Below are 72,089 nucleotides of genomic sequence, written 5' to 3'. Positions count from 1 at the left end.
GGGAGATCTAAAGGAGTGCAGGGTGGGGGGTGGGAAGATAGAAGAAGAGGGGTATGTATACACTGTGTAAATAGGGAGTACCATGGCAAACTGGAGAGTCTGTGCCCCCACGCAAAAACACATCATTCTATAGCATGATGGTGGAGATCACAGACCCTGGAGCAGGCTCCACCACTTACTAGTTATGTGACAAGGTTAGGCAAGTTACCTAAACTTTCTGTGCTTCAGTTTCCTCATCTATAAAATCTGGATGATAGTAGAACCTACCTCACAGAGTTGTTATGAGGATTAGATAAGTTAATATATGTAAATCATTTAGAAGAAAAGGTGATAAGTACTATATTATAATAACAGCAAATGCTTATATAATACTATTTACCTGGCACTAATTGAAGCACAGTATACCTATTAATTTATTTAATCTTTACAACAACCTATGAGATAAGCACAATTATTAGCCTCATGTTACCAAGAGGTAAACTGAGGCACAAAGAGGTTAAGAAACGGGCCCAAGTTCACATAGCTAGTAAGTGGCGGCGTTGGACTGCAGACTTAAGCAGGCTGGCTCCAGAGTCCCGCTCTCACCACCACACACTATAGCACAAAGCACCACTTTTGCTCTGTCAAGGAGCAGCAGCCACTGAACTCTGGCCAATTGGTGCCATGTAGAATATGAGTGCAGTCTTACTTTCTCAAGTTTTTTTTTTTCTTTTAAGAGAAACTAGAAATCTAAATTTTTTTGTGTGTTGTTTTTGCATGCTCAATTTTTTAAACTCATTGGCTGGGTCAAAGAGAACACATCTCTGGGCCACTTTTGGGCTGCAGGCCACTCACTTACAAGCTCTGCATCACCTGGAGGTGAGGAGAGGGTCATGTGGTGGCCAGTTATCCCTCTGGACGTGGGGCAGAATCAGCTCTTCCACATGCTGGGTATTGTGCCTGACTCATGGCAGGGCAGTTATTTCCTGACACTTTCTAACACACTTCTCCTTCAGCAGCCTCCTCTTTGTGCTAGTAGCCTCCCAGCTCTTCTCTTTCTTTTCTCTCATGTTTTCTCAGACCAAGACCATAGAAATGCCTCACTTGCCTATGTTACAGAGTGCTTCTCTACTGAAACACTGATGCCACCCTCCTTAGGATGGAGATTATTTCTAAAATCACAAGAGACCAATGTCTGCAGATACCACTACCATTAAACCCATCTTTGTCACATCTTAAAAATTCCTTTGATTCTGATCTCTTTTTATGTAAAATAAGCAGCCTCGCTAAATTTCCAGTACTTGCAATTTGAAGTTCTTGATAATATGGTTACTTAATGTAAGGCACACCTGAAGAGTAAGACCACGAAACCGGATAAATCCATCTCAGAAGAGCTGTGGCTATGGCTTGAATTATAGCTCATACATCCGGCCTGTCCAATCGGAAACGCAAAAGTTAGATATGTGTCACGGTGACATAACATTATTTCCCCAAAATAAACAGAGGCTCTTTGTTCCAGCTGGGTCTTATTAGTGGTATTTCTCTTTTGCTCTTGGTCAGCCCCCAGGCCAGCCTCCCAGGCTGAGCTTCTTATAAGGTGAAGAAAGGCTTTCCCAAGCACCGACCCTGCTGGAACAATTGATCGTGACCGTAGAGCACCAGTCAGCCATGTGGTGGAGGGTGAAGAGGTCCTCTCACAGAAGACGTGTGAACAAGCAGTCCTGACCTGGGGTCAGATCTTGAAGCAAAGTTCTCAGCGTATGCTGAATGCTGAATTAAACTCTTTTTTTTTTTAAGTTTCTATGGCTAGAAATGTGCAGTTTTTTTTTAATTGGTGTTTTAATAGTTTATAACATTGTGAAATTTTGGGTTGTACATTTTTGTTTGTCCATCACCATATATATGACTCCCTTCACCCCTTGTGCGCACCCCCTACCCCCATTGCCCCTGGTAACCACAATACAGTTTTCTCTGTCCATGTGTTGGTTTATATTCCACATATGAGTGAGATCATACAGTGTTTGTCTTTCTCTTTGTGGCTTACTTCGCTTAACATAATACCCTCCAGGACCATCCATGTAGTTGAAAATGGGATGATTTTGTCTTTTTTTATGGCTGAGTAGTATTCCATTGTATATATACACCACATTTTCTTGATCCAATCGTCAGTTGAGGGACACTTAGGTTAGTTTCACTTCTTGACTATAGTGAATAATGCTTCAATGAACAGAGGGGTGCATAAGCCTCTTTGGATTGTTGATTTCAGGTTCGTTGGATAGATTCCCAGTAGTGGGATAGCTGGAATATAGGGTATTTCTATTTTTAATTCTTTGAGGAATCTCCATACCATTTTCCACAGAGGCTGCACCAGTTTGCATTGCCACCAGCTGTGTATGAGGGTTCCTGTTTGTCCACATCCTCTCCAACACTTGTTGTTTTTTGTCTTGGTGATTATAGCCATTCTAACGGGTGTGAGGTGATATCTTAGTGTTGTTTTGATTTGCATTTCCCTGATGATTAGTGATGTTGAACATCTTTTCATGTGCCTCTTGGCCATCTGTATTTCTTCTTTGGAGAAGTGTCTGTTCATTTCCTCTGCCCATTTTTTGATTGGGTTGTTTGTTTTTTTGTAGTTCAGTTGTGTGAGTTCTTTATGTATTATGGAGATTAACCCCTTGTCAGATATATGTTTTGTAAATATTTTATCCCAGCTGGTGGGTTGTCTGTTCATCTTGATTCAGGTTTCGTTTGTCTTGTAGAAGCTCTTTAATCTGATAAAGTCCCACTTGCTTACTTTGTCTTTAGTTTCCCTAGTCTGGGTAGGCATGTCATCCCAAAAGATTCCTTTATGATCAATGTCAAATAGTGTGTTGCCTATATTTTGTTCTATGAGTTTTATAGTTTCAGATCTCACCTTCAGGTCTTTAATCCATTTTGAGTCAATTTTTTGAATGGTGATAGCAGATGGTCCACTTTCATTCTTTTGCATGTGGCTGTCCAGTTTTCCCAACACCATTTATTGAAGAGACTTTCCTTTCTCCATTGTATGTTCTTAGCTCCTTTGTAGAAAATTAGCTGTCCATATATGTGTGGTTTTATTTCTGGGCTTTCAATTCTGTTCCATTGATCTGTGTGTCTGTTTTTGTACCAGTACCATGCTGTTTTGATTACTGTTGCTTTGTAGTATATTTTGAAGTCAGGGATTGTGATGCCTCCAGCTTTGTTCTTTTTTTCTTAGGATTGCTTTAACTATTCAGGGTCTTTTGTTGCCCCATATGAATTTTAGTATTCTTTTTTTAATTAGAAATGTGCAGTTTTGTTTATAAATTTCAGCCTTACTCCTATATGCAGAATTATTGCCACATGTAGCAGTTGCATTTTGGTCTATGAAATATTTGCATTGCTTTTCTGAGTGTTTAAGGACACCAGCTAACGTCCTCCCTGTGGAAGAACACTTCCACATATTCATGACAGGAAATTTATGACTTTCACTTATTTTAACTCCTCAGAGCCAAATCTAATCATTGTGTTGAAGAGTTTAAAGGCATTTAATGTTGTGGAAGTGTTCACCGTAGCTGAGAGAGGAAGACTGAAAAGGAAGCAAGAAGACTAGGAAAAAGAAAGAGTGGCTGCTTTTGTGGTCTTAGAAAGGTCTAGAAATATAGAAGTACTGGTTTTGAAAATTCCAGCTGCTGCTGGCTTTTCATTTGTATGTAATTACTTGGTTCTAGGTACCTTAACATAGAAAATATAATTATGAGTTATTAATTTTCACAATTTACTGTAATGTAGTGAAATTTAACACAAAGGCACAGGCACAAATACATCAATTCTTTAATTCTCTCCTGGACTAGGGTATACATAGGTGTTCATGTTAGAGTGAAGACCCAAAGTATATTTGAGGCAACGTGCCATGTCTTGCTGTTGTAATCATGATCCAGGTCTGTTCCTCAGCTTTGCAAGGTCCAAAACTCAAACTTTTTGTTCATAGTGTGAAAATTAATAAAGGAAATCCAAGTAAAATTGGAACCAGGAAGGCCTGTAGAGGGAGCTCTTGTGCACTACCACTCATCCTCCATTACCCCAAAACAGGAAGATGTTAATTTCAGACCCCAACAGGAAGAGATGTACCTTGCACTCCCAAACAGGAAGTGTAACAACTTTACTACTCCAGCAGGAGAAAGGAAGTTTTCTTCTTGCCCAGCAATAAGTCCAGCCAATGGAAATGCCACAGCTTAGCCAATCAGAAGCTGTCTTCTCCTGAACTCTTCCTTTCCTCGAATGAACTTTCATTTTTCTCTTGCTGATGACTTCTTTGTCCCACTCTCCTTTCCATAAAAGCTTTCCATCTTGTATAACTCCTTGGAGTATTTCGCTGCTTGCCAAATGAGATGCTGCCCAATTCATGAATCATTTAATAAAGCCAATTAGATCTTCAAATTGACTAAGCTGGATTTTGTTTTTTAACAGATTGGTGGCGGCTAAGAGATACAAAGCGAACTTCCTATGACATTTGGCAACAAAGAGAAATGCAGGTGTGGCGCCCATGAACTCTTTGAGTTTACTGTGTTTCTCATCATTTCCAAAAGCCATTGGTGAGTACCTTTTGGTTTGAGCTCTGCTCTCTTTTTGCATTCAAGCTCTTGATCTAATTGGCTTTCCCTTACAGGGCAGGTCAGCTTGAGCTGATAGAGGTTTCTACCTGGAGCCCAACTGATCTGACAGACGATTCTGCATAGAGCCAACTGAGCTGGAAGACGGTTCTGCCCAGTGCCAAGCCACTAGCCTTTCAGACTGTAATTCTCCAGGTGGAAAACCTCAGCCCTTAGCTCTGTACCTGGATTCCACGTTGGGAATTGGCAGTGATTTAGCTACAGTTCCCCATTTGTTTGGAATTCTTCCCCTGATTCCACTTTGGGAACTGTTGGTGGCAGCTGCAGTTCTCCATTTGTTTGGAATCAGTCTGCAGTCCCCATTCTTTGAGGGCTGCTAGTCCAACCTTTCCTTCAGTCCAAAGTTACACAGGAATTGTTGGTAGTTACCGACTGGAGTTGGACTGGGTCCAATTTAAGAACCAGACTGGGTCCAGGATCAGACTGGGTCTTATTTAGGCTGGACTGGGTCCAGTGGGAGGCCTCAGGTGAATATCAAATGGGATCCTTTATATCCAGAGAGTTGAGTGTACCACTTTCCAGCACATCTGCTATTTTAACAGCTATAGTCCTGGAAGTTGCAGCTATCTAGCAAGATGGCAAGATTTTACTAAAAACAGCCTAGAATTAGATGGTCACTGTGGGGAATGTTCCAATTAGACAAGACTGTTCATTTAAGAAATACACTAGAGAGCAAAGGAGCCCAAATTGAACAGGCAGAATGGGATGCCTACTTTAATTGGTATGCAGAAGCTTGCAAAAGGCTTCAAGATTCCAAAATAGCTTTGTTAAAAGGCTCATCAGGGGCCAGCCTGGTGGCGTAGTGGTTAAGTGCATGCGCTCCACTGCTGGCGGCCTAGGTTCAGGTCCCCGGCATGCACCGATGCACCACTTGTCAGGCCATGCTGTGGCGGTGTCCCATATAAAGTGGAGGAAGATGGGCACGGATGTTAGCCCAGGGCCAGTCTTCCTCAGCAAAAAGAGGAGGATTGGCATGGATGTTAGCTCAGGGCTGATCTTCCTCACCAAAAAAAAAAAAAAAAAAGACATCACAAAAGGCTAATGAAAAGTTAAAGAGATGAAAGGTACCTAAAACAGAAGATGATAGGACGGATGGGACTACAGATGTGACTCCTACTGCCCTGCCTTGTCCTTTTTCACTTGAGTACTCATGTTTTACTAATTCTCTGTCTAAGCTACCTTTCTTCTCCAAAGAAACTATTAAACAATTACCATTTAAAATAAAACTACCCGAGGTTGCAGACAAGTCCCTTCAGATGTCTTTTACCCCTTGGTTAAAGACTAAACTAAGAGTTATAGTTAAAGAATTTTTCCTAACCTAGGGAGGAACCCTAAAAGTTTTTTGAAGAATTTAGAGTCATCATTGGGGCCTATGACCCCAGGCTGCCACATCTTTATCAGCTTGTGCCCATGTTGGTAGAACCCAAGGAAGCCCAAAAATGGATGCAGGAAGCAAAATGGCAAAGCCCTGAGGATGATGAGATCCTCAACCTGAAAAGGCTCACAAAATGGCAACTAACCTCTTACAAGCCATTCCTAAAGACTTCCCTGCTTGCACTGATTGGTCTGTTATTTGATCATGCAAACAAAAGAAAGATGAATCTGTGGCAGACTTTAAAGCACATTTGGAAGCTCTCTTTTTACAGCATTTGGGATTTTATACAATAAATACGGCCACCCAACCTGCTTTAGCTGCCCTTTCTTGTAAATGAACTATCTCCTAAGATTAGTGGATTGATAAAAAGGCAGAAAATAGAATGAGAGGCCACAGGCCTGACTGAACTCATGACTATAGCTGAGCATGTTGAAAGGACCATAGAGCAAGATCTCAAACAAAAATCCACCAAGCTCATAGCGTTACAGCCACAACAGTTGTAAGGCCAGAGAACCAAAATAACACCTAGGCCTCCCACATTGCACGCTCTCCAGGGGTCCATCTTCAAGAAAATGCTGGTCCAGAGATAAATGTTTCAATTGTAATCAACTGGGACACTGGAAAAGAGATTGTCCTCAAAAGGCCTATGCAAATTCTTCAACTTAACTTAAATGTTCCCATATGTGCCCCTTAAATATTCCCATATGTGCCCCTCCCAGAACTGAAAAAACTCTGATGCATGTTTTGGTAAACTGCTACATTATTCCCTTAAATAGCCAAGGGGAAACTAAAATTAAAACTAATGAAGTTATTTGATCTGCCAGAAATATTTACTGTTTGTCCCAGCTGAAACCTGTCAAGATATTTAGAAGGATTTAATGACTTTATGATCAGAAATTTGGCCAAATTGGAAACTGATATTCAGAGCCTAATAGAATTTTTTAGGCCTCCCCCCTAAGTTAAAATAAAACTATCTACCCAGAAAGAAAGAAACATTCCAACAATAAGTGGATAGGTGTCAATAGTTTTTGCCAATCTCCAAACCTCCCCTACTATATTGTAAAAGATCAAGACATTAGATATAGAATTGTCCTGCACTAAGAAAAAAGAAGGAAAATTTATCTCTATTTTATCTGTCTATATGTTTTGTGTGTGTCTATATATGTATGTTGTAGATGTGTGATATTTTTCTACTTCAGATAGTATTGCCAAAGTTAACTTGTCAAAGAGCTCTACTTAGTTGGTTCGAAGGTCAAGTGCTTGTAAGAATTGGGTATTTTAAAGGTCTCAGAGAATATAACAGAAACTAACCCGAATGCTTTTCAAGTTCACGTGATCTGGGATAATCTTTGGTAAATAAAAGCTAGTTTAAGTTTGTTGGTTTAATTAATACAGACATGTTTTTAGAGTTATCAGCATTAAATATAATATTTTTATTCTACCTAGGCTTACAAATTTGTTAGCAAGAAAAGTAACACAGTATGATGAAATTTTCACAAGTAATCTAAACATAATTGTTAAGAGCAAGTTAGTTAAATAAATGTAAGTAGAATAAACTTTTTTTTTAAGTGAACTTTTCAAATAAGTTTCCCAAATCATTTTGGCAACCTGAAACTTTAGAGTTTTGTCAAGTTTAATTAAATGATAGAAGCTTATTGAATATCTATATCATTCCCTAATAAGATAAAATATTGAATATTAATTACTGAACATAAGTTTATCTACTTTTGGTTTCTTACTGCAGAAAAACTAAAGATAAAATTGAGTCTATTAGTAAACATGTCTTGTGTCATGCTGAGAAATTTTCTATGAAAATGCACCTCTTTCTAGAAATTATAAAAAATATTTTTAAGTCTGCCAATCCACAGAATGCTAATGTCAAAGACAGTTCACAATTGCTTACTTCTTGGTTTTCACTGGAAATTAAAGGTTTCTAAGGGTTAAAAATTCTAACATACATAATTTAAGCTACTGGAAACCATAAGTGAAAGGAATTTTATATGTGGTCAGGACTGGTTAAGATTGGAATAAAATTAATTAAGTAAATGTGTTTTAATTCGAAAAGTAAGCTAGTACAAAATTATAATTTGTTTTTCTCGCTGTTAAAAGGTCAAAGTTTTCTTGGACTATTGTTCTGCTCCTGATAAGATATTATGCTGTGTTTTATTGGGTCTTTGATTACTTAAGTAAACCTGGTCTTCTCAATATTAAAAGAGCTAAGTTTTTCCCATGACTGCTATTTGCCTTTGAAATCTTTTATTGTCACTATGGTTAAATAGATAATTAAGAATTGTTCCATATTGATTTGTGGTCCTATTTATTTATGTGTGCAAACCTTTTGATATCTTTGACAAACTTCCCAAAATCAAATTCTTTTGACCACAAACTAACTTTTAGATTTTCCAGAGGGCCCCTGGAACATTTCAAAGAATGTGTTCTCTCTCCTTATAAAAAGGAGATATTAAACTAATTAGGCTTACTCGATATGTTAAATTACATGGAAAGCATTGTCAAATAAAATTAATACTAAGCCTTCTTTATGCTGCATCTGTATAGGTATAAAAGTGTTCTAGAAATTGTATAAACTTCCTAAAATTCTGATATATCCTGGTATAATGTTATCAGTAATAATTCTAGTTATTATCTTAAAATGTTGTATGTCACAGAAATAACCAAATTTCTTTGTCAGTTGCATTATAATGAACCTTTTTTTAAATGGTTTCTCATTTATAGCTACTGTGATGCTTTGCAAAGATGCTTCATCTTCAAGAAGATTCATAGAGAGGAAATTGATAAAACTGAACTAGGTCACTGTCATCATAATTGAGGCTCACGCTAAATGGACTGAATCTGAGTATCAAATAAATGCCCTAGCTGACTCTCTTGCAAAGATTGTAACAACAGAACCTATAAAGATTCTGGCACATGTGGATAAAGTCCGTTCTTCTTTTGCAAAAAATGACCCCTCATTGCCAGACTTGTCATCTTGATGTCCTTGTAACATGGCATCAATCTGCTCTTAAATTAGAAAAATTAAGATAGATAAATAATGATGGTAAATTAAATGAGCAATTAAGGCTGTGGGAAACCCAAGACAGCCATTTGGTTCTTTCCAGATCCTTGGCAAACTCCACTTTTTGATTTTTGCATTTCTTCACCCAGAATGGCGCATTTAAGGTGACTCAAATTATGAATCAACATTGGTGGGAAGACTTCTACAAAACTGAAAAACAATCTGCCATCAGATTTCCATAAACCTGGAAAAACAATTTTTGTCTTCAGAGGCCTCAGACTTTCTCCCTCTGAACCCTTTGAACCCCTGCAGCTGGGCTTCCTTCAACTGCCACTTAGCATGGGTTAGCAATATGTTCTTGTTATTGTATGTATGTCTTTCAGATAGGTTGAAGCCTTCCCCTGTTGCAAGGCTGATGTCCTCACAGTGGCAAAGAAACTGTTAGAGAATGTGTTTCCCACTTGGGTTATACCTTCCACAATCTCCAACAATTGAGACACCTACTTCCCTGGACAAATTATATGAGCTGTAACAAAAGCCTTGCAAACTTCTCGAAATCATTACTGTCCCTACCAGGACTGTTGATTAACCCTTGTGTTGCCAAACTCTGATAGTAGACTCTTGGATTTACATGTTGCACCTAAAGAAGGCACCAAACCCCGCTGGACCTGTACACCATTTGGTGATGTGAAATTGAAGATTTCCAGGAATTGAAGCAGATGGCATCTGAAAGAGACAGCTTTCCCAAGGTGACTGGACCACGCCTGTATACCCTCTTCTCACTGCAGCTTCTGTCTTTATTTTCTCCCTCTCTTTCTTGGAAGAAAAATGCCCTTGTCTGCATTTACCAATCTATTGTGAAAGGTGGAAATCTCTCCAATTGTTGAACTTGTCATCAGAAACCTCAATCTGTCCAAGACAGCAATGACCCCTTAGTTCACCCTGTAAGTATAAGAAATTCCTGTGAGTTCTCCCTACTACCCTTCCTTGTCACTCAAATGTGGCCTCAAGTGGTTTCTGGTGTGTGCAGTTTCCCTCCAAAGTGAGACATGACACCCAGGAAAAGTCCTTCCTGACACTGAGGGACAAAGGCTACTGAATTTGGAAAGCCTGACTCTTGATTAGTGATGCTTTTGGAGAAAGATTTTGATCAAAAGGAGGAAACTGTGAAAATTAAGAAAGGAAACCTCAACTAAAACTGGAGTCAAGAAGGCCCGTAGAGGGAGCTCTCATGCATTACCACTTGTCATCAATTACCCCAAACATGAAGACATCAATTTCAGACCCCAATGGGAAGAGATGTACCTTGCACTCCCAAACAGGAAGTGCAACTACTTTACTTCTCCAGCAGGAAGAAGGAAGATATTCTTCTTCCCCAGCAACAAGCCCAGCTAATAGAAACACTGCAGCTTAGCCAATCAGAAGCTGTCATCACCTGAACTGTTGCTTTCCTCCAATGAACTTTCCTATTTTTCTCTTGCTGATGACTTCTTTGTCCCACCTTTATTTCTATAAAAGCCTTCCATCTTGTACAACTCCTTGGAATATTTCTCTGCTTGCCAAATGAGATGCTGCCCAATTCATGAATCATTTAATAAAGCCAATAAGATCTTCAAATTTACTCAGTTGAATTTTGTTTTTTAACAACACAAAGGTGATTAAGCTTAGGGAGACTGATTATATCAAACAACCCACAAGAAAGCAGATGCCAATGTATATATTCTCTCTTAGAAATAAGATGCGAATATCTATATTAGCAAATCTCTTCTCTGTTGGAAAGTCTACATGGAAAGCCAAATTATTACCAGAAAGTGACTTGATAAGCATGGAATCCAAGCCAGGGAGTGAGCCTGAGAATAATAATGCCTGTTGCATCTATCTCCATAGGAGACTGAATGCTGGAAATGCAACAGCAGAGATGGCTTTTGTCTCCTCTTTCTCTAGACTTTGTGCTTTCTCTAAACTCCTTCCAGTAACCTTTCTTACCTCAGATCGGTAGATACCAATCATAGGGCAACAATTTTCTTCCACACTGTTATGTCTTTGTTAGATTTCCAGTCTGTACTTCTGCCTGTTTAAATTGGGAAATAACTGAAGTTATTATTCTATTGTAACACATTTATTTTACTAGTTTACTCTTGTTAGGGAGAAGCACTACTTCCTCACTCATCAAGTTTTCATGCAGAAGAATTTCCATTAGGGTAACAATCTTAATCTTACCCCAGGGAGGAAAAGTGACTTGTCTTGTAGATGAGTTTGACAAATGGTCAAGTATGAGTGATTCTGCCTCTTCTAAGATCCCTCTCCAGATCTGCAAGCTGGCAAAAAGGGTACATTCTAATGCTTTCTCCTACAGTGTAGCAAGGCTCTTGCCCCTAAGAGATAAGGCCTCTTGTGTCAGTGATCAGGTACCTAAATCTATTTAACTACAGAGGAAGAAAGGGATGTATGTGAAGACAGGAGAGCTAATATAGCCCCCTATACTGGCTACAATGAATGCGCCAGTAAGGGCACAGTGCCAGATGGATAGACATTTGAGAGCTCTATTTGCTTCTTCAATTCCTGAAGCACCAGAGTCTCTCATTAGCATTAAGTTGTATTGAGAACTCTATCGTTGTTTTCTTATCATTTAATTTTCGTTAAACAATGACCTGAGCATCTTGATCTGAAAAAGGGTCGACTTATGTTAGATGAACAAATAAATTATTTCATTGTTATTTGACTTTTTCCTATACTCATCTTGTCTCCTTTATGGCATCAAGACCCTAAGAAACACCAAAGTTCCTTTCAGAATCCTAAAGATGGTTAATTCCATCATGACACTTTGGGTCCTCTTTTCTACTTTTTTCCCCTCATTCCCGTTGCTGCCTAAGTGCATCTCCCTTGGGCCATCTATTCACATTCACATTCAGCTCAGCTATTCTTTCCACTCCTTCCTCCTGGACGTTCTCCCACCAGGGCCCTCTCTTCTAGTCCTTCCCATTCCACTCTTTAACACTTTCTTTCACTTTAAGCCTCTTCTTGATACTCCTATAACATCCCTCTGCCTTACCCTGTTCCCCCAGCCACCAACAGGGAGAGGATCCAGAGCTCTCAGAGGCTCTCAGAGCAGAGAATCAAAACTGACATCCCCTAATGCCTTGTTGCCCCTTCTAATCAGCGCTCTTCCAAAACTGATTCAAAATCCACTTGAAGCTCATGCCATCTTGTCTTTCTGTTCAGACCCTGCACCTTGAAGCCAAGTAGACCACTTATTGTCGCTTGTTGTCACTTTTTATAATGTTTATTTATTGTTTTTGCCTTGAGTATTTCTTCATGGTTATATTTCAACAAGAGACAACTTGCCATATCAGGCCACAAAGTCTATGACTATGTTCACCACATACCATAGTCAACATCTTGAAAGCATTCTTTTTCCAACATCTCACCCAATCTCTAACCCACTTCTGGCATGCAATATGACAGTAAGTAAAGAGAGATGAACAAAAGCTGAATTGTCGCCTGGCATACTTAGCAACTAAGAAAATATACTTCGAACTGAACAGTGTATTCTATAAAGCCTTTCCAACTACAAACTGCATCTGACACTCTAGTTCACCCAAAACTAACCAACTGGTAGCTGGAGAAGATCTTCTCTCAGTCCAACAGATCTCACTGGATAAATTATTATCAGGCAGTGCAAATTGAATTGGGCATGATGAACATCAACTTCACTTTCAGACGTAATTTGAAAGAGGGAAGCTGCCAGCTACCAAGTAGACAGTGAAGAATACAAAATACGTATACCTTATGAAAAACTGCTGTATTATAAGGGAAAATAGAACATAGTCTTGAAGGCTTAGAGGAAGATAATTTTTCTCAGACAAAAAAAAATCCCAGAAGTCCTCCAAAAGATACAAGAGGATGTAGTCTCTATGAAATAGAAACAAGAAAATTAAAGGAAATTAGGCTAAGATGAAGGAGCAGATAAAGAATGTTGATTAAAATAAAGAAGAGATGTAAGAAAAGAAAAAAATGCAAGAGCAGAGTTCCACTTATTGTTGGGATGAAGATGGGTGTATCACTCCTACTGTAACTAGGGAAAATACCAGATAAATGGAAAAAAGAAATCCATATTTGTATTTAAAGCCTTCAAAGAGCTGTGGGTGCAAATAAGTCCAAATGAATTAAATTCCAGAGAGGAATGAGGCTTTCCTAGGTGAGCAAAGACTGGTAGCTGCTTTCATCCCTGGGGACATTCACTCTACCTGGAGGCACAGGTGGGCTAAGCAGCGAGCTGCCATGGGAAAAGGTACTTTCCTGGGTCAAGGATAAAATAGCTGAGCTCTTGACAGTGCACATGGGCTGGCATGGTATATTGAAATCTTGAGGAGCCCAAACACAGAGCTAGGTCTCACTACCCACCAATTTTCCCCCACCTGACATCTGTTGAGTGAACAGTGGTAAGGCCAGACCAGAAGTAAAAGAACAAGAAAGATATCATAGTTTTTTGGTACTTAGATCCCAAAACCCTGACATTTAAAGCAACAAGGGGACTGAAGTCGTATATCAGAACATCAGCATACATCACTATCATCCCCCCACAGACGCACCAATTTAACAACTACCCATGGATGAGAGTACATTTTTGGGAGTGCAGGAGTCCAGTGGAGAAGTTTCAGCACACTGTAGGAGCAAAAAATCTGAGAATAGATTCATCAAAGAAGGTAAGGACAGTTTTACTTTACCTGCATCACCCCTCCCCAAAGGTGGTGCAGCTCAGTGCCAACAGAGACCCCCTCAGGCCATAATTTATCCCACAGGTAAGTGAGAACATAGTGAGTGCCTGGATCTTCCAGCCATGTGGGATGCTTCTCAAGAGGCTCACTTCTTTCTCACCTCACCCAGATGACTAGGGTCATCTGCACAGCTAGGTGGTTGGGAGAGGCTGGGAGCAGGGAAGAGGGGCCACAAACCCTATGAGCTATTCCACAGACTCCATCATGAAACCCACCCACAAGTTGCTTAAGACACCTTGGCTTCAGACTCCCAAGTGGCCCATGAGCACCCTAAATGTCTGTGAGTCTGGCCCTCTTCCTCCTCAAGGCTGGCTTCTCAAGCGCACCCCTGTGGAAAGTGAGTGCAAGCATCTCATGCAGGCAGCTGACTTGACTCTGTGGGACTGGGAGAAGGCACACAAACTTGAACATTTCAGGACACTGCCCCAGGGAAAACAAATGGAGTCTCTCAGCACCTGCCCAGGCCTTGCAGAATTGAGAAAAGACATACCATCTCAAGAAATCCATCCCAAGAGGAAACAAGAGTGTAGAGTGGGCGCATCATAGAAAAGGTCTGAGAAAGCCTCAGAATCCCCAGCTGGGCTGACTGGTAAGGCCATTTCTCTCCTGAAACCAGTCAGGAAAGACTAGAGGAGGTGACTTCTTCTTCAAATGTGAAGACAGCAACAGAAGTCTTCAAGAAACACAAAAAGATCAAGGAAACATGACATCACCAAAGGAACACAATAATATTCTAGTAACTGATGCCAAAGAAATGAAGATCTGCAAATTGCCTGATGAAAAATTCAAAAGAGTTGTTTTAAGGAATCTCTGCCAACTGCAATAGAACACAGACAGACAACTCAACAAAATCAGAAAAATAAAACATGAGCAAAATAAGTTCAAAAAACAGATAGTAATAATAAAAATGAATATACAAATTCTGGAGCTGAAGAATACAATGAATGAAATGGAAAATGCAATATAGAGTATTATCAACAGACTTGATCAAGCAAAAGAAAATATCTGAACTTGAAGTCAGGTCATTGAAATTATGCAATCAGAGGAGAAAAAAGAAAAAATAATGAAAAAGAATGAAGAAAGGCTAAGGGCCTGGCCTGGACTTGCAGAATCCCCCCTAAGGAGTTTAAGGGACAACATCAAGAGAGCTAACATTCTTATTATGAGAGTCCCAGAAGGCGAAGAGAGAGAGACAAATAGGTAGAAAGATTATTTAAAGAAATAATGGCTGAAACCTTCTAAATCTGGGGAGAGATATGGACATCCAGGTACATGTCCCTGAAGCTCAAAGGTCCACAGTTTCAAGCCAAAGTAGATTTAACCTAGACACATTATAATCAAGAAACGCTAGAGGGAATTCTTCAAGTGGAAACAAAAGGACACTAATTAGTAACATGAAAACATATAAAAGTATAAAATTCACTGGTAAAGGTAAGTATATAGCCAAATTCATAATACTCTAATACTATAATGGTATGTACGTCACTTATAACTCTAGTATAAAGGTTAAAATACAAAAGTATTAAAAATAACTATAGCTACAATAATTTATTAATGAATGCACAAATAAAAAGAAGTAAGTTGTGATATCCAAACCAAAATGTGTGTGTGGGGAATAAGAGTGTAGAGTTTTTGTATGCAATCAGAGTTAAGCTGTTATCAGCTTCAATGATTATTTTAACTATAAGATGTTTTATGTAAGCCTCATGGTAACTATGAAGCAAAAACCTATACTAGATACACGAAAAGTAAAAAGAAAAGAATCAAAACATACCACTATGCACAATCATTAAATCACAAAGGAAGACAGCAAGAAAGGAAGAAAGGAAAAAAGGATATACAAAACATTGAGAAAATAATTAACAAAATTGCAACAGTGAGACATTATGTATCAATAATTACTTTAACTATAAATGGATTAAATTCTCTAATCAAAAGACATAGAGTGGCTGAATGGATTAAAACAAGACCTAACTATATGCTGCCTACTCAATACTCACTTCAGTTTTAAGGACACATAACATGGAATGTGAAGGGATGGGAAAAGATATTCATGCAAATGGAAATCAAAAGAGAGCAAGGGTAGCTATACTTATATCAGACAAAATAGGCTTTAACTCAAAAATTGTAACAAGAGACAAAGAAGGTCATTATATTATGATAAAGGGGTAAACTCATCAAGAAGATATAATAATTATAAATATATATGCACCCAACATCAGAGCACCTAGATATATAAAGCAAATATTAACAGATCTGAAGGAAGAAATAGACATCAATATAATAATAGTAGGGGACTTCAATACCCTACTTTCAATAATGGATAGATCATTCAGACAGAAAATCAATCAAGTAACATTTGACTTGAACTATACCTTAGACCAAATGGACCTAACAGACATCTACAGACTATTCCATCCAACAGCAGCAGAATACACATTTTCCTCAAGCGTATACAAAACATTCTCCAAGATAGATCACATATTTGGCCACAAAACAATTTTTAACAAATTTAAGATGGTTAAAATTATATCAAGTATCTTTTCTGACCTCAGTGGTATGAAACTTGAAATCAATAACAAGAGGAAAACTGAAAAGCTTACAAATATGTGGAAATTAAACAATACACTCCTAAACAACCAATGGGTCAAAGAAAAATCAAAAGAGAAATAAGAAAATATCAAGAGACAAGTGAACATGGAAGCGAAATTACCAAAACCTATGGGATGCAGCAAAAGCAGTTCTAGGAGGAAAATGTATAGTGATAAGTGCATACATGAAGAAAAAAGAAAGAAATCAAATAAGCAACCTAACTTCACACCTAATGTAACTGGGAAAAGAAGAACTAAGCCCAGAGTTGGTAGAAGAAAGGAAATAAAGATCAGAGCAGAAATAAATAAAACAGAGACTAGAATAACAATAGAAGAGATCAGTGAAACTAAGAGTTGGGTTTTTGAAAAGATAAACAAAATTGACAAACCTTTAGCTAGGCCTAGCTGAGAAAAAAGGAAAGCAGATGCAAATAAATGAAATCAGAAATGAAAGCAGGGACCTTACAACTGATGCCATAGAAATACAAAGGATCATAAAACACTGCTATGTAACAATTATATGCCATCAAATTGGATAACCTAGAAGAAATGGATACATTCCTAGAAACATACAACCTACTAAGACTGAATCATTGAGAAACAGAAAATCTGAACAGACCAAAAGGAGTAAGTATATTGAATCAACCATTGAAAACCTCCCAACAAAGATAAGCCCAGGACCTGATGACTTCACTGGTGAATTCTATCATTTAAAGAAGAATTAATACCAATTCTTCTCAAAATCTTCCCAAAAACTGAAGAGGAAGAAACACTTCCAAACTCATTCAAAAGGCCAGCATTACACTGCTACCAAAGCCAGATAAGGCACTACAAGAAAATATAATTACAAACCAATATTCCTGATGAACATAGATGCAAATATCCTCAATAAAATACTAGCAAATTAAATTCAACAGCACATTAAAAGGTTCATATACCATGATCAAATGAGATTTACCCCTGGGATTCAAGGATAGTTCAAATGTGCAAATCAATAAATGTGATATATCACATTAACAGAATGAAGGATAAGAATCATATGATCATCTCAATAGATGCAGAAAAAGTATTCGACAAAATTCAACATCCTTTTGTAATAGAAACTCTCAATATGTTAAGTATGGAAGAAAGGTACTCAACACAATAAAAGCTATATAATGAAAAGCCCACAGCTAACATCATACTCAATGGTGAAAATCTGAAAGCTTTTCCTCTAAGATCAGAACAAGACAACGATGACCACTCTTGCCACTTCTATTCAACATAGTACTGAAAGTCGTTGCCAGAGCAATTAGGCAAGAAAAAGAAATAGGAGGCATCCAAATGGGAAAGGAAGAAGTAAAATTATCTCTGTTTGCAGATGATGTGTCTTATATATAGAAAACTCTGAATGCTCCACCAAAAAACTATTAGAATTAAAAATAAATTCCATAAAGTTGTAGGATAGAAAATCAACATACAAAAATCATTTTCATTTCTATATACTAAAATGAACTATCCAGAAAAAAAAATTAAGAAACCAAACCTATTTACAATAGCATCGAAAAGAATAAAATTCTAAGAATAAATGTAATGGAGATGAAAGATCCGAATACTGAAAACTGTAAAACATTAAAGTAATAAATTGAAGAAGATACTTATAAATGAAAAGATATCCCATGTTCATGGACTGGAAGAATTAATACTGTCAAAATGTCCATACTAACCAAGGCAATCTATAGATTTCAATGCAATCTCTATGAAAAGTCCAATGGCATTTTTCACAGAAATAGAAAAAAATCCTAAAATTCACATAGAACCACAAAAGACTCCAAATAGCTAAAGCAGGTTTAAACAAGAACAAAGCTACAAGCATCATATTTCCTGATTTCAAATTATATTACAAAACTATAGTAATCAACACAGTATGGTACTGGCATAAAAACAGTCATATAGACCAACACAGCAGATTAGAAAGCCTAGAAATGAACCCACACATATATGATCAACTAATCTTTGACAAAGGTGTCAAGAATACACAATGGGGAAAATAGTCTCTTCAATAAACGGTGCTGGGAAAATTGGATATTCACAAAATTTGCAAAATATGTGAAAAAAGAGAGAAACTAGATCCTTATCTTATTTACACCATAGACAAAAATCAACTCAGAATGGATTAAAGTCTTAAACATAAGACTTGAAATTGTAAAACTCCTAGGAAACAAATAGGGGAAAAGCTCCACGATATTGGTCTTGGCAATGATTTTTTGGATTTGACACCAAAAGCAAAGGCAACAAAAGCAAAATAATCAAGTGGGGCAACATCAAACTAAAAAGCTTCTGCATAGCAAAGGGAATACTCAACAAAATGAAAGGGCAATCTATGGTATGGGAGAAAATATTTGCAAACCATATGTCTGATAAGGGGTTAATATCCAAATTATATAAGGAATTCAAGTCAATAGCAAAAAAAAAAAAAAAACAACAAATAAACCAGTTTAAAAAAAGGCAGAGGACCTAAATAGACATTTTTCCAAAGAAGACATACAAATGGCTAACTGGTATATGAAAAGGTGCTCAACATCACTATATCATTACAAAAATGTAAATCAAGACCACAATGAGATAGATAGCATCTCATACCTGTTAGGATAGCTATTATCAGAAAGTCAAAAAATAACAAGTGTTGGTGAGGATGTGGAGAAAAGGAAACATTTGTACACTGTTGGTGGGGATGTAAATTGGTACAGCCATTATAAAAAATAGTATGGAGGTTCCTCCAAAAATGAAAGATAGAACTACCATGTGATCCAACATTCTCACTTTTGGGTATATATCCAAAGGAAATAAAATCACTATCCCATTGCAGCATTATTCACTAGCCAAGATGTGAAAACACCTAAATGTCCATCCATGTATAAGAAGATAAACAAAATGTGGTATATATATAGAGACAATGAAATGTTATTCAGTCTTAAAAAAGAAAGAAATTCTGCCATTTGTAACAATATGAATGAACCTAGAGGGCATACAGCCATGTAAAATAAGCCAGACACAGAAAGACAAATATTGCATGATCTCATTTCTATGTGGAATCTAAAAAAGTCAAAGGCATAGAAACAGAGAGTAGAAAAGTGGTACTAGGTGATAGATGGTGGGGGAAATAAGGAGATGTTGGTCAAAGAGCACAAGCTTTCAGCTGGAAGATGAATAAGTTCTGAAGATCTAAACACCATGGTGACTATAGTTAATAATAATGTATTGTATACTCGAAATTTGCTAAGAGAGTAGATCTTCAGTATTCTCACCACCAAAAAAAAAAAAAGGAGTAACTATGTGAGGTGATGGATATGTTAATTAGCTTGTTGTGGTAATTATTTCACAATGTACATGTATATCAAAACATCACACCATATACCTTAAATATGTACAATTTTCATTTGTCAGTTATAACTCAATCAAGTTCGGTTGGAAATAAATAAATAAAAAACAAGATATGAACTGAAATAAACTAAAGCAGCAAGATAAATCCAACCCAAATTGATTCCTGATTAGATAGAAGAGATGAGCCTTAAATACTCTCTGAAAGAGGAAATGGCAAGCCCTTTCTGGGGGTAAATATTATCTACTCCATTCTCTACTGTTCTCATATATATAAATTCTAACATGTAGAGAATTGGCAAATTAGCGGAAAAAATGTGATATATAATCAAGATAAGTGAAGTTAAATGAAGCAGATACACAAATGACCTAGATGTGGGAATTATCAGGCAAGGATATTAACTTTTATAGGTATATTTAAAGTGTAGAGGAAGAGATATACAAAGTGAATGAAAAAGTGGTGGATTGCATCAGATAAATAGAAACCCAAAAAAGAACCAAGTGGAAATTGTAGAATTGAAAAATATAGTATCTGAAATGAAGAATTCATTTGCTAGGCTTGACAGTGAACTGGACAAAGGAGAGAAATGATTTAGTGAACTCAAAGACAAGTAATGTAAATTATCTAAGCTAAAGAAGACAGAGAAAAAAGAGCCTTACAATACCAGTGAGCCTTACATACCAAATTATATAAAAATATGTAGTTCAAGTCATAGAAAGAGAAGGGGAAGAGAAAGACAGAGACAGCGAGAGATAAGGAAGCAGAAGAACTATTTAAAGAGAAGATAGCTGAGAATTTTCTGAAATTGATGAAACTCATCAATATCCATATATGAAAAAGTTCAGTAAATTTTCAAGTAGGATAAATACAAATAAGACCATATCAGGCACCACATAGTCAAACTTCTGCAAATTAAATGAAAAGAAAATATTAAAAGCAACCAGAAAACACACACACACATTACAGACCCAAATGACTTTACTAGTGAATTCTACCAAACAATTAAGGCAGAAATAATACTAATTCTATGCAAACTCTTCCAGAAAATAGAAGAGGAGTGCTTCCCAATTCATGTTATAAGGCCAGTATGACTCTGATACAAAACCAGTAAAAAACATTATAAGAAAACTACATACCAATATTCCTCACGAACACAAACGAATAACTCTTAATAAAATCTTTGCAACAGTGTATAAAAATGGTAATATAATATGACTATGTGGGATTTATCCCAGGATTGCAGGATTGATTTAACATTTGAAAATCAATCAATGCAGTTCACCATGTTCACAGACTAAAACAAATCAATTTTTTATCTCAGTAGATGCAGAGGATGCATTTGAAAACATTTGTCATCCATCTATGATGGATGCAGCAAACTAGAAATAGAAGAGAATGTCCTCATCCTGATAAGCGGCATCTATAAAAACCCACATTAAAACATTATACTTAATGCTGAAAGATTGAATGCTTCTCTCTTGAAATAGAGATAAAGGTAAGAATATCTACTCTCACCTCTTCTCTTCAACATTGTAGTGGGGATCCTAGCCAGTGCAGTATGAGAAGAAAAAGGAATTAAAACACATAGAATTGGAAAGACAGATATAAAACTGTCTTTATTCACTAATTACATCATCATCCATGTACAAAATCCTAAGGAATCTACAAAAAAGCTACTGGAACAAATAATTGAGTTTAGCAAGTTTGCAGAACACAAGGTTAATTTATAAAAATCAGTTGTATTCCCATACACTATAAACAAAAATCAAATTGAAATTAAAATGCCATTTATAATAGCATCAAATATGTGAAATACTTATGAATAAATCTGAGCAAAAATGTGCAGATCTGTATACTGAAAACCATGAAACATTGTAGAGCAAAATTAAAGACCTAAGGAAATGAAGAGATATACCATGCTCATGGATCAGAAAACTCAATATTAAGATGTCAGTTCTTCCCAAATTGACCTGTAAGATTCAACACGATCTCAAACAAAATCTCAGCAGGATTTGTAGAAATTGACAAACTGATTCAAAAATTGATATAAATGTATCAGATCAACACATTGTACACCTTAAACGTACACAATGTTGTATGTCAATTATACCTCAATAAAAAAATTTTTTTAAACTGACATGCAGCATTTTTCTTCTCCACACTCCCGCCCCCAACCTGAACCACAAATTTTGTTGCTGTTTATTTTTTCCTTTTATTTTCATTTTCACTTCTGCGTTATAGGGAGTCCTACTGTATCTTATAATCTTCTTTCCCAAGGTAGCATTTGGCCCCCTCCTTTCTCTAGAACCATAACGGTGGCTGCAAATAAACATGATTATGTGTGATTGGAAAAGAAAAATACATCAATTTATCATTTTCAAAATATTTTCCCCACGAAAAAGAATGTTTAAAAACGTAGGATGGTTTTTAAACCCCCCATGGCCAGCCCACGGGGGCTGGCCCAGTGGTATAGTGGTTAAGTGCACACGCTCCACTGCCGTGGCCCCGGGGTTCGGATTCCAAGCGCAAACCAATGCACCGCTTGTCAAGCCATGCTGTGGCGGTGTCCCATATAAAGTGAAGGAAGATGGGTATGGATGTTAGCCCAGGGCCAGTCTTTCTCAGCAAAAAGAGGAAGATTGACAATGGATGTTAGCTCAGGGCTAATCTTCCTCACACACACACGGAAAAAAACCATAGAATGGGCTGTCTTAGAAGACATTGAACTCTCTCAGTCCCTGGAAGCATTCAAAAGAGATCAAATTATCTTCATTCAGCACTCATTTACGGAACACCTATCATGAACCAGACACTAGGAACACAGTGGTAAATAAGGCAGATACAGTCTCTGTCCTCATGAGTCTTAAAATCTAGTAGTCTATCTAGGAAACTGGGTATTTCTGCTAGGGTAGATATTTGAACTAGGTGACCCTAGAGTTCTCTTCTGGAGGTCTATAAACCTATGTTTCTGGGATAAAAAACACAACAAAAGAAACCTTTGTCTTCTAATAAGGTAAATGCTTCTCTCATGCCCTCTCTGGGGCTTGACAGTGGTAGACTGAGTGAGTACAAAAGAATAAAGAACTCCAACACCTTTGAAAGCACCCCTCCAGCCTAAAACAAAAGAATTTGCCTGGCTCCTTCATTAATCAAATCCATCTTGCACATGAGAGTTCTAGCGGGCCTCTGCCAGAGGGAAATGTCAAACACATGGTCCCAGGCCATTCTTACCCCCGGGAAAGCTTGGAGGGGACTATGTCAGACAGCGCAAACCCATTTCCAGGAAAGTTCACCTTCTGGCGTTGTCCCCTTTCCCTGGCTCTGGATACTGCTTTGGGGACTCTCAGCTTTGGGTAAGTGAGGCAGCCATGGGCCAACCCAAGCCAGAGGGAGCAGATGGCCTGGCATTCTGGGAACATTCTAGGCATGTTCCTCCAAGAACTACCACAGAAACAAGGGACAGTTCCAGGAAAACAAGGAGTCGTGACTAGACTCATGGCTTAGGCACCCTAGGCCAGCAAAGAGGTCCCAAGAGCAGATTTGCTGAAGCCAAGGTGGAGGAGACGGTTGGCTTCTTCTGCAAACAAATCAGTTTGATTCTCCCTGCCTTATTGAACACGATCACTGCTTCCTCCCAAAGACACCCCTTGAGTCTGCAGGCCGATGTCCGGTCGCAGCTCTAATATCTGGGAGCTTGAAGTGTTTCAGAAAAGGAAGTGAATGGACACCAAATCATCACCCCATTGACAGTTTTGCCCAAAGTGCTTTTTTGAAGCCTCTATATCTTTGTTCATGCTTTTTCTTCTTCCTGGGATGTTCTCTACCTTCCTTCCTGTTGAAGTCCTACTTTTCTTTCCCCAGTTATCTCAAGTGCTACTTCTTTCAAGAAGTTTTCTTGGATTCTTTCAGCTCCAAGTTATCTCTCTCTTCTCATAGCATTTTAAATTCTCTTATAGCAAATATTATACCTCATATTACAGCATTTTGTGTGTGCCTTGCCTTTTAAAAAATTAAATTCCAAGTATCTTATGGACAGAAACCACATCTCATTCTTCTTTATGTCTCATCCTACCACAAAGCAGGTTGTGTTTTCCTCAAACCAGCCTGCATTTGCACATGGTAGGATTAAGAAAAGCTTGGGGAAATGGAGTTGAGAAAACAGTCTTTAAAGCAATCAGTGGTAACAGTCAGAACCTTCCTATTCCTGCCAAGAGCAAGACCAGGATTCTCCCCCACAGTCCCTCTGAGGTCGACAACGGCCCTTTCTGTCCCAATAATCTAAAAAATTAGAAAACTAAATTCACACTCAGTGAGACCTAATTCACCCTGAATGGTTGGGAAATTAGCAGTTCCACCTAAGTGAACTTCCCAGATCACTGGAGCTTACTTATTAGAATCCAAAATTTTAAAAAATGGTTTACAAAACATGCTTTTCTAAAGGCATTTAGAATCTCTTTGGAAAAGTCCTAAGGAGATCAGTTATAGCGGTTGTATCCATGGAGGATAACTTGGAGGTTAGGGAATAGAGGTGGAAGGAAACCCTCTTTTCGCTATGTACTCTGTTGTACCTTTTGAATTTTGAATGATGTACCCCTATAACCTGTTAATTTAAAACTAGTGACACATTTCCTTACTTCCTTAAGTATAGTTGCTGAACCTAATTTAACTTTTCTTTCTAAATCAGTCATCATTATAAATTTATTATTTATTGTCTTGTTCCTAAATAGCATTACTCCAACAAAGAATATTAAAGTTGTACAGAGTTATTTGCCCCTATACTAAATGGCTCCAAAAATTCTAAGCCTCCAGAGATTTTGGGTTTAGTTTACTTTTTAGATTTTTTCTCTCTTCCTTGGCAGCTATCACTTTTTGTTGTTATTATAGTGACTGCTTATAGCAACCACTGCCACCCCCGTCTGATTTGCTCATTTGTTCTAATGTGACTTGGAAGTCAAATGATCTCAGATGATAAATATAATTTCATCAAGTGGAGATGGGAAGAAGAGAATTCCAGGAGTTTAAAAAAAGAAAAAAAAACACGCTATCAGCTAATGGGCTATTGTTTGACTAAAGTGGATTGGGCTGAATGGCATTCTAATCTAACATCAGAATTACTTCTCTCTCACTCAAAATCATACATTGCTGAGCCTTCAGATAGAAGGTCCTTGTGCTAGACAGGCCTGATGGACACCAAAGCAGTTACCTGGTACACAGAGTGCTGTTAGAGGCAATGCCTGGGAAAGCTAGAGATAACCCCTATCTTGCTGTCCTCAAATGACACAGGAAAACTACTAAGATAATACCAAGGAACTGAGAAACTGACGAAGATTGGTGTCACTCAATCTGTGGACTTCATGACATCTTTTTTGGCCTATCTGTGGCTTTTCTGCTTGTTTCTGGTTTTTATTTTAGATTTTTGCCTTTTTTTTTTTGCTTTGTTTTTTGCTGTATTCTAGACACCTGAGTAACTAGATAAGTGGCTTCCAGATAAGTAGAGTTGCTATTAATATCATCATTAAAATTTTTCTTTTCTCTTTTTAACTGAGTGAGATTTAAAAAAAAATCCTGAACAATTAACTGGCAACATAGATTTAAGCGACAATAGCTCCAGATATAGGTTAAGCTACACCTCCCTTAATGCTCAAATCTGTCACCAAGAATGGAGCCCTGAGCATCACTAATGAGCATTAACCATCCTGGGTTAAAGTATAAAAAGTTCAAAAAATTATTGGAGAACTAACAAGAGAGTTGAAAATCAAGGGCAGAGAATGAGAAGAGGCCATAAATATGGTGTTAACTAATTGTGGAAATTTACTGGCCAGTAAATTGGATAGTCATAGTAATAGATGTTAATAGTGAAAATCCATCAACTTCTGGAAAGGATAAAGTCACAAAGGATTATGAAAAGGAGTGAATTCAAGAGAATCAGCAGAAGAGAAAAATAAAGTGAGGCCAGGTCTTCAGTAAAGGATTTGGAACTTGGGTAAAGGGTTTTGCTCAGCCTGCAACACCATTTCCACTCTACAGCCAGTTCAGATTGCTTTGGATGAGAATATGGTCACATGGACTCAACAACTGACTGAGAGATCATAAATGAAGAATAATGATATAAATACCCAGAAACAGCTCCAGTGAGGGACGCAGGGGACTAAGGGCACTTCTCTAGAAAGCAGGGTCAAGTCTGGTTTTATTTAACATCTTTGCTAAGGATTTAAAAGCAGGAACAAATGACTGTCAAGAAAATGTGCAAAGCACATCTACTGTAGACGAGATACGCACACCAACCAGCAAGGAGTTTACCTAACAGGACTGAGAGCAATTAACAAAGGGAACTGGAAATAACCTGGGTCAGAGCAGCCTAGGAAAATGATCTGAAACAAAAAACTCGTCACTCTTCGAGGTTGGGGAGGAAGGGGGGAGTTGGAGGGATAGAGTAGGAAATAAATGTGGCCAAAAGCAGTCCCAGGGGACAAATAATGTCTAACAACATAATATGGGAGTGAGGAAGCCCAACAGAGCAGAGGTCCAGTTCTGAGGTTTGTAAATGTATGGCTGCAGTTCAACAAATGTGAAATGATAACTGACCCATTTATTCAAGGTTAGAGGGGAAAGAGAGAGGAGTGTACAGATTGGACTTTAGACATTTGCTCAGAATGTTCAGGTCCTAAGGGTGCACATCTCTGCACTCCTGGGTCAGACTCCTAGAGTGTTTGAAGTCCATACCCTAGCACAGTGCCTGACCCATAGGAGATGCTCAGTGATTGTGGGACAAATGCTGGAAGCCATGTAGAATTCTTAGTATATCTGTGATCACTGAGTGAAAATGGGGCAAGGGTTGCCACTAAAGGCCTTTCCAGCTTTGAGATTTGGGAACTCTATGATTGGAAGAAGAGCCAGAGCAGCCAGGTGTTTCAGTGTACAGTGACGACTGTCCCAGCTTCTGCTCTGGGGCCCTGGCCTGCCCCATCCCTGCCTTTGAAAACGGAACTACGGGTGCTTCCACTGCCCCTCCTGGATCGGCCACTCCTGCTCCTGACCTTGGCTAAGTGACTGGTCACCTATGACCAAACCTTACTTTCTTGTGTTCTGCACCTGCCCCCACAGTATTCTAGCTCTATCCAGGAGCCAGCTTGGATTCATGAGAGCTCTCGTTGCTTTCCCTAACTGTTTAACTCCAAATTGGCAGCTCAGAGGAAAGACCCAATCCCCTTGTCCTGACATGCAACACTAAATCTCCCTGTACCTCAAAATTTACTGTATAGCTGTCTCTAAACTGTCTAGACCAGGGCATCTCAAACTTTAATGTGTATAAAATCTCCTGGGAGAGGAGACTGTGCATTTCTAACAAGCTCCCAGGTAATGCCAATGTTGGTCCACGGACCACATGTTTGAGAAGCAAGGCCCCAGAGCAGCAGTGTCCAATAGAACTTTCTGCAAGGATGGAAATATCCTTTATCTACATTGTCCAATACAGAAACGACTAGTCACATGTGACTATGAATACTAGCATGACTCATGAACTAATTTTTAAATTTTATTTAATTTTAATTAATTGAAATTAAAATAGCCACATGTGGCTAGTGGCTCCTGTATTGGCCAGCACAGCTCTAAAGCAATTCAGATGCATGTTAGATTTTGAGAAGCACTGGTCTGGAGAACACCAGATCATGCGTTTCCTTCCCCCAATAAATCATCAAACATGCAGGCATCTGGGCTACACAATACTGCTCATTCAGCCGGATCAACAACCAGTTTGACTGGAAATAAGTATTTAGTTTATACAGTGGTTACTTTCATTACAAAATTATGCTTCACTTAGAGAAATTAAAAAGAAAGATAAGACATTTAAATGAAGAAATTAAAAGATTTGCTACATTTGCATTTTATTAAATAGTTTTATGGAGTTACAATTGACATAAAATAAGCTACATATATTGAAAGTGTAAAATTTGACAATTTTGGGCATATCCTATCACTATGATCAAGATAATGAACATATCTATTACTCCTAACAGTCTTCTTGCAAACTTTGTAATCTCTCCATCCTGCACTACCCTCCTCTCATTCATCAACAGTCAACCACTGATCTGCTCTGTTACTATATGTTAGTTTGCATTCCCTAGAATATTATATAAATGAAATCATATAGTTTGCACTGTTTTATTCACCTGGCTTCTTTTACACAGCATAATTATTTTAAGATTCATCCACATTGTTGTGTGCATCAATAGGTCATGCCTTTTTATTGCTGCGTTGTATACCACTAGTTTATCCATATACTTGTTAATGGGCATTTCAGTTGTTTCCAGTTTTTGGCTATTACAAATAGTGCTGCTATGAACATTTGCATACAAGTCTTTGTATGGACATATGCTTTTATTTCTCTTGGGTAAATACCTAGGAGTGTAATGGCTGGATCATATGTGGGCATGTAATTAAATCTTTAAAAAACTGCCAAAATGTTTACGAAGTTGTACGATTTTACATTTCAAATAGCAGTATCTAAGAGTTCCAGTTCCTCCACTTTCTCACCAATACGTCATATGGTCAGACTTTTAAATTTTAGCATTCTATTTGGAAAGCAGTGATACCTCATTGTGGTTTTAATTTGCATTCCTCTAGCAACTAGTGATATTTTCATGTATTTATTTGCCATTTGTATATCTTTGGTGGAGTGGTGAAATTTTTTGCCCATTTTTTTAATTTGCTGTTGTTTGTTTTTTTATTGCTGAATTTTGAGAGTGTTTCATACATTCTGGATCAAGCACTTTCTCAGATATGAGATTCGCAAATATTTTCCTCCCAGTCTGTGGCTTGTCTTTTCATTCTCTTAAAGCGTCTTTAAGAGAAAATTCTTAATTTTGATGAAGCCCAATTAATCAATTATTTCTTTTCTTTTAGTGTTGTAGCTAAGAAGTCTTTGCCTAATATATCATACTATCTTGATTAATATAAATTTTATAATAAATCAAGAAGTCAGGTAATGTCAGTCCTCCAACTTTGTTCTTCTTTTTCAAAGTTGTTTCAGCTATTCCAGATCCTTTGCATTTCTAAATGAATTTTAGAATCACCTTGTCAATTTCTACAAAAAAGCCTGCTGGAATTTTGTTTGGGCTTGCTTTATATCTATAGATAAACTTGGGAAAAATTGATATCTTAACAATATTGAATCTCTGATCCATAAATATAGTATCTGTCTCCATTTATTTAGATCTTCTTTAATTTCTCTCAGCAATGATTTTTAGTTTTCAGTATACAGATCTTGTCAGATTTATCCCTAAATATTTTGTATTTCTTTTGTTATATTGTAAGTGGTTATATTAAAACTGAATTTAAAATTCAGTTTTTATTGTTCATTGCTGGTATATAGAAACACAATTGATATTTTATATTGATCTTCAATCTTGCATCATTGCTAAACTCATTGATTAATTTTAGTAGCTTTTTTGTGGATTCCACCAGACATTCTACATAGAAAATCATGCCATCTGCAAATAAAGACAGTTGTATTTCTTCCTTTCCAATCTGAGTGCCTTTTATTTCTTTTCATTGTCTTATTGCATTGATTAGAACCTCCAGCACAACATTGAATAGAAGTGATGAAAGTGGATAATCCTTGTCTTGTTCCTGATCTAAAAGGGAAAGCATTCAGTCTTTCACCATTAAGTATGATGTTAGCCATTGGTTTATCATAAATGTCCCTTATCAGGTTGGGAAAGTTTCCTTCTTAGTTGCTGAGACGTTTTATTAGGAATAGATGTTGGATTTAGTCAAATGTTTCCTCTGCATCTACTGAGATAATCATATGAATTTTCTTTTTTAAATTCATTAGTATGGTGAGTTGCACTGATTGATTTTCAAACGTTAAACCAATCCTGCATTCCTGGGATAAACTCTACTTGGTCATGTCGTATTATCGTTTTTAGACATTGTTGGATTCAGGTTACTAGAAATATTGTTTTAAGAATTTTTGCATTTATGTTCACCAAGGATATTGGTCTATAGTTTTCTTTTCTTGTAATGTCTTCAGTTTAAATATAAAGGTAATGGTAGTCTCACAGAATAAGTTGGGAAGTATTCCCTTAACTTCAACTTTCTGGAAGAGTTAGCATAGAATTGATGTTATTTCTTCCTTAAATGTTTGATAGAATTCCCCCAGTGAAGTCTTCTTAGCCTTAAGTTTCCTTTGTGGGAAAGTTTTCAACTACAAATTCAATTTCTTCAATAGATGTAGGAATATTCAAGTTATAAATTTCTTCTTGAGTAAGCTTTGGTAGTTTGTGTCTTTCAAGAAATTTGCCCATTTCATCTAGGTTGTCAGATTTCTTGGCCTAAAGTTGTTCAAAACATTTCCTTATTATCGTTTGAAAACCTGTAGAATCGATAGTGATATATTCTTTTTCATTCTGACATTGGTAATACGTGTCTTCTCAATTTCCTGATCAGTCTGGCTCGAGTTTTATCACTTTTATTAGGTTGTTTTCTTCCTTAGATTTGGGCACTGTGGGCAATGTCAACATTTTTATTAAATAAACAAAACTTTGAACCTGTTTGAGTATCAATCTGACTAAATTGGCTAGTCTTTTATGGCCATGCTTTTCCACCATCTCTCTGACAACCCTCACACAGTCCCTCCTTCCTTCCCCAAAGGCAGGTTCAGGAATTCACACAGGGTTTACACCCTTGTTGGCAGAACCTTCACAGAACTCTTTCAGGGATAATCCTCTGTCAAACCAATTAAATAGCATTGCTCCCCAGCAAAGAGTTGCCCAAAAGGAACCTGTCGCAGCTGTGCCCTCATGGGTCGACATCACTCTCACTCCCACTCGACCAAAGCCACTGGGAGTAAATGGGGTGTGAGGTATAACAGAAACACTTCCCAGAGCTTTAGCCACAGAAAAGCAAGAGTGCCAGGTCTAAGAGTAGATAAATTGAAGAGAAGTCAACATCGTCCACTTGTTATACTTTTTGTTACCTATTTCTTGGAGACTACAGGTTGTTAAACAGGAAATAGTGGGTAATTCTTAACACTGGAAGTCAAGAAGAGATGAAGAAGGAGTAGAAATTGGTTATAGAACATGATGACCTTTGCCCTGTGGGCAACGGGCAATTCTCATCAAGGTTTTTAATCTGAAGGGTAATGGTATCCAATCTTTTGTTTTGTTTTTCAGAAAGGCTTCTCTGGGGGCAGTGTGGAGGATGGGCTGGAAGGGACCAGGACTGGAAAAGGAAAACTCTTTAGGAGGATATTGGGATGACTCAGGCCTGGACCACAGGGGTAGCAGTGGAGACTCATTAAGTATAGAATGAAGGTGAAGAGGGAAAAGAGGAAGGCTCTACCATTGCTTACATCCTTGCTGGCAGAACCTCATAGAACCACACAAATATATCCCATCAAACCCAGATGAAATGTTTCCCCAATTCAATCTCCTCTTAACCAGACCCCTCAAATCCTAATAGTCATGCCAGCATCATCTGTCATGAAGGCAAATGTGATAGAGGGTGAGTTAGAGTGGAAGAGACTGCAGTTTTATCTGGTTCTATTATCTTATTCTCACAAATTCTACAAAAATACTTGAGCATGAGAATGCATGGCCAGGCTCTCTCTCAGCGCTTTGTAAGTGATTTGTGCTAGTGAAGGGCCCTGAAGCGTATACTTCATGAGCATCATGGTAAATAAATTTTGCCTGGATCATTGCAATTGCTTCCTAACTGTCCTTCCCACTTCCATTCTTTTCTCATCCCTCCCAACTCACCAAGCCATTTTTCACATAGCAGCCAGAGTCCCTGCTTTACTTAAAATTCCCCAACAGCTTCCCATTGCACTTAGAAGAAAAAAATCCCAATTTCTTACAATGGCTTAAAATGCCCTGTTTGAGGTAGTTCCTCTATAACCTCTTCTCATGCACAGATCCACACAGATCTTTCAATTTCTCTAACCTGCTAAGAACTTCTTTTCTTAGGGCCTCTGTCCATGGCACTTCTCTTCCTAGAATGCTCTAACCCCGTGTAGTAGACATTGTAGTTGTTTCTTCAGCATTCTTCATCCTCTTTCCCAAGTGGGTAGCAGCCCCATATGTAGGGGTGGGCTCTACTTGGTTTAAGCCAGTCAGGCTCAACCCATCCCTCTTGCTATAAATAGGCCTATAGCAATCACCTCATGGCATCCCTTTGGACACAGATGTTGGTTTAGGATGGTCCAATTAGCGCAACACTCAGCACTTTCATTCAATGTCGTCAAGAGATGCTTTCTCTTTCCCCGCTGGATGTGAATAAAGAGCATGTAGCCCAGTTACTGCTAGTGGACAACTTGCAACCAGGCTGCACTCAGACAGACACATAGAAGAGGGCAGACTGCCTTGGGAATTTTCAGTTATGTGAACCAAAAAATTTCCCTTTATTGTTTAAGCCAGTTTGGGTTAATTTAATGTAACTAATGATGTTGTTTTGCAAAAATTAAATTTTCACTGGCAACCTAAATGTGTTAATTATTGCTGTGGTGTCAGCTTTTTTGCATTCACCGTGCCTTCATTACCATAGTACTACCTCTACTATTTTTCTCTATTCAGACTACTGTGAAACCTTGGTTCTTATAGTGAGCGCTCAGCTTTCAGTGGTGGCAAGGCTTCATTTATGCATTGTCTACTTCTCTTTTTTCCTCATTAGCAATTCGAGGTGGGCTCCGCGGTGTCTCTGATTTGTGTGTAAACACAGACCCGGATGTGAGCACCAAAATCCTGCATGTACTTGGCTATGAGGAGTCATCGTGGTGACCCAGAATATGCCTATATTAATTTGTTTGATTATTAACAAAATAAACACAACATTTGAAAATCCTCATAGAGAACCCTGTACCCTCAAGAGGACTCCCGGTGTCTGTGGACCTCATACTGAAAAGCACTGACGTCGTGGGAAGCACTCAAGTTTCGGAGTCAGAGACCTGGGTCTGAGCCCTGGCTTTCTGCTTCCTGCTCTGCAACGTTGGGCAAAGATTTACCTTCTCTGGAGCCTCAGTTTCCTTACCTCTAACAGGGAGATTGATGCACTTGGAAAACTTATATGAGGTATCTGCTATAATGTATTCCTTCCCAATTTAAAAGAGGATCAAATGAGATTTGAGGATCCAAATGAGATCCAAATGTTTTGAGGATCAAATGACATTACAAGCGTTATACAGAACAAGAGCATACTACAGTTGTTAATGATTTTGTTTTCTTGCATGTATCTCTCCTCTTCTGAGCCAGACAATCTCCTTTGCACACTTTAAGACCTGTCTCCTCTGACCTGTCTCAGAGGTCTTCCTCACACCTCCCCTCTGTGCTCTCCCAGCACCCTCTCTCTAAATCTAACAGCTCCCCTCACTGTTTCTTCACCTGGCTGTCTCTCCTCCCTGGCCAAGAGATGGGCCGAGTCGGGGTGGTGCTAGCACAGTGTCTCCTATGCAGGAGGAGAGCAAAGGGAAAGTTTGCTAATGAGTGGACCTGAGGCTGTAAGTGAGGAAGATGAGGCCTGAGGAGACAGGCAAGGAAGTCAGACGTTCCTTCCCCACAGGATGGTTTTGCTGTGCCTGGCTCTGTTGGCACCTCCCATTGCTGGCCTCTGCCACAACGCACATGCCAATCCACTGGAAAACACGACATTAACAATCATAAGGCATGAGTGTGTTCCGTAAACTGTGACTGAGCCAGGGCTTTGCTTCTCCAAGAACTTCTTCCCCGGGAGTGATTGGGGAAGTGGATGCTGCTTTCATCTTCGGGACCACCAGTCCCCGTCCCAAGGTCCAGCACAGTGACAAGGGTGGCTTCCTGGCCATTTTCAGGACCACTCAGAGGATGTGTTCCTGGGCTGGCTTTACTGCGAGGAGCGGGGCTGGGTTAGCAGTAGCCACGCCAAGAAAAAAGGAAAAGTGGGAGATGGGGAAAGCGCTAGATTTTCTGAATCTCACTGGTCTGGCCCCAGAGCCGGGGTGGAGTAAGGTGGAGAGAGAGAGAGCATCCACTCCACACTTTGCTGAGCCCAGATGGCAGGTCCATGAGAAGCATTTAGTTGTCCACAGAGAGAGGACATCTCACTTTGGCAGAAGACATAGGCTAATCAGAAGCAGTCCCCAGCCTCTCCTCCCATTTTCCCTCCCTCCCTCTGCGAATTCAGTTTGATGGGTACAAGGAGAGGTTCCAGGGCTTTGATCCTTGGCCCTGCTGCCCAGCCTCAAGTATGGGACATTCAGAAACAACTCAAGGAGTTTTTTGATTAGGCATGGAGAGGGGAGTTCTTCTATGAGCCCACCTTGGCCAGGGCTCTCCCATGAACGATTGGCAAGCTCAGCTCTCCCTACTTCCAGCCAGAAAACTTTGTCTCTTTGTGCCAGAAACCTTCATGCTGGGGATGCTTGGGAAAAAAAGTAAGAGGGAGTAGAGACAGCTCAGGATTTTGGAAGTAAACAGATTAGAGGGCCAATGAAATAATTTAGGGCTTTACCATTTTATAGAGTGACTCCATTATGTAATAGCTGCCTGAGCTCAGGAAATCCAGACCACTCCTAGGAGCCTTACTTTACTCCTCTACAAAATGAAGAGCAACATACCTACCTAATAATATGTTATACAATAATATATGAAATGCCTGGCTCTCGTTCAGGGGCAAGTCTTTTCCCTTTGAGGCTGATGGGATGCTCAGACCAAAGCTTAGGCTCAACAGTGTAGTCCTCTGCCCAAAGTTGTGGTGTTGTTTCATATATAGATTTTCTTCTTCCATCATCTTAACTATCTAGTTCCTATTTACTTTTGACTGTGTCAATCTTATTAATCTTATTGTTTCTATGATTTTTATTGTTATAATCTTAAAAATCCATTCTGTATTAGCTACTAGGTATAAAACAACATATATAGTTATATATATTTATATAATTATATATATTTGAAAACTATAGAATATATGCGAGCACAGTACAGTATGCCCACACATACACTCGGGGAGATATGAAGTTTAATCAGGATAATTGATTGCATGGCTTTGTCACAATACGAGTTGAAACAATACTGGGTTGTGTAACCACAGATGCACTTCTGAAACACATTGTATGTAAATGGTCAGATTGAACAGAGAACCCTATTTGAATGCACTTTTTTGGACATTCAGCAGCTGACAGGTGTTTTCAGAGGCCCCCAGCCCTGTCCCTGGGCTATTCTCCTTTGCCTGTGGCGATGGGGCTCCCTCACTCCCATCCATTCCTCGGAAAGGATGTGGCTGGAGAGCTCTCTCCCCTTCTGTTTGACATGGTGGTTCCCACTGCCTGAAGTCGACGGTCTCTACCCATCCAGAACATCACTAGCCACCTTCCCTCATTGCTAGTAGAGGTTTGAAGGCTGGACGGGTGGGAGGGGGATGGGGAGAATACATCTTCTTCTTTTTTCTTTGGCTCAGCCACTTATTTGTACATTCTTTCTCTCTTAAAGTGTCCCCACCCCACCCAAGCCTGGGATGAGGATTTTTTTTAAAAATTATTTTATTGAGGTGACATTGGTTTATAACATTGTATAATTTCAGGTGTACATTATTATATATCAGTTTCTATATAGACTGCATCTTGCTCATCCCCAATAGTCTAGTTTTTATCCATCAACACTGGGATGAGGATTTTAAGCACACTCCAGAGGCAGCCACCAAGTTGAGTCTCACTCGACCTTCAGCATAAGCTGCCAGAGCCAGAGTGTGGCTGGGGGCGAACTAGATCACACTTGACCTGGTCCTGGAGTCACAGGAGCTAGGCTTCATTCCAGCTCCAGCTCTCACAAACTGTGTGCTCCTGGAGAAGTCACGTGCCACTGTTATATGTCCACTGTTTCCTCAACTCTAAAACCATTGGGAAGGCTAAGAAGACTCAGTCTGCATCAGATTCAAGAGTCTCCAGGGAAATGTGGGAGTTGAGCATGGCCACTAGGTGGCAGTACTCGGAAAGACACAGAGCTGGAGCCCCTGACTGACAGGAAGGGCTCTGAAGTATTTAGGGTCTCTGAGGCGCCCAGGTGCAGCTCGAGGAGAAAGCTGCCAAGATCACTCGCTCAGCTCGTCCCTACACATTTACCAAGCAACAGCGTTTGGTCATCTTCTGCCCTTTGCCTCCCTGCACTCCAGCCTCCACTGCAGGAACAGGTGCACACCCCTCCTCCTTCCTCTCCTGGCAAAGCCCTTCACATCCTTTAGGACTCAGCTCAGACAGGTCTCTTGTGAAGCTTTCTCTGACAAATACTCTCTTCTATACTTCTCAGACAAAGTTCATTCTTGTCACCTTTCTCTCCCCTCCATCCTTAATCCACACCTTAATCATGACACTTACCACCCCAGAGAGTGATCATTCCCTTGTCTGTCTCCATTGCTGGATCACGAAGTCCTTGAGGACAGAGACCAGGTTTTCTTCACTTCTATTTCCACAATGCCCAACATGGGACTGGTACAATGCCTGCTGCTATATATTTGTTTTCGGATGAATTAGTTCATGAACAGAGATTGGGAAGACCAAATTAACCTTTTATTCAATGCTTTTGATTTGCTTTTTTGGTAATTCTTAGTATTAAGAGCTAGGCCTTTGTTGATTTTGATCAGCAAGCATTACTTTGGTGGGGTTTTAAGCTTCTTGTAGCAATGGAACTCTCGGTTCAAACAAAAACCTATGACAACCAGAGTATATAAACCCATGAAAGTAGTGCTATTTGAGTTGAAGCTGCGATGGGGAGGCCTGGAGCCTTTCTTTCTCCCACCTCTACCCACTTCCTCGATCAGTGAACACCTCCTTAGAATCCGAGGTGTTTCACCTTAGAAACCGAGGGGTTTCAAACTAAACATAGTTTGAAAAACACTACCCTGATTGTTATATTCAGTTCTCTTCTCTCTATCTCCAGTTCACAGAAAAGATGAACAACTGGGGAGGGATTGCATTTCTTGGGGCAGGAAGCATGTTCCTATCATTACACAACCTTGGCAAATAATACACACTCAATGGATGTTTGATTAATTGAATTAAGTTGAATTAAGATGAAAGGTAGACTTTGAAGCCATATATTTCTTTAGAAGTTGGAGAGAAGTGGCTTTGCCTGGCTTTTCCCCAAGGTAGATGTGGGAAGGTGGCTATCAGATGGCTGGCCTGAATTAATTCATTGTGATCTCTGAATCAAAGCGGGCTTGAGGTGGCCAAGTTGTCAACAGCCTCTACTGCAGAACTGGATGATTCAATCCGTGATGTAGCTTCAACCTATCTGAATGTACCACCTGGGTCAGTGTGTGGCAATACAGACATGAAAAGATCAATCAATCACTGTCATGTTGAAGAGTCTGAGTTAGAAGTTATCACTGGGCTCAGCTAGGCTGATCAAAGGAAGAGCCCTTCCTCTAGCATCCCTGACAGTGGGTCTGCTCTAACAGTGACAGGGAGCTCACTGCTTTGAGGAGCAGCATGGCCATTGCCAGAGAGGGATCCCTTACATCCAGCCTCTATCTTCCACCTCTCCCTCTCTGGCAGCTCCTCCCCTCTCCATATAAATGTGCTCAGGTCTCTCATTTTTTCTTTTCTTTTTTTTTTTTTTGTGAGGAAGATCATCCCTGAGCTAACATCTGCCAATCCTCCTCTTTTTGCTGAGGAAGACTGGCCCTGGGCTAACATCTGTGTCCATCTTCTTCCACTTTATATGGGACACTGCCACAGCATGGCCTGACAAGCAGCACGTGTATGCACGCCCGGGATCCGAACCGGCGAACCCTGCGGCCGCCACATCGGAGCATGCGCACTTAACCGCTTGCATCACCAGGCCGGCCGTCGTTTTTGTTTTTGTTTTTTTTAATTTTTTGTTTATTGCGGCCGTCGTTTTTTCTTTTGTTTTTTTGGTGAGGAAGATTGGCCCTGAGCTAAGATCTGTTGCCAATCCTCCTCTTTTTGTTTGAGGAAGATTGTCCCTGAGCTAACATCTGTGTCAATCTTCCTCTATTTTGTATGTGAGACAATGTCGCAGCATGCTTGATGAGCTCAGTGTGTACGTCCAAGCCCGGGGTCTGAACCTGCAAACCCAGGGCTGTCAAAGCAGAGCACACCAACTTAATCACTACACCACCAGACTGGCCCCTCAATTTTTTTTTTAACTAAAACTTTTTAAAATTCTTTAAAAAAGTTTCTCCCTCAACGTGGCATCTCTTTAAATCTGTCCTTTCCTTCACAGCCAAGCCTCCTGAGAGAGTAGCGTATGTTCTGTCTCTACTTCCTCACCTCCCACACCCCTCAGCCCACTGCAGTCTGGCTTATGTCCCCATCACTGCAATGACACTATTCTTGACCAGATCAAAAACTGCCTTTTTATCACTAAGTCCAATCCTTAGACACTTGGCTTCCAGCTTGAAATCTTTGCCTTTCTTGATTGTTCACAACAACTCTCCCTCCTGGATTGCGTCTTACTTCTCTGGCTACTTCTTCTCCACTCCCTCTTTGGTTTGCTCTGCAGCCAGTCCTCCATTTTGTTTTCATCTTACCCCCTCTACTCTCCCTGGGCCATCTCATCTACTCTTTTGTCTTCAACTACCAACATTATCCTTTATGTTATCATTAGCATTAGCATTAGGTCCTTTTGCTTACCTCCTATATCCAATCCATAGCAAAATCACGTCAATTTCTCCTAAGTAACTCAACTCCATTCCCCCTTCTTCCCCTTTTCTCCACTCCTTAGTTGATTTCTCATCTTTTTTAGATTTCTGCCACTAGTCTCTCTGTTTTCAGCTTTAATTCTATAAAATCTGTCCTATACGATGCCACAGATGTAAAATATAATTTAGACTATGTCATTCTCTCGATTCAAACTTTTCTGTGATGTCCTGTTAGCCTGCAGGATAACATCCAATCTCATTAACAAGGCCTTTATACAGGGCTGTCCCCATACAAAGCCCACCATTGCCTGGACCTCTCTCTACCTCTCCAGCCCCCTTCTGCCTTCATTCTGTCATTTAAATTTGGTTTTAGAGAAATACTAGATTGTTCCAGGGTTTCACTATGATCTCTTACAGACATTCTATTTCTTTGGAATGGAACCTCCTTCTTACCTGTACTTCTTACCTATACATCTACACTTCCTTCAATACTCAGCTCAGCTATCACCTCCACTGGGGAGCTTTCTCTGACCTCTCACAGGTTTTCCATAGCAGCCTGTGCACGCTTCTACCTTAGCACTACTGAAACTATATTGGAATTGTGTACTTGATGCCATCTCCCTAAACTATACTCTGTGAGCTTGTGGGCTTCTTTAGGACAATGATTTTCTAAAAACATTTCTGTCTCCCAAGTATGTAGCTCAGAACCTGGAAGATAGTAGATGCTCAATAATACCTGGAGTAAATTAATACCACCACCAACATTCCTCTAATTTCTTCTTTATGGGTATAGTTTGTGGTTGTAGAATTCCATTTTGAAAGTGCTCACCATTTGGAGTACACTCTGGACAGCATTCCTGTCCCTTACGATTATAACTTGGGAGACGACATGACCATTTTCTCCCAAAGTTCCTCTCATATTTACAGCAACAACCCGTTCATCATTGATGGTGAAAATGAAGTCCAGTGTATTATTTCCTTTTCTAATACATTCACACTCTACACAATGAAAATGCCAGTGAAGTAGGTTAAAAAACTACCAGGTACTTGCCTTTTAGAAGAATGAGATATCCAGCAAAGAGTTTAGAGCACATATCTCCCAATAATGTCTAATATCTTAGCTTCTGAGCTGGCTTTTGTATGTAGACTAGGAAAACATCATGAATGTCCATCCCCTGGCTAGGCAGTACGTAGCATATCCTCACAATATCGTTCCTGTTTCTCTCTCCATTAATTATCAAATAAATGTGCCATCTCTGTGTATATAGCCTCCTAACACATTGCTACTTTTCAGAGGGCTGTCCTGGAGACTGATGTCTTTGTACCCACATAACCCTGCCCTCCCTTCTTTTTCATTTTTGCCCATGAGGCAGAGAATTGGTAACTAACAAAAAGACTTTAGAAGTCAACTCCCTCATTTCACCAACGAGAAAACGTAGGCCCATAGAGATACAATGACTTCATTAGCAGGAGTAATATTACAGCTAACATTTATTATGTGTTTGCTATGCTAAGCACCTTATATAAATTGCCTTATTTTATCCTCACAACAATCCCATGGGGGAACTACGATTAGTATGCCTAGTTCACAAATGGGGCAACTGAGTCTTGGGGAGATGAATTAACATGCCCAAAGTCACACAGCTAGTGAGAAGCGAAGCAGGGTTTCCAAGGGAGGCGGTTTGATTCAAGAGCCATTTCTTTTAACTGCCAGGTTCAACTGCCTAATACTACAAGGCTACTTGTTTCCCCATTGGTTTAAAATACATTTTCTTTTCATTTCTGATTGCTCTTCATTTGGCAATAGCTAAAGAGTTCTTGCCAAATAGTTAATGGGCTTAATGGTTCATAAACAAACTCTGCAGTGTACAAAGGACTACCTGTTTCAAACATTAAGAATTTTTATGTAACTCAAATTATCTGTACTGTGAGCATAGGTTTTCATATATTGATGGTCTTAGAACAAGACCCACCTGTGTTGGAAATGAGCGGTCCAGAAGATAGGAAGGCCTATTTGTAATTAGGAGGAAAACTCCCTCAGGGCTGTGAAGTGAAATTAAAAAGGGACTGATTAAGGAAAGTAAAGAGAGTCCTATCAGTCCTTTAGTGTGAACTCTCTGTTTGCCCAAGCCAAACAGTTGCCATTTCTGAACAGGGGTCAAACACCTGTTGCTTCGGAAGGAAAATTTTAGACGTGGCTTTTCAGAGCTGTTGCTGATAAGGGCTAACCGTGAAAAGCTTCCAAAAAATGACATCTGGGCCCAAAAGTTTATCTTCCCCTCTGTTTATTTTCTTTACCTGTATGTGTGCCTTAGCTGGTAATGTAGATTGTGACTCCAGTCCAGGACTCACTCCCCTCTTCACTTCTGGAAGGAGCATTGGTTTGGGTGTGGCTGCTCTGGACAAACAGTGAGGTCTCGCCTTGGCCCAGTGAGGCCAAGGGGAGGAGGGATGGGGGCGGCTCTTGTCCCTCTCCTCCTATCATCTGGTCAAGGGTCCTGTCATTTAGATTCTGTGTACCCTCCTCTATCCCTAGTGGGTAGTGATTACTTAGAGAAAAACCATTTGCATAAACCACTTATTGTCCAGTCTCAGGCCAGGTGCTCCTGCTGGGCTGAATCTGTCCTCTCAAAGGGCCATGTTGACCATGTTCTCATGCCATCTAGGGTAGGGGTATTTGGGTACATATTCCTGCCTTGAGAGCAAACCATCTGACATACAAATCAGATCAGTCTCTTGCCCACAGATGGTACCCCATCCCTTGTAGATCCCCCAACTCCAGTAGATTTTTTTTAATTGTAGTAATTTTGGTTTGTAACATTGTATAGGTTTCATGTGTACAATATTATAATTTGACATCTCTATATACTATAGCGTGCTCACCACCAAAAGTGTAGTTTCGATCCGTCACCATATAATTGACCCCCTTTACCCATTTCTCCCTGGCCCCGCCCCCTTTCTTGTCTGGTAACCACCAATCTGTTGCCTGATTCTATGAGTTTGTTTTGGTTTCCTTTTGTTTTTTTATATTCCACATATGAGTGAAATCATACAGTGTTTGTCTTTCTCTGTGCAACTTATTTTACTTAGCATGATACCCTCAAGGTCCATCCATGTTGTCATAAATGGCAAGATTTCATCTTTTTTTAAGGCTGAGTAGTATTCCATCAGCACATCTTCTTTATTCATGTATCTGTCAATGGGCACTTAGGCTGTTTCCATGTCTTGGCTATTGTGAATAATGCTGCAATGAACATAGCAGTGCAAATACAGGACAGGCTCACCTCAAGAAACAAGAAAAACTCAAACAATCTAAGCTTACACCTAAAGGAACTAAGAAAAAAGAGCAAAAGAAGCCCAAAGTTAGTAGAAGGAAGGAACTAATAAAATCAGAGCAGAAATAAATGAAATGGAAACTAAAAAGACAATAGAAAAGACCAGTGAAACTAAGAGCTGGTTCTTTGAAAAAAAAAAATTGACAGGCCTTTAACTAGACTCACTAAGAAAAAGAGAGAGAAGGCTCAAATAAATAAAACCCAGTAGATTTTGATTTGAGTCAGGAGTGGCATCAGGATTCTACATTTTTAAACAACCTTCCTAGGTAGCGTAACCAACCATACTGGTTTACCTGGAACTGAGGGATTTCCCAGGATGTGAGACTTTCAGTGTTAAAATTGAGGAAGTCCTGGGCAAATCGGGATGAGTTGGTCAGCCTGTTTCTGGGCGATTATGATTTACAGCAGGGATCGGCAAATGCCAGCCCACAGGCCAACCCAGCCTACTGCCTGTTTTTGTAAATAAAGTTTTATTGGAACATAGGCATGCTCATTCATTTACATATTGTCTATGGCTGCTTTTATGCTGCGTAGCAGAGTTGAGCAGTTGTCACAGAGACTACATGACCCACCAAATGTAAAATATGTATTATTTGTTCCTTTGCAGAAAACATTTACTGACTCCTGATTTGTAGGATAAAATCCAACAACCCAATCCCTTCATGATGAGCTGACTGCCTTCCTCTGCAGCCTCATCTTGACTCTTTCTTTCCTCACTCTGATGACTCAAGTAATACTATCTATTTATAGCTCCAGAAAAGTGTCAAATGCTCTCTCTTACTTATTTCATTTTTTCACATGCTACTCCTTCTCCCTTGAATGCCCTTCTCCCCACTCTGCTTGGTTAATTCCTTTTGGTCCCACAGGACACAGCTCCTGCAGACCCTTCTCCAGGAAGTCTTTCCTGACTCTTCCCCCCACCCTCAGGTTCACATGCAGGTGGAGTCACCTGAGCACACCTCGACCGTTGCTGATTTGCTTCTTGGTTTCCCCCAATGGACTGAGATGCTTCAGGGAGAAAACTGTGGTGCATTCACCTTAATACCGCCATCCCTTAGCTTGACTCCTAGCGTGGAAGAAACCTAGTAAATGTGTGTTGAGTTATGACTCTATCAAATGGGGATAAGAATTTCCTAGGAAACTTGTCTGTACATGTGTCTTAGCTAGAAACTTAGATTATGACTCCTGTCTAGGACACAACCCTCTTCATTTCTGGAAGACATATTGGTTTGGGTGTGGCTGCCCTGGGCAAGTAGTTAGCCCCTGCCCTGGCCTGATGAGACCTGGTTTTGGGGGATAGGAAGGCATTTAAATAATATAATATTCCCACCAGTGTGAAAATATATGGTAGACATTGACCAGGAGAGATGGCTTTTGTGAGTATATTTTTCTGGATCACAATAAGAGTGGGATCACAATAAAACCTGAGGGGAAATTTTTTTCCTGAGAATAACTTTCATTTTCTTGGAAAATTCAAGGAGAAATATGGGAATCCCCTGTGCTTTCCTGTACTTTTTCCATTTTTCTCCAGGCCTGTTTGTCTCGAAATAGACCAGATGTGATAATTTTTGGAGCAAACTGAGTTATAATATGTTTTATGGCTCTAAATTAATAAAATGGCTTTAAATCAGCAATGACATCCAAAAAGTACTTGAAGGCATGATTTTTTTTTCCAAAAATTTGTTTTTTCTTTTAAGAGGATTTTTTTTGATCTATTGCTTTTATATTTCCAGAAACTTTACTTCTCCAGATGAATGATTCTAATCCCAGAATTAGGAAAAGAATCTCAAGGGCAGCTCAGCTCAGAGGGCTGGATCTCTCTTTGTCATGACCTCCAAGGGAAACCAAGGAGACTCCGTGAGGTGTCGCTCTGCTCGTGGGCAGAGAGAAGTCTGGAAAGCTACAGAGGAGGCAAGTCTAGTCAGGGGACCAGCCCTCAAGCAAGGACCACTGGGAGTTATCACACAGATCAATTGGGAGCACCAAAGGGAGAGATTCCAGCAAGAGAGGGGTTTGCAGACCTTGGCCTCACTCTCCTCCAAGAAGCAGGTTTGGCAAAAGTTGGCAATCAGTTAATGTTCAGGCCCTGACTTTGCCCTCTGGACCTTTTGTTCCCACAGCTCCCATGTGGCAGGTCTGCTCTCCCTCTCCATATAGCACAAACCTGTGGTGATGCGGAAGCCTGGAATATGGGAAGATCATGGCACTGGAGTTCTAGCCTGAGCATGTCCCACATGTCAGATCCAGGGCAAGATTTTTATCTTTTCAACCCCTAATCCTTCTTCTATAAAATGGGTGTAACAGTTTATACCTCAGAAAGTTAAAGGTTAAATGAGATCACATATGGAACAGTTTTAAAAGTACCTGGCACATGTCAGATGCTTTAAGACAGTCCTGGATAGAGCATGCACAATTCTGAGCAGATAGACAAAGGCTATGTGTAGGTGGAAAGCTCTGCCTAGCTCTAGAGGCCATTGATCTGCCAAAGACGTCAAGGATGCTGGACTCAGCCTCACACCTCCTTCTTCCCAGAGACTCCCCAAAATCTAGGACTAAACTTCTTATGCAGTAGCTCTTGTGGCCCAGCTAGAAACCAGGAATTAAGCAGACCCTGAGACCACGGAATATCTCTGGATCTAGACCAATATAAAGGATTGTTCCTCAGGGCCCTCTCCTCAGTCATCAGGTCTCTCCCACATTTCATGCTCCCTGGAGGATTTTATCTGCCCCTAAAACTTCCAATGCTACCTATTATCTAAGGTCTCCCAAGTCAGATCTCTCACTCATCCTCTTTTCTAAGCTGGAGACAAAGAGATCCCCTATTCACTGGAAAGCTCCACTGTACCATGGGTACATCGGCACCCCAAACTCATGTCCAAAACTTAATTCATGTTCTTCCTCCCCTACATTGACTACTCCTCATATGTTCCCAATATGAGTCAATGATATCATCCTCCACCCTCTTGGTGAAGCCAAAAAATGTGGAGTCATCCTAAGCCTCCTCCCTCTCTGGTCCCCCTTCGTATCTAGTCAACCACAGAGTCATTTATTTAGTCATTAATTCGACAAATAATTATTGAGTGCTTGCTATGGATAGAGCACTACATTGTGTACTGGATAAAAAATAGTGAACAAAATAAACACGGTTTCTATCATCTACGGGGAGACAGACATTAAACAAATATACAAATGAACACATACTTTACAAATTCTGATAAATGTCATGAAGAAAAAGCATAGAGTGTTTTAAGGAGTATAACAGGAGGACCAAATTTAGATTGGGAGGTCGAGGAATGTTTCCATTACAAATAACAGTCACCCAATTTGAACTAGTTGAAGCAAAAAGGAGGAATTGATTGGAAATATCTTGGGGTAGCTTATAGAAGCAAGGAAGAGCTGACAATCCAGGCTTGGAGAAGGCTTCAAGGGTGGATGATGAGATCCAGAGACTGGCACACCATCTGAACTCTCTCCTTCTTTGTTCCTCTTCTCCATGTCTCTCTGAGTTGGCCTCATTCTCTCCTCCAGACAAGCTTTCTTCACACATTAAAGAACATGAATCACAGCCAAGAAACTCTCTGACACAAGGGCAAGAGAGCCTTCTTTACCACTTCCAGATAGGAAAATCTGAGGAGAGGAATAGGATACTGTGAAGTTGGTCTAGGCAGGGTCAGTGCCTACCCGTATAGCCAGAGTGAAGGCTGTTGCCTAAAGAAGGAAGGTGAAGTGAGGGGTAGTCATCAGAAGACTAATTTGAGGAAGTGGTATTTTAACTGATATGAGACCTAAAAGATAAACAAGATTTAGCCATGTAATAAGTGAGGGAAGAAAACCCTAAATAAAAGAAATATCATTCATTCATTCATTTATGTAGCAAATATTTATTGACTATTTACACATGCCTGCACCTGGGTATATAACTGAGAACTAGAAAGATACAATTACTGCCCTCTTGGAGTTTATAAGTGCAAAGATCTTAGGCAGGAAAAACTGGGCCTCTCAGAGGACTGCAAGATCCAAGTGGCTAGAGGATAGTGAGTGAGGAGATTAGCAGTGCAAGATAAAGCTGGAGAATAAAGAAGTCATAACATTCAGGTCCTTGTAGGCCATGCTAAGGTTTTGGATTTTACTCATAGTGCCATGAGAGGTCACTCAAGGGACACTAAGGGGTAATATGATCTGCTGGTTTATATTTCTAAAATATCACTTTATTTTTTTTTTAATTCTCTCATTTTATTTTATTTTATTATTAGTTTTTAATTTTTTGTTTATTGCAGTAACATTGGTTTATAACATTGTATAAATTTCAGGCGTACATCATTATACTTCTATTTCTGCATAGATTACATCATGTTCACCACCTATATACTAATTACAACCCATCACCACACACATGTGCCGTATTATCCCTTTCGCCCTCCTCCCTCCCCCCTTCCCCTCTGGTAACCACCAATCCAATCTCTGTCTCTATGTGTTTGTTTATTGTTGTTATTATCTACTACTTAATGAAGAAAATCATACGGTATTTGACCTTCTCCCTCTGACTTATTTCACTTTGCATAATACCCTCAATGTCCATCCATGTTGTCACAAAGGGCTGGATTTCATCGTTTCTTATGGCTAAGTAGTATTCCATTGTGTATATATACCACATCTTCTTTATCCCTTCGTCCCTTGATGGGCACTTAGCTTGCTTCCAAGTCTTGGCTATTGTGAATAACGCTGCAATGAACACAGGGGTGCATGTATCTTTATGCATTGGTGTTTTCAAGTTCTTTGGATAAATACCCAGCAGTGGAATAGCTGGATCATATGGTAGTTCTATCCTTGATTTTTTGAGGAATCTCCATACTGTTTTCCATAGCGGCTGCACCAGTTTGCACTCCCACCAGCAGTGTATGAGAGTTCCCTTCTCTCCACATCCTCTCCAACACATGTTGTTTCCTGTCTTGTTAATTATAGCCATTCTGACGGGCGTGAGGTGATATCTCATTGTAGTTTTGATTTGCATTTCCCTGATAGTTAATGATTTTGAACATCTTTTCATGTGCCTGTTGACCATCTGTATATCTTCTTTGGACAAATATCTGTTCAGGTCTTTTGCCCATTTTTTAATTGGGTAGGTAGTTTTTTTGTTGTTGAGATGCATGAGTTCTTTATATATTTTGGAGATTAAGCCCTTATCAGATGTATGGTTTGCAAATATCTTCTCCCAATTGTTAGGTTGTCTTTTCGTTTTGTTGATGGTTTCCTTTGCTGTGCAGAAGCTTTTTAGTTTGATGTAGTCCCATTTGTTTATTTTTTCTGTTGTTTCTCTTGCCCGGTCAGACATGGTGCTTGAAAATATGTTGCTAAGACAGATGTCGAAGAGCTTACTGCCTATGTTTTCTTCTAGAAGCTTCATAGTTTCAGGTCTTACATTCAAGTCTTTAATCCATTTGGAGTTAATTTTTGTGTATGGTGTAAGGTAAGGGTCTACTTTTATTTTTTGGCATGTGGCTATCCAGTTTTCCCAACACCATTTGTTGAAGAGACTTTCTTTTCTCCATTATACGTTCTTGGCTCCTTTGTCACTTTAATTGCTTTGTCATAAGGATTGTAAAAGAACAAAAGTTGAAGGATGCCAAATAGAAGACTATTGCTGTAGTTTAGGCAAGAAAGGATGGTAGCTTAGACTAAGAAGACAAAGAAGACAATGAATATGATATATACATATATACAGGAGTTAGAATAAATAATATATGGCAATAGATTGGATGCAGGAGATGAAAAAGAGGAAGAGGATGACTCCTATATTTCTATTTTGAGTGACTGAGTGGTTAAAGTTGCAATTTAGTGAGATGGGGAGACTACAGGATGATTACCTTTGAGGAGGAAAGATGAACAGTTTAGTTTTGAACATGTTAAGCTTGAGATGCCTATCAGACATCTAAGCAAAATGTCAAGTTGGCAGTTTTGTTTGTGTGTATGTCAAATAGATGGCATACAGAGTCATGGAATGGATGACATCAATTAAGAAGAGTGAGAAGTGAAAGGAGAAACTCAGAATGGAGCCTGGGGGAGCTTCAACATTTGGAGGACAAATAGATGTTAAGCAAAGAATACCTGAAAAGAAACAGTCAGAGACTATAGAAGGAGAATGTGGTATTGGAGAGCCAAAAGAAGGGAATGGTTCATGAATAGAGGTGATCAATGATGTCAATGCAACTGACAAAACAAAACTGTCATTTAAAAATGTCTTTTGAATTTAGCAATATAGAGGTCATGGGTGGCCTTAGCAAGACAAGTTTCAAGGAAGTGAAGTGTGGAGGTGGGAGAAAATAAATGGGACTTCAAAATCAGGAATAAGACAAAGATGCTTGCTCATACTGTATCAATTCACTGTTATATTGAAAGTCATAATCAGTGAAACAGTACAAGAAAAATAAATAGAATGTTAAAGGAATTTTAAAGGAAGAAACGAGTTGGTCACTATTTGTAGATGTCTACATAGAAAATTGAAAATAATTTGCTAATTACTGGAATGGAGAAAATTTAGCAAAGTTGCTGGATATAAGATCAATATACAAAAGTCTATTGCATTTTTCTACCCAACCCAAATAGAAATAATTTTTAAAAGTTAATATCTATAATGGCAACAACAACTTAAACAAAAGGTACCCAAACATGTATAATATCTTCATGGAAAAAACCATAAAAATTTCCTAAAAAACACTAAAGACGATCCAAATGAGTGGACAGATACGCCATGTTAATGATGAAAAACTCAATATCAGAAAGATATTAGTTTTCCTCAGGGATACATGCTCCACCTTAAAAGGAGATTAAAGAATAAAATAAAATGAACACAGATGCAGGTATATGTGTAGATCTGGTGACAGATAATAGATATTCCTTAAAACTCCAGTCAGTCACAACCGTCTTTATTTTTACGGGCTGGTCCCACTGTTTGCAATCTTCTTCCACCTTATGTATTTGACAAACTTCTATTCATCCTTCAAAACTCTGGACAAACCGGATTACCCCTGCTTTTCCTGACTCGCACAAAGAGAATCACTCATTTTCTCTTATGGGCTGCTTCTGAATCTTCATGCTTACTTCAATTATTGATTGCTTGGGACATACTGCGTTCTAATTAAGTGTTTATATGTCTACCTGAAGCTAGACTTTCAACAGCAGAGTTCATGTCTTGGCAAATTATTGGAAAGGAAGGTCAGCTATGGAGTTTCCAAAGGCCAGAGTAAGTTCTCAATAAATATCTTTTGAATAATAGAGTACTCAGAGTTAGCCCAAGCCCCTGGAGAGGATCCTGAGCAGATCATTTACTCTCTGCCTGTTCTTCCCCACCATCCCTATCTGGCCCCTGGGAGACTCTGGAAATAGCCTGAGAATCCGAGGGTCTGGGTGTTGGGAATCCAGTCATAGGAGCACTCCTGGGATTAGACATTACAGGATATCCTGCTCCAAAGCCAAGTGCTTCAGTGCCTCTTCTATACCACACAAACTGTGCAGAGAATGACCATCTTCTTCCCCAGAGGCCCTCTGGCCTTCCTTCCCAAAAAGGAATGACCAGGGTATTGTCCTCAAATTGTTAACTACGTAAAGGAGAGGTTAGGGCTGGCAGGGAACTTACAGCCAGAGTTCCAGGAACTGTTGTCAAGTTAGCATAAATCAGAAATGCAAGAAAGAAATCTCTGAGATAGAAGTATTAAGCAATGAGGGAATATGATTTATTTGACAAAAAACTTAATTTCTGGCTTAGTTTTCCACAAACTCATGAATTTTATCAAGGCAGAGGCGCCTGTGTGCCCTTTAGAAGTTTTTCTGGTACAAGTTCTGTATTTATGTAACACCTCTGACCTCCACATTTGAGGGCAGTTATAGTCTCCTTGAGGACAGGGAAATGATTTCAAAATTGTGCATTCATACAGAGCTTTGCATGTAGTAGAGCCCAGTAAGGAAAAATTGGTGGATGAATGAGTGAAGCAGATACATATAAGGTTAAAACACTCATGTTTAAGTAAAGAGGGAGAGGGTTCTCCCAGGCAAAAATTCTCCTCCAGTAGCATTTTCTGGTATCACTTTCTTAAACATATAATGGAAATCTAAACATATAATGGGCATTTTGCCTTAAAATGATCCTAATGAGACTCTCTCTGCACTGGTTCCAAGGGCTGGGAGACAACTGAAGATGAAATACTGAGCAGAACTGCAATGCAAAGGAATAACAAGATCTGTGTTTATAAGCAAATATTCCCTGAGCATCTACATGTGCCAGGTCATTGTTTAAGGCATTGGAGGCAAGCCATAGATAAGTCTTCAAAGGAAACTACAATCTGTGGAAATAAAAATGTACAAAGATAAAACCAGAAAGGGATAGAAGAGGGAACTGGAAATGCTGAGTGAGATCTGGGCTTGTAACTCCCAATCTTGGGTTTCCAAAATGGCCCTTAGTTTTGGAAATACTGAAGAAGGACTAGATGGAGGGAAAAGAAGAGAGCAGACAGAGTGGCCACACAGTTTTATTTTAATGGAGTTTTTTGCTAAATTTTTATCAAATATGTGGATATGGCTAAAATAGTAAGGAGAGGTTCACAATTAAATGAAAAACAACGTGCTTCCTCTATTGACACTTCCCAGGGATAACTTTTAACTCTTCTACTTGTTTATTCTGACTATGTAATCCGCTTTTACCACTATTTCTTAATTTATAAATTCAGAATAGTGTACTATGACTTTCTGCTTTCCTAGATGAGGATTTGTCTTTAGTCTATCTTTACCTATCTAGATGCTTCAATATAGGTAAGTCAGTATTTTAAGTTCCTCAAATCTCAAGTTTCTTAAATAAATATTCATGCTTTTCTTTCTTTTCCATTGACCATAGACAGTATTTTTCAATTCCCCACTGTTATGGACTGAATTGTGTTTCCCCAAAATTCATATGTTTTGAAGAACTGACCCCCAATGTGACTGTATTTGGAGATAGAATCTTTAAGGAGGTAATTAATGTCAAATGACATTATAAGGGTTGGGCCCTAATCCAACAGGACTAATGTCCTCATTAGAAGAGGAAGAGATACCAGGAGTACACACACCCAGAAAAAAAGGCTGTGTGAGAACATAGTGAGAAGACAGCCATTTGTAAGGCCAAGGCAGAGCTTTCACCAGAAACCAAACCTTCTGACACTTTGATCTTGGACTTCCAGCCTCCAGAACTGTGAGAAATAAATTTCTGTTTGTTTAAGCCACCCACTCTGTGGTATTCTGTTGTGGAAGCCCTAGCAGCCTAATACACCCATTTTGTAAGATTAGGATCATTTATTTGCTTTATAATAATCATATTTTTATTTTCCATGACTTCTTTCTTGTTCCCTGATTGTCTTTTTTTCATTTGCTCTTGATCTTGTCTCCTGGCTACAATATGTTCTCAAATCGCTATGAGGATAATAATTAGAACTGCTTTACAGTTTGTTCTTTTCTCCAGCTATTTTCTCTAAAGGCCCTGTTTTCCATTTGTTTATTTTCATGTCTCTCTGTCCTATTAGTGGACTTCCTCAAATGTCTGAAGACCCTTAATTCTACCCAGGAGAAACTGCTATTAAAATTTTGTTGAATTTCCTTCCTATTTTTTTCTTTATCTGTGTAATTTAATGTAGAAAATGATATAAAACTTTGGGATACACATCCTGGGTACTAAAATTTTATGAGTGTCTGTAACACACTCAAACTTCTCAGAGATTCTAAGTCTTGCCTTTTCCATTCATCCATAAAGGGTGAAGGAACAAAACACTGATTATATTAAACCTGCCTAAAAGTGAACATAACAAGAAAACTACAGAACAATATTCTTCATAAACACAAATGCAAAATTTCTAAACAAAATGTTAGCAAATCAAATCCAATAATATATAAAAAGGATAATGCACCATGACCAAGTAAGATTTGTTCCAAGAATGCAAAGTTGGCATAACATTCAAAAACCAATCATTAGAGGGCCCACTGGGTGGCACAGGTGGTTAAGTGCCAGCGCTCTGCTGCAGCGGCCCGGGGTTCGCCAGTTCGGCTCCTGGGCGCCCAACGACACGTGGCTTGTCAGGCCATGCTGTGGCAGCGTCCCATATAAAGTGGAGGAAGATGGGCACGGATGTTAGCCCAGGGCCAGTCTTCCTCAGCAAAAAGAGGAGGATTGGCAGATGTTAGCTCAGGGCCGATCTTCCTCACACACACACAAAAACAATACCAATCACTATAATTAACCATATTATACAGATTAAAAAATTAAAACCACATGATTATCTCAAAATATATGGAAAAATCGTTAGACAAAATTCAATATTCATTCATAATAAAAATTCTCAGCAATCTAGACATGTAAAGGAACTTATTTAACCCAATAAAAAGCAGCTATGAAAAAAACTCCATAGCGAATATCATATTTAATGGTGAAAGACTCAATACTTTTCTCCTAAGAGTGTAAAAAAGGTGAGGATGTTCATTCTCACCACCTCTATTTAACATGGCATTGAAGGTCCTAGCCAGTGCAATAAAGCAAGAAAAATAAATAAAAGGCATACAGATTGGAGAAGAAGAAGTAAAGCAAGATTTATTCACAGACAATGTAATTGTCTATGTTGGAAATCCTAAGATTTCTACAAAGACGCTACTGTAAATAATAAATGAGCTTAGCATGGTTAAAGAATATAATGTCAATATATAAAAATCAACTGCATTTCTGTATATTAGAAACAAGAAATTTTTTGTTGGAAATGAAAACACAATGCAATTTATAGTAGCATAAAAATATGAAATACTTAGGGATAAATTTAATAATATATACTTGTATTCTGAAACTACAAAATGTTGAAAAGAAAAATTAAAGAAGACCTAAATAAATTGAGAGATATACCAGGCTCTTGGATTGAAAGACTCAATATTGTTAAAATGTCAGTTCTCCTCAAATTGATCTATAGATTTAACATAATATCAATCAAAATCCCATCAGACTTTTTTGTAAAAATGAACAAGCTGATTATAAAATTTATATGAAAGTACGAGGGACTTAGAATAACCAAAACAATTTTGAGAAGATGAGAACAAAGTTGGAGGGCTTACGTCCCTGACTTCAAGATTTATTATAAAGCTACAGTCATCAAGACAGTATTGTATTGACATAAAGATATACAAATAGATCAATGGAACCCAACAGAGAGTCCAGAAATAGATCCACATATGAATGGTCAATTGCCTTAGAACAAAAATACAAAGGCAATTTGGTGGAGAAAGGATATCTTTTCATAAAATGGGCTGAAATAATTGGAATAACAAGAAAAAAGAATTTCAACCCATACCCCACACCATATATAAAAATTAGTTCAAAAATTAACTTAAAATCTAAATGATTCATATCTAAAAGATCTAAATCTAAACCTAAAACTATGAAACTTCAAGGATAAAACCTTTGTGACATTAGATTAGGCAAAGATTTCTTAGCAAACACCAAAGCAAGTCCAACTGGTAAATTGACTTTGTCAAAATTAAGAAATTCTGCTCTGCAAAAGACACTACTAAAAGAATAAAAAGAGAAGCCACAGACTGGGAGAAAATATTTGGAAATCACGTATCTCATAAAAGACTTGTATTCAAATATATAAGTAACTCTAAAACACAATAATAAGAAAACAAACAACCCAATTTTTAAAAAATGGGCAAAATATTTTAAGACACTTCATCAAAAAAAGGCAAATAAGCCATCCATAGATGATGAAAAGATACTCGACATCACTAGTCGTGTGGGAAAAGCAAATTAAAACCTCAATGAGATACCACTACATACCTATCAGAATGTCTAAAGTGTCAAGTCTGACCATATCGTGTGCTGACGAGGACATGGAGGAGCTGGGACCCTCATATACTGCTGTGAGAATAGGAAATGGTACAACCACTTTGGAAAACACTTTGGTAGTTAATTAAAGAGCTAAACATACACTAGCATATGATCCAGCCGTTACACTCCTGGGTATTTGCCCTAAAAAGTCCATACAAAGACTTATATGCAAATGTTCATAGCAGCTTTATTTGTAATAACCTGTAACAACCCCAAATGGTAAACAAATTTGGTATATTCCTAAAATGGAATATTTTTCAGCAATAAAAAAGACTAAACCACTGATACATTCAACAACCTGGAAAAATCTTTAAGTAATTATGCTGAGTGAAAGAAGCCAGACAGAAAAGAATACATACTATGTGATTACATTCATAGAAAATTCTAGAAATGCAAAATAATCTCTAGTGACAGAAAGCAGATCAGTGGTTTTTTTGGGATGAGAGGAGTAGGGTGGGATGGAAGGAGGGAGGGATTACAAAGGGGCACAAGAACATTTGTTGGGGAGTAGACATTTGTTTATTATGTTGATTGCAGTAATAGTTTCATGAGTATGTAGATATGTTAGAACTCACCAAATATGTGCATCTTATTGTTTATTACACTTTAACAAAGTATTAAAATAGTATATATTATAGATAGTATAATATATAAAATACCTAGCATTTATAATGTTTTTAAGTACAGGAAACAAAGAAGAGAGCAAAAATATCACTGACAAACTCCCAGCCTCTGTTGACATTGACTTTTATAAAGAAGCGTAATATGGGGCCGGCCCAGTGGCGCAAGCGGTTGGGTGTGCGCGCTCCGCTGCGGTGGCCCGGGGTTCGCTGGTTCGGATCCTGGGCGCTCACCGACGCACTGCTTTGGCAAGTCATGCTGTGGCGGCGTCCCATATAAAGTGGAGGAGGATGGGCACGGATGTTAGCCCAGGGCCGTCTTCCTCGGCAAAAAAAGAGGAGGATTGGCGGATGTTAGCACAGGGCTGATCTCCTCACAAAAAAAAAAAAACAAAAAAAACCCCAAAAACAAAAACAAAACAAAACAAAACAAAAAAAAAGAAGAGTAATATAAATGTAAAGTTAGATCATTTAAACAATACAAAATGAAAAGTGAAAGTTGAATGCTGCTCACTCCCCACACTTTCCCCCTCCTTGCAATCTCTGTCTCCAAAGACACTGACTATGAACTAACTCTAATGTGAGGCTATGGTATGATTTTTAATGTCTCTATTTACTGCTTGAAAATTTTATCAAATGAAAACAAGTCAACTATCCTTGGATAGCTTTTTAAAGAGAACTGAGTTATCCAAATCTTGTCCAAACACAAATATTCTAAATGGCCCAATAAAATTATTGTTTATTAGGCACTGAAGTAAAGATTACTATAGCTCGTATATTAATTTTATGTCAAATTTATGCCACATAATACTGCATCCTTAAATGTCATATATAAATAATGTTATAGGATGTCAAGCATTCCACCCTCTGCCATCAATGAATATGGAATATTTGCACCCATTTTACAGATCTCAAAGCAGAGTTTCATTATCTTATATGAATAAAGAAATATGGACTTTTTGAGCTCAAAGATATTGTTACTCAGACTGGTTTAGGCTGAAAGCAAGATGGGACAAGGGAGAAGGAAGCTAGATCCAGAGTGAAGTAGGAGCCAACCCTAGGTATGGTGGTCAGCCTCTAAAAGGGAAGCAGGGAAGTCCAGAAAATGTCCAGCGAGAGCCCATCTCCTGTGCTTGCTCCAGCAGTGGTTCATTCCTGGGGAAAGCCCTGGAACTCAGGCATCGAGGCAGGAGTAGAACCCCAGGGTGATGGAAAGGAGGCACTCTCTTTCCTTGATTGTCTTCTGTGTGCTTGACATCTTGCTAGGCTTTTCAGAGCAAGACTTGGGCAGCCATTATGGCTTCTGCTTTTATTGATGAGGAGACTGAGGCTCAGAGGAAAGTAGCTAAATTTGAACAACTCAGGTCCACCTGACTCCAGTACACAGGCCTTGCTCCAGAGTTACCAGTTGGGTACCAAGGGGAAGAGGCAGAGAAATAAAGGGGTCCAGTGCTCATATCAGAGTCCTGGATACTGGGTCTGCTGGCTGTGCTGGATACAGGTGTGGGAGACATAACGGTGACGATGAACAGAGACTGTGACCATAAACCTGGGTGCTGTCAGGCCTGGTCCAGTGGGTTTATTTTTGGGAAGCTGAAAAAAGAACCAGGGCAAGGCACGGTGAGGTTGACCAAATGGCCTTCAAGCTCCTCACTTTGCAAAGGAGGGAATGAGGGGCAGTGGAGATGAAGAGGGTTGTCCATCACATAATAGAGCTGGGACCCTGAACCCAGCCTCCTCACCCCCATCTGGCACACACAACTTAAAACGGCATGCTGAATAAACAGAAGAAAGCAATATATAGAGAAGCTTGTCACTGGAGACCTACTTACGTAATGAACGGCTACTCTCAGCAATGATTTTTTTTTCTTGCCCTTATCAATGATTTGTTTGTTGATCTGTCCTTGGCAGGCCTGTGTTTTCTTGTGGGAAACCTGAGCAGCTTGGCCATAGGTCAGCAGCTTCCAAGAACACTTTGAGCCCAAGGGCAAGCCCTACCTTTACCTGTCCTCTGGGCCCTCTATTGGGTGGGACCACGGAGGCTTGGTTTCTGCAACCTCCTTACACCTCAGCAATAAGCTGAGCTCTTTCTGCCCCCAGAGAGTGGAACATTCTCTGCAGTTCAAGGGGAGAAGATACCAAGGCCACAGGAAAGTAGCAGAATTTTCCTTTTTTGGTCAGACCATGGCAGGTTTTACACATGGTCCCTTACCTTAGGCTTTTTCTCCACTTCTCCATCCTATCTCCCTGCCTCCCCTTATGTCACCTGTGTTCAGCACCTGGGTGACCTTTCTGTGCTTGGCCCTTGTATTCAACACCTGGCAGAAATGGATGGCACTCTCAAAAGAGACTATGAAAGTTTAATGAAGGCACTATTTACGGAGGCCTGGGCAGGGTCACAGGAAATACTCGGGGACCAGCAGCAATAGGGGCTGTTACCACCCTTGGGCCTGGAGGAGCAAGAAGAGGGAAGGGTGTTATATGAGCCCATGAGAGCTGGAGCCGCTGACACGGGGCTGCGTAACAGGAGCTGTGGCTGTAGAGGAACATGGCATTGCCAGAATCACAGCAAGGCCAGGAGGGAATGGTGGCATTAACCGCTCTGTCCTCTTCTTCCACTCTCCCAGCTGCTGCTGGTGCCTCTGACTGGCTAAGCCCAAAGGGAAGGCAGAGGGCAAAGGAACCGGGAATTGTGGTCCACTGAGATCAGCCTCCTAGGGCACAGAGCAGGACTGGAAAGGCTGAGAAAGGATCTGGAGGTGGGTGGCAAGTGGAAAGTAACCCATACAATCTTCACATCAGCTCTGTGAGGTGAAGGCAGCAGGCACCATTATTCCCATTTTCCAGATGAGAAAAACTGAAGCCCAGAAAGGGGTTTAGATGAACCCACAAAAGGGATGTGGTGGAGCCAGATCTATACACCAGGTCTCTGACGCCCAAATCTAGTGCTCTTTGATTTTCTGTCATCCAGTCCCAAGCTCCCTACCTGAACACTCCACCCAGCCCACATGTCCACACTGGAGCCCTCTCTGCCCCCCTGTTTTGTCCATTCCCCCACTCTGTCAGTCATTTAACATGCCCTTACTGAACGCAGGCCAGGACTGGGCTCTGGGCTTACAAAGCCAGTCTGAGTTTTGTATCATATCACTCAGGACTATTTCAGGCCTTATTTCCTGCCCTCAAAACACACACATCATTTCTCCAGCACTTCCTCATCCCCATTCTCAGCTGATGACCTCGTCTCATGTTTTATTGAACAAGTGGAAGTCTCTAGAACTCCACCACCAAGTTTTTGATGTTCTTGGGTCAGCACTCTCTCCTTCCTCCTCCAGTTAAAAGTGAAGATGTGTCTCCTCTGCCATATGAGACCAATCTCACCACTTGGGCTGTGGATCTCATTCCCTCTCATTGTGGACCCTTAGTTACGCCCTTTCTCTTTCTTCCCCACCGTTAATTTCTCTCTCTACTAGAGTATTCCTATCAGCAGTATTAAGTATTTCTCTCATCTTAAAATTCTCTCTTGGACCCACAGTTTCCTCCAACTTCTACTCTAGCTCCCTGCCTCCTTTATAGCCATACTTCTTTGCCTGTTGGTTGATTTGACCCCAGGATCAGAGGATGGAATTAATCCTATTTTCATTTCAGGTCACTGTATAATTACAGGTCCGAGCAAGGTGCTTCCCAGCTCCTAGACCACAAGGTTACCTTGCTATTTTATTTTCTTCTGCTGATGATGACCAAAAGAGCTATTGATTTTTATAAGGTGATCTTGTATCTGACAGCCTTGCTGAACTCTTTTATCAATTTTAATGTCTGTTGATTCTATTGCATTTTCTCTGCAGGAAATCAAATCATCTACAAAGAGCGGCAGTTTTATTTCGTCCCTTGCAGTCCATACCTGTTATTTCTTTTTCTTTCTTTAAAGTGCTGTTGAGGGCCTCTAGTTCACAGTGGTGATAGTGAACATGTTGTCTTATTCTTAATCTTAGAGGAAACGCAGCTGAAGTTACTCAACTAAGTATAATATTAACATTTTATACTATTATACTATGTAGTATATATTTGGTATATACAATATTAAGGTTTGGGTACATAAACTTCACCAAGTTAAGGAAATTCTTTTCTATTCTTCCTTTCTAAGAGTTTTTAACACAAACAAGTGAGTTTTACCAAATGTTTTTCCTGTATCATTGAGTTAATCAAATTATTTTCTCCTTTCATAATATGGAAAATTACACTAATAGAGTTTTCTGACATTACACTTTTCTTGCATCCTTAAGACAAATCATATTTGATGGTTATGATGATGTACTTTTTTAAAATACATTGTTGGATTTGTTTAACTAACATTTTATTTAGGATTTACACATCTATATCTAAGGTGAAATAGGCCTATATTTTTATTTTCCTGAACTATTTTTATCCAGTTTTGGAAACAAGATTACACAAGCCTTAGGGTAGAACAGTTTTCATTCTTTTTCTATTGTTTGAAACTTGTCTAAGATAGGAATTATCAGTTCTCTGGGGGTTTGGTAAAATTGATATGGAAAACCACCTGGTCCTGGGAATTTTTAGGAGAGATCTTTGATTACCATTTCATTTTATTTAGTGCTTATTGGTCTATTCAAATTTCAATTTCCCTCTTTATCAATTTTTGGGTTTTATATTTTTCGAGAAATGTTTTCATTTCATCTAGATTTTCAAATTTCTTAACATAGAGTTTCCATAAGGTACTTGTCTTAGTCAGCTTGGGTTGTTATACCAAAATACCACAGGCTGGGTGGCTTAAACAACAGACACTTTCTCACAGTTCTGGAGGCTGGGAAGTCCAAGATCAAGGTGCCAGCAGATTCAGTTCTTGGTGAGGGCCTGCTTCCTGGCGTTTAGACAGCCGCCTTCTCACTGTGTGCCCACGTGGCCTTTCCTCAGTGTGTGCTGGGAAAGAGATGGGGCTTGAGTGAACCCTCCTGTCTCTAACTCTCCTTACAAGGGCTCTAATCCCATCACGGAGGGTCCACCCACATGACCTCATCTAAACCGAATTACTTCTCGAAGGCCCCACCTCCAAATACCATCACCCTGGGGATTAGGACTTCAACATATGAATTGTGGGAGGACTCAAACATTGAGTCCACGACTGCACTGTAAAATTTCTATTATATCTATCTTTATTTTTATGCATTGTATTTATTTGTATGTTATCTTTTTTTTCCTTAATCTATCTTGACAGAGACCTATCTTATTAATCATTTGAAAGAACCAGGTTTTAGTTTTACTAATCTTCTCTTTTGTTGTTGCTGTCATCACTCTATATTTCATTGATTTCTGCTCTGGTTTTTATTTTTTCTTATCTCTTGGAGGTTCGCTCTGTTGCTTCTTTGCTAATTTTTTGAGTTGGTGGCTTAGCTCACTTGTTTTCAATCTTTCTTGCATCCTGATAAGTGTATTTTAAGCTACACGTTTACCTTTTAAGTTCCACGGTGTTTTCACTGCCATCCAGTTCTAATTATTTTGTTATTTCTCTTGAGTTAGTTTTTTAACCCAAGTGTTGCTATTTAATTTCAGACATACAGGTGTTTAAAAATGAAATCTTTTTGTTATTTATTTCTAATTTTCTTTCATATGATAAAGAACATATTCTGAATGATGTTGATTCTTTCGGCTTATTGAGATTTCTTTAATGATTTAGTACATGGGCAGTTTTGTATTCCATGTGTACTCAAAAATAATGTACTAAAAAAAGAATATATGTGTATTTTTATTTATTTATTTATCGTATTTTCAGATCTTCTATATCTCCATGTATTTTTTACAGTTTTTATCTGTTCTATGAGTTTCTGAAAGGGATATGTTAAAATCTCCAACTACAATTGTTGGTTTATCCATTTCTGCCTGCAGTTCTGGTAGTTGTTGCTTTTTGTATTTTGAGGCTATATTTTCAGGTGTTTCACACACATGTGTACACGTGTTCACGCACACACCACACACCTGATGCCCCTCCTGCTGGCCCACTCTTTTCAGGTATATCCACCTGGTGGGCTCCCTCCCGTCCTTCAGGCTGCTGAAACTCCTCACCATGGCCTCTAAGGGTTGTGCCATCTGACTTCTGCTTTTGTCTCCAACCCTTTCTCCTGATACTCGTGTCCTCACTTCCTCCACTCCAGCCACATAGATCTTTCGACAGCTCCTTAGAAAGTCTAAGGTCCTTCCCACCCCAGCCCCAGCACTTGAAGTTTCTATGCCTGGCAAGCTCCTGTCCAGGCTCATGGCTTAGCTGGCTCCTCTCATCCTCTAGAATTCAGCTTAAATGTCACCTCTTCAGACAGGCCTTCCGGGTCAACCACTCTTATCACATCACCTAGTTTTTCTTCATTATATTGATTAGACATAGGAATTATTTATCTGTTTTGTTTTTGTTTATCTATTTCTACCCTAGAATGTAAGCTCCTTAGGAGAGCAGATTTTCATCTATGTTGTTCATTGCTGCATCTCTAGTACTGAGAACAATGCTTGGGACATAGCAGGAGCTCAACAAATATTGCCAAATAAATAGATGAAGGACTGAAGAAATGAATGACAGTTTAAGGGTCACTAAAACTTATCATGCTAGGAATAGTGCTAGGTGCTATCTGTACGTTTTTGCCTTTTTCAACCTTCACGGTAACCCCAGGAGAGTTAGGAAAGCTTCCACAGCACACAGTTAGCAGGAGGCAGAACCTCTTGGAGCACGAATGTGCCTGTGCAGTGGCCTTCTGCCTCTAGTCTCCTGCATCTGCAGGATGGGGGTGGGGCCTCCCGATGCACCAACACAGTAAAATGGAGCTCAGCCATGACAGTAGGAGGAAAGAGCAGAAAAACGTGGCCTGGGAAGCCTCAGGAGAGAGTGCTGTGATGGTGCGTCACACAGTAGATTGCACAGGCTTGACATGGGAAGGTCTTACCTTTCTTTATCCTCCCCAGTGGGGAAAGTGGGTTTATTGGAAAACGTGGAGCTGGGCTCAGTTGGCACCTGGCATCCTTCTTGCCTTCATAGTTCAACCTTCCAGCAAGTGGGGATTCACATCTTCAGTGGAGGTTAGAGGTCAGAGAGCAGATCGCAAGACTGCAGAAGACCCAGGTTTGAATTCTGGGCTCCTTGCTGTTCTCAAGAGGGTCCCTACTCACTTATAATCTCTAGCAAGTTCTTTTATCTCTCTAAGCCTGTCTTCTTACCTATAAAACAGGCATAATTATATCTACACAACCTAAATTCCTGGGCTGTTGTGGGTCCCAAAGAAGGGAATGCATTTGAAAGAACCAAAAATGGTGCCACACTGTAGCACATTCTCAATATGTATTAGTTTCAGGCATTCAGTTCAAGAGGTGCTACACAGATTTTAGACACCGTTTGATGAAAATATAAGCCTGATTATGGAGCTTTGGAGAATTTTATGGATTCAAGTCCATCTACTTCCTTCCCACTGGCCATGGATTTGGTTCTGCTCAGGTATACCGAGTGAGGGCCTCTTTGAATGATTATCATGTTTGAAGGATTTTTTATTTAATAAAGTGTAAGCTGAACTGGGATTTAGCTGTTAATGTTTCCAGTTTTTTTTTCCAGTGGCTGTAAGAATTTTATAAGCAGTTTTATAATTATAATATATTCCCTCTCTACATCTATAAGAGCAGCCCAATATCTGGTTTCCAGATTTGTGTTCACCTAAGTCTTGGGGTTGGGGCAGAGAGAGAGAGAGAGAGAGAGAGAAAATGACTGAGTCTTTGTAGAACTCCTGTAAGTGAAATTCTGTTCATATCAGGTTGATTCCAAGCAAATTCTTAGGTTCTGCAGAAGAAAAGGGAGACACACAATAGCTGTTTATGATGCTTCTCTGAGTGAATGCATTTAGAAGTTAGTTTGCTTTGATGTTTGGGAGTATGTTAAGGTTATTATTAATACAGGCATTCCCTGAGGCTTGAACACTTAATTTGTAAACAATTCTTGCATAAGAATGGACACCACTACATCAAGCTACACTCTCATTGCTCCAGACACTCCCGAACTATTTACTGTTCCAGTTCCATTGGTTGGTCACTTATCCATTTAACAAATTTATTAGAAGTGCCAGGTGCAGCTCTAGAGGCAGTGTGGGGCTGTGTCTGAGAATGTGGGTTCTGGAGCCATGTGGTTGGGGTTTAAATTCTGCCTGAGCAGTTGTGAGACCTTGGGTAAGTGGCTCTTCAAAGACCAACAGGAGACAATTTTTTTTTATCCTAGTTCTACAAATAGTTGTGCCTCTCCCCAATACTTGAACTTTATACCTTATAGACAATCAGAATCTTGAAAACTATTGTGATTCCCCTCTTCCTATTTATTTACAAAAAAGCTCAGAGCTAACTATGCATGTGGCTGCTCTCTGGTAAATAGGACTTCATGATAAGCATTTTGTTACAAATTTTACTCATGGTTCTACTTTACTTTCTCTCTTCTTTTCTCCTTGCAAATACAAAGTGCTCAGATTAGTACCTGTTATATAATAAGTTTTCACTAATTCTATTACTATAACAATGTCATGATAGGGCAATGTTCTAGAACTTGTGTTCTAGAACATTCTTTTTTAAATATAAGGTTGTGCTGGGGCACACATCTGAGGAAGCAACAGGGGACGGAGATCCAGCCTGGCTGGAGGTCCACTCTCCAAAACTAGGATAGAGCTGCCTCCACTCAGAGAAAGGGGTGCCTTTTAAAAATAGGCCCTGACCCACTCCCCTTTCCTACCTCTTTATGAATTGAATATTCTTGAAAGATAAGCACTGACAAAATTGAGCAAGATCTTCCATTTGAAAGAAGTTTAATCTAATGTCAAAAGAAGTTTAATCAAAAGAAGTTAAAGCTGGTGTCAATTTGTATCCAAATGGACAATTCCTTCCAATTACGTGTCTCCCAAAAGTCTTGACGTCACTAAGCCTTGACTACACAGTAAGGTTCCATTTCCTTTAATAACCAAATTATAATAACTCGGAGCCCCCATCTGCCAAATTGGAGAAGTTTGGTTACTTACACCAGGTGGTCCTCCCCCAAATTGCACACGCGTGCACACCCAAACACACACACACACCCATCTGTGCCCCAAACCCAACCTCAGTCTTTCTCTTTGCTCATCTGCTGCCACCTACTGGCAGAGAAGGAACTCAGACATCGCCGAATCATCTGACCTCAGGACCACTGAGCTCTGAAGGAGCCCATCTCCATCTCAGCTGCCTGCAATCTGCAGGTGTGTCTGAGAGTGTGCCAAGGTCTTGCCAGTCTCCAGAGATATGGGCTGACTGAGTCACCTCTCCAGCTGTTCAGAGCCCATCTTGCTATCTCTCCAGCTGTCTGTATAAGTTATGCCCATTTGTCCTTGATGTTCCTCAAGGAATGAGAGACGATATCCACAACGAGGACGCCCAACAGAAAAACTGCTCAGGCCCTAAGTGTACAACTATTAATGGCATCACTCTTTTAGTTCACACACACAGCCTTTTTTCCCCACCCTCCAAGACCCCCAGTTGGGCCAGGGTCAAAATGGGTTCCCCTATCAGCTACACACTGTGTCTAGAATTAGCACTCTCCTTCATTAGCCTGTTTCTTCCCACCTCCTTCCTTTGTGGAACGTTTCCTGTGTGGTCCCCCTGCATTGCCTTTGCTACTGTCTGGCCTCAGCCAAGCCCACCCAGTCCAACACACGAGGCTTAATTATGTCAAAAGTCCAGAAAAAGAGGTTGCAACTCCAGCATCTTTCTCCCAGGGCTCTTGTAAATTCCTGGATATAAATAGATACATAAGGCTCCACTCTTGGCAGTAGCCAAAACCCCAGCGCCAAAAGATACGTTGTAGAAGGGGTGATGCCTAACCCTCCTACCTCCAGCATCTCAGCAGCAGGCGGCTCCCCAACCAAAGACCCTTTCACAAATTTCCGTGGAAAAGCCACTCACTTAACCCAACCACAATCATATGCTCTATGTCTACAAGTGCTCTCTTCAAGATCTTGCAAGATTCCCCAATTTGATTGCCTTCCAATCCCACATTCAGCTCTCTCATCCACTCATTAGGTATAGACCTCGGAGCAGGTTACTTCAGGAGCCCGCCTGATAATGCCTGGGAATCTGTTGATGCTTGCAGCAGGGGGCAGGAACAAAAGACCAGACCCAGAAATCTCATCAGGAAATTAAGGGCATGAGCCTGTCCCACTCAGAAACTAAAACATGGACTCAGAAAAGGGCTCCCAATGTGGGGTTATCAGATTTGCAGAATGAAAATGCAGGATGCCCAGTTAAATTTGAATTTCAGATAAACAACAAATACTTCTTAGTATAAGGATGACCTATGCAATATTTGAGCACGCCATGTTTTCTCTGGCAACCCTACCCCAAGGCCCTACCAGATTACTGTCAGGCCTACTTAGCACTCATGGAAGACACAGAACCACAGAACTGCCCCCGGCCTGCTCAGAATTAATTTCACTGCCTGGGTGTCTGAGAGGCGGTGGATTTGAACCACCCAGCCAGGAGGTAAACGAGAGTAAACAGCCCTGGGCGGTGGGAGGAAAGGAGGTTTCCAGGAAGAGATTAGAGGAGAGGATGCAGGCTCCTGCTTTTACAAGGAGGGTCCCGCCCAATGTGTTTGCCTCTTGGCCTGAAGGCCTCTGGTGTGTTTGACTTGGAGGAACACGTTGGGAAGCTCTGCTCTGTGGCATGCACGGTCTCTAAAGGAATGGGGCGTTTTCTCCCTCAGACAAGCGTTTATAGAGAGGTTTCATTCTTCTGAACTCTAAACGTGTTTGTTCCCCCAGTGAAAGGAAAAGGAGGCACAAGCTGGAGAGGAGACGGCCAGACCAGGAGTCCAGGAGGCAGCTGTCCAAACGGGCCTTGGCGGCGGCCGCCTAGGAGGCAGATCACTCACAGCAGAGAGTGACCCGGAGCAGCCTCCATGAGTCCTCGATAAGGCCCTGCAGGGACTTCCAGTACGTCCGGACCTGAATGATCCAGAAAGGAATGATAATAAAAAGTCCTCACACTTCAAAGTTTACTAAGCATTTTTATAGACATTCTCTCACTAGGCCCTGGCAGCAGCCGCGTGAGGCAGGAGGCCTGAGAAGGAAAGGGAGACACGACTTCCTCAGAATTACAGGGCTGGTGAGGAAGCAAGCCGGGACTGAAACCCAGGTGTCTGGGCCCCAGTCCAGAGATGATTCCAAGGTGGTCAGATGCCCTGTTGCTCTTTCCAGGTGGCTTGGATGGCCGTGAACAAACCCTGAGCAGGGTGACCAGCTGTCCAGTTTGTTCAAGGACCAGAGATTTCCCAGGATGTGGGACTTTCAATGCTAAAACCAAGACAGTCCTGAGCAAACTGAGATGGTTGGTCACCCTACTTGTGAGCCAGTAGGCTCTCCCCCTGCCTCCACTCCTACCTCCTTCTGACAGGGTCACCTAAGCAAGGCCTTAGCCTGGGACAAACAGGAGTTAGAAAGAAGGAGGGATTTGAGGTCCATGCAGTCTCACTTCTAAGTCTTTGCCCAAGCTGATCCTTATACAGGGAGCCCCTACTTTCCTACATTTTCTCTTCTACCCTCATTCACTTAACTCTTAAATACCCTTCAGATCTCCTGATGGGATCTGTGATACTACCTCCTCCAGGAGCACCCCGACCTCCATAAGTCTGTGTTAGGTACTGTATGCTCCCAATGTAAATTACTTTATCACAGTTTTGCGTTGAATTTGCTCATTTACTTACCAATCTCCTCCCTAGAAAGCAACTCTGTGAGGCCGGGGGCTGTGTCTTCATGCATTTATTAATTCAACAAATATTGACGGACTGCCTACTGTGTGGCAGGTACTGGGGGATTCAATGTATCCTGGGGATACAATGATGATGAAAACAAGTCCAGTGCCTGCCCTTGTAGAGCTTAGACTCTGTTGGATGAAACAGATGTTAATCAAATAATCATACAAGTAAAAGCAAAATTACAACTATGTTGGTAATCATCTGTTTTGATTACCATGTATTAAGTACCACATGGGAGCAGTACCCAACATTAGGAGAGTTTATGATGGGGTACCAGGGAAGCAGGGGTGTCAGAGAAGCTCCTCTTGAAGAAATGATGATGGAATGGAGATTCTGAGGGCAAGAAGGGGTTAACTAGGAACAGGGGCAAGACCTAGAGAGAGTTCTAGGCAGAAGGAGCAGCCTGTTCCCTTGTTTCAGGAGAGGAGACAGCACTTTACAGCAAAGGTTCTTGACGAGGGTGATTTTGCCCCTTAGGCAACATTTGGCCATGTCTTGGAAATATTTTTTTGTCACAACTTAAGGGGAGGGCTGCTACTGGCATTTAGTAGTAGAAGTTGGAGATGCTGCTAAACATGCTACAATGCACAGGACAATCCTTCACAACAAAGAATGATCTGGCTCAGAATGTCAGTGGTGCCCCCAACAGTAGAGCAGAGAACAAAGGGGACTGTGGTGTGAGCGAGGCTGGAAACCCTGAAGATCTTCTAGGCATGGTGACAAGATCAGATCTGTTTTTTGGAAAGGTCAGTTTAGCTGTAGTGTGGAGAACAGAACAGACAAGAGGGGACGTGGAAAGACCAAATGTGGACGATTGTAGTAGTCCAGTTGACAGATGATGGTGGCTTGGACCAGGACTTGGGTGACAAAGATGGAGAGCACTGAATGGATTCCTCAACCATTGAGAAGTTACTATAACAGGACTTGGGGATGCAGGTTGGAGGAGGAGGTATCAAACCAGACTCCTGGTTTTCTGTCTTGAGTACATGAGTAGGTGGTAATAATAGCTAGCACACATGATTCTACCTGCATTAGCTCATTCAGTCCTCACAACTCTCTGGGAAACTGAGGCACAGAGAGTAGAGTAACACACTCAACCAAGGAGCTTGGACAATACCCCCACACAGGCACTTTGGCTCCAGTGTCCCCAATCACTGCTCTGTGTTGCCTCTCTGAATAATGGTGCTGTCCACTCAGCAGGGAACATGGGTCGGGGACAAGGCTTGGCCAAGGCACAAGCTCTCATTTGGGAATGTTGAGTTTGAGGTCAAGTAAGAGATCTGGATGCACAGTCTGGGTCCAGAGGAGAGGTGCGCCTCACAGTTGTACCTCCATAGCCTAGTACTGTGCCTGCCACACAGCAAGGGCTCAGGGAGCAACTGTTGAATGGGCCAGGGCTTAATTAATTGGTTAAAAAGTAATATTTATTGAGCCATGCCATTTTCAAGGCACTATGCTTGGTGCTGTGTATACTGAGACAATTAAAACTCAGCCCTTGCCTCTGGGGGCTTTGCAGTCCCTGGAAAAACACAAGAACTGGAAGGAACTGGAACTCCACTCAGCTTCAGCCTTAAGCTCACTCTTCCTCTCTCACTTACCTCACCTGAGGGTCTTAAGGAGTAAAATCAAGTGTCTGTGAGGAAACTCTTTGGGCTCTCAGAGTCTGGGAAGCCAGAATTCAGACAGTCAGGATGTCTCTATCCAATCAGCAACAAACTAACAAATAAAAACAAAAACCCTGAGAGGTGTGTGCGTGTGCTCATGCGGGGACCATTCCCCACGCTGTCTACTCACCTAGAGCTCTGGGGATTGCTGTTTATGCCGGAGAATCATAAATCCTGGTACTGTTCCCTTTCTGCTCAGGGAGAATAAAATGAGGAGCTCAGCCTGAAACATGGAAAAGTAGCTCTTTAAAACTTCTGCCTAAATTTGTGTGGCCACCCAAGGATATAAAGCTGGGTAATGGGCCCCATTTTGCTACACAGGCAGGCCCGGGGCTCAGCTGTTTCCTGCAATGAGAAATCTTAGTCTGTTTGTGGATGGGGTTCAACTTGGACAAACTGTTTTCTTGTTTTATAGGAATGGTACCCTCAGGTCCAGCTACATAATCTGTAGGGCCCACTGCAAAATGAAAATGCAGGCTCCTTGTTCAAAAATTAAGAATTTCAAGACAGCAACAGCAGAGCATTAAACCAAGTGTAGGGCCCTTCTGAGCAGAGGAGGCTGTGTGCACCCTGACGTACCCTGAGTCTACCGTGAACTCCTTCAGAGTCTTGGGTGGTGGTGCAGGCAATACAGGCAGAGCAGGCCGAGGAGTGCGGTCCCCCTGCATTTTCCCTCTGCTGCCCTCGTGGAGGAAACAGTGCATTATGGAGCTGAACCAGATCCCAGGAGAAGCAGGCCAACCCCAAAGGCAAAGTCAGCAGCAGCCATGGCAGGCCAGAGGAGCAACTTCTAGTGGATGACAAGAGCAGACCCCTTTTTCCAGCAGTAGATAGGAAGTGGCCACCACGCAAGCAGTTAAGTGCGCGCGCTCCGCTGCGGTGGCCTGGGGTTCGCAGGTTCAGATCCTGGGCACTCACCAACGCACCACTTGTGAAGACACGCTGTGGCGGCGTCCCATATAAAGTAGAGGAGGGTGGGCACGGATGTTAGCCCAGGGCCAATCTTCCTCAGCAAAAAAAGAGGAGGATTGGCATCAGATGTTGGCTCAGGGCTGATCTTCCTCCCTCCAAAAAAAGAAGTGGCCACCAGAGAGGAGGAGACTGGTCCTTCTCCACTTCTCCAGCTTCCAAACATCAAATCCCAAAGACCAGGAGCCCCTCTCCACCTTCCTCCCTCATGCCTCAAGCTAACTGTCTGGACTTCCTTACCCCAAAGGGTTGCTCTTGCTGTCCATTTTCCTTTCTTAATTAATTAAGCAAATATTCCTCAAGCGCCTACTCTCAGACTGGCATAGCTCTAGGCTCTAGTGATACAGTGGTATGGACCAGTGCAACCATACTGGTTACAATACTGAAAGACGCCCCATTCACCTATTGAAGAATATTTTGGTTTCTTCCAAGTTTTGTCAAACATGAGTAAAGCTGCTGTAAACATTCATATGGAGGTTTTGGTGTGGACATAAGTTTTCAGCACCTTTGAGTAAACACCAAGGAGTGTGATTGCTGCACTGTATGGTAAGAATATATTTATTTTTGTAAGAAACCAACAAACTGTCTTCCAAAGTGGCTGCACCATTTTGCATTTCCACCAGCAATTCTTGCTGCTCCACATCCTCTCCAGCATTTGGTCTTGTCAGTGTTCTAGATTTTGGCCATTCTCATAAATGTGTAGTGGTATCTCTTTGCTGTTTTAATTTGCATTTCTCTGATAACATATAATGTGGAGCATCTTTTCATATGCTTATTTGCCATCTTGTATAGTTTCTTTGTTGAGGTGTCTGTTAAGGTCTTTGGCCCACTTTTTTTTTTCGGTGAGGAGGATTGGCCCTGAGCTAATGTCTGCTGCCAATCTTCCTCTTTTTTTGCTTGAGGAAGATTGGCCCTGAGCTAACATCTGTGCCCATCTTCCTCTGTTTTGCATGTGGCATGCTGCCACAGCATGGCTCGATGAGCCATGTGTAGGTCCGCGCCTGGGATCTGAACCTGCGAACCCCGGGCCACGGAAGCGGAGCACGCAAACTTAACCATCACACCACCAGGCCAGACTTTGGCCTACTTTTAAATTAGGTTGTTTATTTTCTTATTGTTGAATTTTAAGAATTCTTTGTATATTTTGGATAACAGTTGTGTCTTTTGCAAATATTTTCTCCCAGTCTGTGTTTATCTTCTAATTCTTTTGATATTGTCTTTTGCAGAGAAGAATTTTTTAATTTTAATGAAGTCCAGCTTATCGATTATGTCTTTCATGGATTATATCTTTGGTGTTATATCTAAAAAGGCAAGACCATACCCAAGGTCATCTAGGTTTTCTCCTATGTTATCTTCTAGGAGTTTTATAGTTTTGCACTTTATATTTAGGCCTATGATTCACATTGAATTAATTTTTGTGAAGGGTGTAAGGTCTGAGTCTAGATTAATTTTTTTTGCCTGTGGATGTCTGGTTGTTCCAGTAGCATTTGCTGAAGAGACTCTCTTTGCTCCATTGTATTGCCTTTGCCCCTTTGTTCTGATTTACACTTTAACAGATGACTCTGGGTGCCATGAGTAGGAGGGAAGCCAGTTAGGAGGACCGTGCATTAGTCTGGTGACAAGTTCCTGATCACACTGAAGATACATGCTGGAGAAAGACGGATGGTGTACAATGGTTTGGCTCTTGGCTCCAGGTCTCCTAGGCTGAGTCAATCATGCTAGAGACAATTATTGCATGAACACTAATTTCCACATAAGGAGGATGTTGCATATTGGAAAGGGCATGGGTTTGGAAGCTTGCAACGTCGGGTACGGCTGACTTCCGGTCCATACCTCAGCAGGGCTGCGTGCAACTCAACTGGGTGAATGTGGAAATGTTACTTCGCTTCTCTGAGCCTCTGTTTCCCCTTCTATGAAGAAGTTAAAACGGCCTAATTATAACACCCACGTAGCTTTCATTATGGGCCAGTCACTGGTCTAAGAGTTTTACATAACTCACTCAATCTTCCACACAGCCCTACAAAGAGGTACAATTTTCACTTCTATTCTATCAAGGAGGAACTTGAGGCATTAAGATGTTAAGTGATTTTTCTCAAAGCCCCGCCCTTTGTGTGTGGAGGAGATGGCATTTGAATCCAGGTATTTGGCACCAGTGTCCCTGCTCTTAATCATTCTACTCTGCCACCTACTTTGCAGAATTGGTGAGCATTAGATAAGACAATGCGTCTTCTCAAAGATGCATTGATGCAGCACAAAGATGGTTGATGCAGCATCGTTTATTATAGTAGAAACTAGAAACAACCTGACTGTCCATCTTGTGAGAATGGATTAATAAACTCTGGTTTTTGCAACTAATGGTGTACAATACAGCAGTGACAATGAATGAACTAGAACATAGATAAATCGCAGAAAGAAAGTTGGGTGGAGAGAGCACAGGAATGGGGGAGGTGGGGAGAAGCCAAGTTGCAGATGAATATATACAGTTTGATACCACCTATATAGAGCTTAAAACATGAAAACAGAACTATACATTGTCTATTGATATATATATTATAGATTTATTTGTAAATAAATCTAAAAAAATGTAAAAGAAGTACCACATGGACAGGAAGGAGACACACCATGGTCAAAAAAGTGGATAGCCCTGGAGATGGGCAGTCGGGGATGGGGAGGGAAGACACGGGCTTCTGTTTTAGTTGCAACAATTTATTTAATTAAAAAAAAGATCCGAGGCAAATATGACAAATATTAGCACTTATTAAAACTGAGTAAGGTTACAGAGTTTCTATTTTGTAATAATAGCTAATGTTTGCCGGGAGCTTACTATGTGTCAGAACTGTTGTAGGAGCTTTACAGGTATTGACTCACTTAATCCTTTAAAAGAATCTGGGGTTGTTCCAACACAAGCTGTGTTTTTACAGATAAGGGAATTGAAGCGCAGAAATGTTAAATAACTTGCTCAACATTATACTGTTACCAGGTGGTAGAGCTGGGTGGGATTCGCATACAGGCAGATTGACTACAAAAACTATGCTATTATGCCTGCTAGAAATCATAAAAGCTAACACTTATATATGCTCGCTGCTTGCCAGGCACTGTTCTAGGGCATTATAGGTGTTAATTCATTTAATCTCATAGCAACCTCACAAGGCGGGCAGGACTGTCCCTGTCTCACAGAGGAGCAAGCTGGGGTACAGAGGGAGGATAATGTGCCGACGTCACACACTGGTGGGAGGGAGTCCTGTGACTGAACTCAGGCAGTTCAGCTCTAGGGTCTGTGCTCCTAACCATCACACTAAACCACCACTTGAGCTTCTATTATATTATTTTCAGTATTTTGATGCATGCTTGCAATATTTCATAAGTTGAGTATTTTAATTAAAATTTAAAATAAATTGAAAATAGAAGGGGGTTCATCAG

The 72,089-nt window shown here is 40.2% G+C and overlaps 1 pseudogene; it reads left to right on the top strand.

The window, feature by feature from the left end:
• The first annotated feature begins 70,452 nt into the window (after positions 1-70,452).
• The window catches only part of LOC131401128 (anaphase-promoting complex subunit 13-like), a 4,015-nt pseudogene continuing 2,378 nt past the window's right edge, over positions 70,453-72,089 (top strand).

This window comes from Diceros bicornis, chromosome 4, assembly GCF_020826845.1.
Source record: "Diceros bicornis minor isolate mBicDic1 chromosome 4, mDicBic1.mat.cur, whole genome shotgun sequence".
NCBI classification, from domain to species: Eukaryota; Metazoa; Chordata; class Mammalia; order Perissodactyla; family Rhinocerotidae; genus Diceros; species Diceros bicornis.
The sequence above is the reverse complement of the archived record's forward strand: the minus strand, read 5'-3'. Positions and strand labels throughout refer to the sequence as shown.